Source organism: Emydura macquarii, unplaced genomic scaffold, assembly GCF_026122565.2.
Source record: "Emydura macquarii macquarii isolate MOO-44397 ecotype Brisbane River unplaced genomic scaffold, CSIRO-AGI_Emac_v2 contig_431, whole genome shotgun sequence".
Lineage (NCBI taxonomy): Eukaryota > Metazoa > Chordata > Testudines > Chelidae > Emydura > Emydura macquarii.
In genome coordinates this window covers 5,536,480-5,608,568 of record NW_027130568.1, presented here as the reverse complement: position 1 = coordinate 5,608,568, position 72,089 = coordinate 5,536,480, and positions in this window count along the sequence as shown.

Genomic DNA, 72,089 nt, shown 5'->3' with positions numbered 1-72,089 from the left:
ATCATACAGAGGCCACCTTCCTTTCTAACTAACCATGTCTCTTATTTTCATAACCCACTTATTTTTGCTATGTATTTATTGAGAAGGTGACCAAAATAGAATACAGAGTTTAATGTAAAAATACTGGGCCTAATTCTCATTTACATTAAGGCCATTTTAAATCACTCTAGCAGTGTAGAGGGATTTAAAGGAGTGTAAATATAATTTGCTCTCAGATATAATTACTCACAAAGCCAGTGTTAGACATGAATCAAGAGATAAAATATGGGAAGTCAAATTTTTTTCTATTTCAGGAATTTTTCTTGTATCTAAAATTTTCTAGCCTGAATCTGAATTCCAGATAAATCTTTAACATACTAATCCAAACTAATGCAGCTAGATTAGCTATACACTAGATGCCAAATCCACTTGTCCACACAGACAAGTCGTAAATGTTTTAAGTTGTTTATGATTTCAGAGCACAAACAAAAAGGCATCTAAAAATGGTCCGTTATAACATTAGACTCCATAAATATTTTTAGGTGGCTGAGATTAACTTCATCTCCAAAGCGTAGTTTGTTTTTTAAATAAAAAAGAAAGTTAGAAGAGCTTGAAAAGATAAGCTCAAAATGAAGGTTCCTTCTCAAACATAACCACTGTGTCATTAGAATATCAATATAATAAAATAAGAAACAAATAGGACTGATGGCTGGTGAGGCTGCTTTATTTCTCCAAGTTGCAGTGACTTCATTACTGAAGAATGTCAAGCTACAAATGAAAACAGCAGTTACTCTAACAAGTGTATAACAATAAAAATAAAATGTACACTACTATTCCGAGGTATTCATTGTATTTGTTTGCTATGTATGAAGTGTAATTTTAAGAATAGTCTGAGATTGTTTTTTTTCCTTCTCCTAACATTAAGCAGCACACAAAAGGAAGATTTGTGAAGAATGTTGTGTCATGCATGCTAAGAACAATGACATAAGTGTATTTCCTCAATGGTACATTTAGGATATATGCACTTTATGTTCTTGCTACTTCAGTATACTGACTTACAATGAAAAGTTCCAGTAAGTAAAATACATTGAGATATTGTGCATTCTCTATGGCTTGTTCCGCAAATCTTTAGATATATTCCAGGAAGAAAAGTGGGTTAAAACCTCTCTTTATTCAATTTAACAAAATTCGGAAGATTTTTTAACTTTGTCTAGAAGTTGCAGCAGGGAGGCAGTTCTGCTACTGACTCTCTGTGGCTCCTAGCTAACTTTAACACCTCTGTGTAACAGTTTACTCATCTGCAGAACACCATCCCGGCATGTTAGGCTTAGGTCTGTGAAATGCTGATTGCCCTAACAATCAGCATGTTGCAGGTTTTGGTCTTGAAATATGTTTTTCCTCCTGTATGTTTTCTCCTTTCAACTTTTTCTGCAGGCAATGCACTGTAGATGAAGTTATCAATGGCAGATGTTCTGATAACAGCTGATTTCTACTGCTATCACTAGGCACACAGCGGGTGGGAGCATCCAACAGTGAAGTTCAATAGCCTACAAATCTTACTCTAATGGTTCCTAATGGTCTACTGTATACATTTGTGTTATCAGCTAGGACAGGGAACCCTCCCGTGCTCCTGGTAGCTATGGCTTCTCCCATCCCTTTAGTGAAAAGGGATTACTACTATGGAACGAGCCTGTTGCTTGTAAAATCTGGGAATTAAATATTTTGCCAGGATCTCTGGCACCTCTCTCAATGCAACAGAGCTCTCTTATTATATACAATTACTAGTATATTATTTTTCATATTACAGTAGTAACTAGAAGTTCCAAATGAAATCAGGGCTCCATTGTGCTAGGCACTGTGCAAACATACAGTAAGAGACAGTCTGTGCCCCAAAGATCTTTCAGGCTAAAAGAGAGAGAGAGATATGGGGTGAGGAAAAACAGTAGCTCCTAGAACTGAACCCAGGAGTCTGAGTCCAGTGGACCACAATGCCTTTCTTTTATACATGAATATACTAAACATACATTGACTGTGTGACATATGTTGACTTATTTTAAAGAACATTAGGGCTGCAAAGTCAAGCACTCAAACACTAGGAAATCCTAGAATTAAGAACGCTTCTGCAACTTTAATTTGGCCCACTTGTTTATGATACAGTCTAGTTATGTATTATGTTTTTCCACAGACCCCTGTCCTATTCGGGGCACAGAATGGATGGCGGTCATTGACAATGCAGATATCAAATATTTATTTTTATGCCCAACTTGCAACGATTAGGGCCTGATTTTTCAGATTATGCAGTTTTTTCAAATTGCCAGAGCAGAGCTCCTATTGATTTCATTTGCAGCTCTGAGGACTCAACATGTCTGCAGATCAGATCCCAGTAGTCTCATCTGGGTATCCAGTGGCCAGCTGTGAAAACATTGGATTACTTAACTTGACAAATATCATGTTGGAATTTCCTTAAGGAACTGAAATTGAACCCATTAATCCAGATGCTCAGCAGTCCTTTTCTATCTAGTAAATAGCTGTGAAAGCCACTGGCAAAGTGTGTCTCCACCTTGCTCCAGTGGCAGGTCCATATAGAAGATAATAGCCTTCTACTAGGACCAGTTACTCGATTACCTCAAATACTAGAGGACTGCATGGTGGATCTAAAGATTCCAGTCTTGCTGATGCCCATTGTCGGGATTTAATACAGTTTCACAGGATTAAATTTGTGTTTTGGTTTGAACTTCAGTTGCATTTTAACCTCCCCCCCCCACACACACAATATTAACAGAATGTGCAGGTTGGAAAGTTAAGCACTCAAAAGTCCCCAGGACTGACAATAGCCATTGTTTGGTGGTGTAAGGGAGGTACCACAATAAGCAAACATGAGGAACAATTACGAGAGTGCACCATTATTCATTTTGTACTGTGTCCCACAGATTTGAATTCTAGCATTTATTTGAAGGCATTCCAAAGATCATTGGTTGTGTTAGGTGTATCTGTATTGAATGGTAGCAGCATTAGTTGGAGCATTTTGGTAGAACTGTCATTGGGATATGAGGAGATCTTGATATGTGTATATCTTGAAGGATAAAATATCCTTTATTTCAGCACTGGGTTCTATCTGTTCTGTAAATTGAGATGCACAAAGGGTGTCTAGAAATGGGGATTTGCTAACAGTCTGGGGATATTAATGATGGATGGTCTCAAGGCCTTAAAGAGCAGTACATGAAGGCAATGTCTAAAAAGGAATTTTCACAGCAAGAGTGGCATGGTTTGTAAGGAGTAGGCTTAGTGTTCGAGTGTCAGCTGATCTAAATAGCTCCTGTTCAGTATGCCTGACCTAAACCTGGTTTTGCCTGTAGCATCTTTAACGGTAGAATGCTATTATATATGTTAGTGGTGCATTGGGGCATTTCTCAGAGGACAGAGTTAACGTTGTGTGTACCTTATATTTCCAGGGTTTCAGAGAATGAAAGTTAGTCTCTCTCTAGATTCTGAAAAGGCACGAGGCAATGCTGAGAAACCCTAACTCTGTGTTTAAGTTCTAGGATATTCAGCGTGCTACAAATCAGGGCCATAACCAGGGCAAGGTGAGTGGGGTGACCACCCAAGGTGCAAAGCTGTGGGGGTGGAAAAACAGGGTGGAAAAAACAGTAGGGGACATAAATATGCTTGCTTGCCATAGATGCATAATGCCTAGTTATGGCTCTGCTACAAATACATTGTTTGCAGTACTAACTGAGATACATAATGAATCAGAAGTTCTGCTCTGTGTTTTGTTTCAATTTACAACATATATGAAAAAATATCTACCTTAGGAAGAAGATGCACTGGCAAAGATTGAGGAGCTGAAGTATTTGTATATGATGCCAGCAGTTACTTTGTGATGGTGTTGGTGTTCCCTTCCCAATGACAAAAGTGTGTGTCAAGGCTGATTAGCATTCTTCTGGATCAGTAGGTGTAAATGTCAACTAATGTGAATTGGTGAAAAGAATTTATGACATTAAATACAGTAGCATCTCAGATCAGAAATAAGAGGGTTGTATTTTAGTTTGTGATCAGGGTTTAACTGTGATACCATGCAAGCAACTTCCACAATTACTTTTTTTTTTTTAAATCTACAGTCATGCTGAAGGCATCTTCCCAGATAAACTACAGAGAGCTGATGTACCCTGAATCCAACAATGCCTTTGATGTGTAAGTTATACACACCTAAGTATTTCCATGATGAAGATTCCTGGGTTCAGAATGTGGCCATGGGTCCAGCAATAAACAATGCACAGAATAGTGTGTTCCGATCAGGCATTTTCCTACATCCTCAGAACAGAGGATTAGTATCCAGATAGTAGAACTCAACCACCACCAAACAGGATGCAATTCAATGAGATTGGAAAACTGGAGCCCTTCCACTACCAGTAACAGTTAGCAAACTACTGGGATCACGTCTATTACTGATTTCTGCTTTTAACTTCCTTACATGCATTCCAGCATCATCAGTTTCTGTTGAGTGAGGACTGGATGCCAGGAAAGTTATGCACATACAATGTGACTATAGTTCTCCCCCGCCCCCAGACTTGCTCCTAAAAAAAGGTATTTTTGACACCATGTCATCACATTTGTGTATTTCAAAGATTGGATCCAAGTATCCCTTCTGAATAATGATTTTGCTTCTCACATACATAAAATTGCACAAGCAAAACAGAATGCAAAAATGTATGTATCACACTGCAATGTAAATCAAAGTTCTAATTTACAGACTGAAAAAAGTTTTAAAAAAATTAATTCTTGGTTATATACCATGTCTACAGAAGGTGGGAAGCCCACTCTGACTGGCTATATGTAAAAATTCACAAGGAGATAGTGTTATCTTTAGTTTTCTATCGTTATCCTAATACACCAATGCTATAAAAACCACACAGCCAGCCTTCTGTCCTAGCACAGCTACTGAAAGGATCCTTCCTTACTCAACAGCAAGTTGGAATACACTGATGGGCTAGAATATGGGGTGCAAAAATGCAGTGCATCAAAGGTGCATCAAAAACTATTAAATTCTGTATACACTATGAAACTTACTCAGATTCAAATGCTAGCAAACATAACCCCAATCACTCACTGGTTCCTTACTTCTGACTTGGACAGTAACACAGATGTTTCTGACGAGGGCAAAATCAGTCTGTCTGTCTGTCCTGACAAGTGCCTTTCCCCTCTCTGCCTTATATCAGTGGCAAGGTCTGCCAAGCTGAGAGCTCTGGGTGAACGCTACAGTCCCTTCAAATTGCAGAACTTCCTCTTACCAATCCTTACTCCACACTTTCTGGGGAATAAAAGATCTTGGCTTTTGATTCATTCAAGAACTCTGATGACCATTGCCAGCCTCTAGGGTCTACTTTCTGAAGAGATGGGCTCTCATTAAGAACATAAGAGTGGCCATACTGGGTCAACCAATGGTCCATCTAGCCCAGTATCCTGTCTTCCGACAGTGGCCAATGCCAGGTTCTTCAGAGGGAATGAATACAACAAGTAATCATTAAGGGATTCATCCGTCGGCCATTCCCAGCCTCTGGCAAACAGCAATCCCTGACTATCCTAGCTAATAGCCATTGATGGATCTATCCATCATTTTCCATCCATTGCTATGGCAACCGGAGCCAAAACTCAAAGCACCAGAGAAAAGGCTTTGGAGGCAATCAGAGAGTCTCAGTTGCAAGTGGAACTATATTTAGGCTTAGGAGGATTAGATTGTTGTTGGTAAATGTCAGTAAATGTCAATTTCTCACACACACACACACACACACACACACACACAAAATAGTTCCCTTGATATAACTGAAATTTACAGATAGGCAAAGTAAGAAAATTCTGTTTGAGAACTTTAGTTTGATTTAATGGTAGTTGCTTTGAATATTTTAGCACATGATGTTGACAATTTGCATTTTAACTGATGGAAAGCTTTAACCTTTTGATTCTCAATGTCTACTGTCATTAAATAATTACTATCTGACCCCTCACCATTGTCTGACCCTCCCATAATTTCCCTGACAATTTATGTTGATACAACTGAACATTTATATTGATAAAAACTAGAAATGATTATTTAAAGAAGAAACATTGATATCAAAATTATAAAAAATAAAAATCAAATTCTGCCAAATCTAACCATATTACATGGACCTCTACACCTAGAATTATAACAAAAAAAAATAACTGGGAGTTCTGATAAATAAGTCACACCTGGAAACCCAGAAAGTTCTCTCATCTGTGATGGGTTGTTCTGGGAAAAGCAGGAAATGACTGCCATTTGTTAGAACTCATTGAAAGATCACATACCCAGGAAACATTAAAAAATAAATTACAGAAAAGTTACTGAACTTCAGTCTGTTGCAGAAGTCATTATTAGCTTTAATTTTTAGCATTCGATTTAGAAAATGTGAGCAACTTTGCACTGGCAGTTAATTATGCCTGTAAATTAGGTAGCTACACATTTACATACTAGAATCCTCAAATTACTTGTGGACACAAAATTATGCCCACAAAACTGAAAACTGAGTTGATACCATTTTAAAAATGTGACCCTAAGAATTGTAACCATATTGCACTTTCAACCAGTAGAAATGGATGCCCTTCTTTTTGTGGAAGATCTCAGGAAAATGGAGATCATCTTTTAATATTGTTTTTATCTTTCACTGTTTGCTTCAGAAACTAGCACTTCATTCAGCTTCAAGTTGTGTGGGATGACTCTTCTTTGAATTAAAAAAAGTTCAATTTTCTATGAGAGCTTGTGGGTTTCCTGGTTAATAAAGCATTGGAAGAGATGGATGGTGTAAGAATCATGTTTTTTCTGATCCATGGAAAATTAGCTGCTCTTGAGCCTCATCAATACTCAACATGATCATGTCAGACAGGGAACACAGGATTATCAGGGGAATAGAGCACATACTTGAGACATCTCTTCGAAACAATAAACTAAAGAACTTATAAGTAAATAGAAAGCAGAAGAAGAATAAAGGAATTTGTGATATTTCACATACTACTTCACACAGTGAATTCTCAGAACAATTCCATTTCTGTCCACACAAGGCTCTGCAGTCTCATCTCAAGCCATATGTAAGATAGTGATCTTTAGTTCTCAGAGAGTAAAACTCGCAACTTTCTTGTAACACAGTTTGTAACAATTTCAAGACCTGGCTTTTCACATAATGGAGTCACACAAACTTGTCTGCTTAACCAAAAGAAATAGTATCTATACACTAGTAGGAGCATTGCCAGGAGATCGAGTGAAGTGATTATTCCCCTCTATTCAGCATTGATGAGGCTGCATTTGGAGTCCTGTATCCAGTTTTGGACACCCCCCCCCCCCGCAACTACAAAAAGGATGTGGACAAGTTGGAGAGAGTCCAGCGGAGGGCAACAAAAATGGTTAGGGGGCTGGAGCACAAGACTTATGAGGAGAGGCTGAGAGAACTAGGTTTATTTAGTCTGCAAAAGAGAAGAATGAGGGGGGATTTGATAGCAGCTTTTAACTACCTGAAAGGGGGTTCCAGGGAGAATGGAGCTAGGCTGTTCTCAATGGTAGTAGATGACAGAAGAAGGAACAATGGGCTCAACTTGCAGTGGGGGAGGTCTTGGTTGTGTTCCGACAGGTTAATGATTCCCGAGAGTCAATAATGAGTCGATTATAAAACAACAGGAATAATATAGATTTTTAACTATTTCTAGACTAATAGAATATGAAACAGACAATTTGAACTGACAGTTAGCTGCAAGACACAGAATGCTTTTAAACAGACAGTTAACTGCCAGGTACAAACTATATGACGGGTACAAACTATATGACGGGGGAGTCGAAGGCACAGCCGATCGCATAGGCATACCCTAATAAGATCAGGTCGTGGGTTGACTGTTAGCACCGAATGGGTGGGGGCAGGGATGAGGGGTGGTCATGGCAGAATGGGTGCAGCAACAGGTTGGATATTAGGAAAAAAGTTTTCCACTTGGAGGGTGGTGAAGCACTGGAACGGGTTACCTAGGGAGGTGGTGGAATCTCCATCATTAGAGGTTTTTAAGCTGCAGCTTGACAAAGCCCTGGCTGGGATGATTTAACTGAGGTTAGTCCTGCTTTGAGCAGGAGTTTGGATTAGATTACCTTCTGAGGTCCCTTCCAACTCTAATCTTCTGTGATTCTATGATACTTAGATACTATGCTAAGAACCTCACAATTGGCAATTCAATTAAACTCACAACACCCTTGGGTAGTAGGGAATTGCTTTTATCCCCAGTTTATAGATGGGAAACTGAGGACAAAGACAACACAAATTGCCCAAGATCACATACAAAGTCTGTGTCAAATCACAGAGTTAAACCCAGGACTGCTAAGGCCCACTTTAGCAACCTTACCACTGGACCATCCTTCCTCCCCAATAATGTCCTCCTGAAAACCAGTCCATATACTCATGAAATGCTGCAGCCACTTGGAGGCACCAGCAACTTCAGGTAAAACTCCAGTCTTACCTACACGTGGTGACAGGAGGTGCAAAAAACACACATGCACAAGACACCTGCACCATGGAGCCCAACTCAATCAGTGCCTGTGCCTGACTTTGTGGCCACAGAGGGTCCCTATGCAGCAGAGCTGGTGTGGTTTCTCTATATAATAGAGGAATTACAGAAGGGAAAAAAAGGCTCTATACATTGAGTGATTCATGAAAAAATATGAATTGAACAATAACATTCACACAATATTGTAAAATTCATATTATCCAATAAATTACTGATCCAGCTGTAAAATAAATACAAAGTACAATAAATATTATTTTGGATTTATTTTTAAATACCAAAAAAGAATAATAAAGATGATTGTTGCTTCAGTTGCTCTCCTGTAATATAATTGTTGCATCATGAGTACTTTTGCCAGAGGCAGGAAGAAAGATTTACTTAAGTAATATTCTTCTGCCTGTCATATCTTATTATAGGTACCAATGTACTGTACATACTTACAGAAAATATGCCTATATCTATAGTATGCACACTTTGTATCTTTCTAATAGTCTCTATATCCAAGTCCTTAAACCACTGAATTGCAAATTAAATCCCAGGCAAAATCTGATACCTCCATTTTCATTTAACAAGATTCCTTTAGTACTCATGAGATTCATAAGAAATTAGATGCTATCTGAAGAGCTAGGATTTGTAATAATGGCCCAGGTATTATGAGGATTAGAGGAATATGAATGAACAATCCCTCAGCTCATAAAAGAAAATGAAAAAGGATAAAAGGTAGCATTAACTGTTCAGGGGTGGTGGCTATATACTGTATGTACAGCTCCACCAAATTAAAAGTCACTTACTTGACCACTTAAGTGAATATGGAAGATATTTCTGCACAAAATAAAAGATTCTGGAGGTCCCAAAAGTATGTTAGTGAAAATAAAGTTGTTAATTGCAATTTTTTTAATTGTGTGCTTATATTATTTCCAATAAAACCACTACTGAACAGGTTATATTGCCCTTTATTTTTCAAACTATTTTAAGATATTTTTTTAATTAAAAAATTCTCATGTAAAACTAGGGATTGCAAAACGAGGGGAGAACACACAAAGATAATCTAACACAGTGGCAGGTATTCCCCATTCTTTGGTTACAGAACAGACTCAGTACAGAGAATATTCTATAATGTTTTTGAAAGTTAATTTAGAGCTGGTGTTGAATTCAGCACATATTGATATAGGACCAACTAGGATGAAATAGTAAACAGTTACACAGGTGGCACCTCATTGGAAACATGGGGAAATATCACCATAGCTGATGAGAGTTGTAACATATTGGAATACATACTGTAACTCAGCCTACACTGTCTGTACTCTGGAAGGACAAGAAAGTCAGGGATTTATAAGAAAGGTAAGGCCCTGTGCAGAATGAAGCTCCATTAGAAAAAAACCAAACATATTAAATTATCTTTAATTGTGCACATAATACCGATAAGGGTTGCAAGGCCCAGGCCTTGCACAGTTTTGCTTAGAACATTGAGTTGTATGTGCTAAGTTCCTGTACAGGGGGCTTAAATCAATGGGAAGACTCCCATTCCCAACCCATTGCTTTATTTATCTTCACATCCTAGGGATAAGTCAGGCCCTGTTTCTGCAAAGGGATCCATGTGGATGGACTCCCTGAGCCTAAATGAAGTCTCGTTTATTCTGAGTCACAGTTCCTTCCCAGGGCTCTCCTAAGGCCACATAGCTGGAACAAATGGCTCTTTTCAAATACTTTTCCCTCCTGAAATAATAATTAAAAAAAAAAAAAAGTGTTCCACCCCCCTCCTCATCTCCCAAAAGCATTTTATTCTTAGCTCAAGGTAGTCTGTTATGTATAAGACATAGGAAAACACCCCCCAAAGCCAACCTACTAGAAATGGTTGTCCTGTATATGTCATATGTTATTATAATAATAATATTCATTTCATCACCTATTTTCTTCAGTCCATCCCAAGTAACAGATGCACTAAGTTGAACTTTTGGACCCTGAGTGTTTGAATAGGTTTAGAGGTAGGCAAAAATGAGTTTCCTTCTCCTTAATTTTTATGTTTTGCTAACAGTGTCACTGAACCTGATCTCCCAGCCCAGCAGAAATGAGCTTGGTTCTAGAGCTGGTATGTGGGAAACAAATAGGACTTTAGTTGGCATTGACAACCCCGCTCCCTGGTCTTCAGCCACCTCTGAACTGGGTTCTTCTCCCAAAAAGTGATTACAATATTTTAAAGGTTTCTCAAGTGTGCTGACTGCCAGGAGCCTCCCAGGGACCCACTCCAGTAGCAGGAATAATTGATTTGTAAGGAGCTACTTGCTAGGTCCTAATTTCCCCAGATATGCCCTCTCTCCTAAGGATGATATGGGGTGGCATATAGCAGCTCTATGCGAAGTAGAATTTACCCTATATAAAGGGAATACCACTCTGACCAGGTCCACTGCCTTTCTGTAAGGAAACAAGTGCAAGATACCCCAATATTCTGGAGAATGTGGCCCATTATTTCTATGGCTAACGGACAATGAAATCTCTCAGATTTATGTAACTCTTTCCTTCAATTAGAACACACATGGATAAATGGAGGGTTTGTTGTTTTGGGTTTTTTGTTTTAAAGCTGCCTTTTATGCAGCTGGCTCTTTGTCATTGTAGGATTTTGGTAGCACCAATTGCTGTTTAGGGAGAGCACGACTCCCTTATGTTATTACTTGACACAATGTGGATTGTTGATGTCCTCGGATATGGATACTTCTGAAAGAACACGAGACTAGACTTCTAGACTTTCCTCTACAGAATATCACTTTTCTCGACTTAATTTATAATGTCTCTCTCTCTCACACACAAAAACTGTATTGCGGGTTGTGCAATGCAAATAAAAAGAACCAGTCCCACAATCATGTCCAGTGCTTCTCCACATATACTACGTAAATGTTTTAAGTCACAACACCATACTAGATCTTTCAGCAATTAGTTTAGTGATAAAGGAGGGATGTGCCTCACATAACTGTTTTCTCAAGTTGGGAGTCAGGACTAATGTTATGCTATTCTTTTGGGCCTGTTCATTTGCAGAACATTCCCTCAGTGTCACTAAACAGAAAAGCATCAAAGATTACAGGGTAGCATGCTCCACTCGGAGTTTGTTAATGAACTAAAAGAACCTATGACAGTTTGCAGGAGTGAGACCCAAATGATTAGTCATTACCAGCTCTCTCTTTTGTCATTGCCTTTTTGTTTGTTATGTTGAAAACTAAGATACAATTTTATTCCAGGCCACTAAGCCAGGGAGATATGGCTCTGTTCAGAAACAGACTACTCAAACAGAAAGATCTATAAACCTTTGAAACTTTGAAGGTTTTAAGTGACAACTTGTGATGACAATATGTTGTAGTGAAATTAAACCTGTGCCCAGTGCACCTAAACAATATATAACATATCACGTAGACATGTTTGCTGAATCAACAACAAACTCAGCCAGAGAAGTATCACATATCTGTTGTTTCCTGGTTCTGTCCAGCCCTGAGCGCACAGCCTGCATTCATCCAATAATTACTAATATTTATGTATTTTAGTTGTCAAGTTTTCCCCAAAACGAAGAGACAAAAGTTTTGGTGTTAAAGATGGACCTTGTGCCTTACACAGTTTCTGGGTTCTCGTGTGAGAGATAAGTTATATACCTAATATTATTGGACAACCTTTGGGATACTTGGGCATGACAGATTACAGAGATCAAGAACAGGAAGTCACTTCTAAAACAAAAGGGAGCCTTTACTTATACAAAAAGTCTCTGTCCTGTGTAATACCTAATCAAACTGCTAATCAGAAAAACTCTTCCAAGCCAGTACTGCCATGTTAGTGATACACAGGTACCAAGACTACCCCTTGTGGGCACTATTCACACTGCCTCCATTTCCCCCTCAGAAAACTCTCTTGGCACCACCCAGCAAGGTGCTGATAACAAACAGACAATAGCCACAAGGGCAACAAACAAAATGGTCTTACTTAAGAAGGAAGGGCCACATTGGGTCAAACCAATGGTCCACCTAGCTCAGTATCCTTCTGTTTTCTGACAGTGGCCAATGCCAAGTGCTTCAGAAGGAATGAACAGCATAGAATAAAATTTTGAGTGCTCCATCCCCAATCATCCAGTCCCAACGTCTGGTATTTAGAGGTTTAGGTATACCCAAAGAATGGGGTTACATCCCTGAAAATCTTGGCTAATAGACATCGATGGACCTATCACCCCTAGGTTTATCTATCTAATTCTTTTTTGAACAGTTATACTTTTTGCCGTCACAACATCGCCCGGCAACAAGTTCCATGGGTTGACAATGCATTAGGTGAAGAAGTACTTCCTTTTGTTTATTTTAAACCTGCTGCCTATTAATTTCATTGTGTTCAGTTCTTCTGTTATGTGAAGGAGAAACTAACACTTCTCTAATCACTTTCTCCATAATAGACTTCTATCATATCCCCCCCGAGTCATCTCTTTTTCTAAAATGAGCAGTCCCAGTCTTTTTAATTTCTCCTCATATGGAAACTGTTCCATAACTAATAATTTTTGTTGCACTTCTCTTTACTTTTTCCAATTCTAACATATCTTTTTCGAGGTGGGGTGACCAGAACTGCATGCAATAATCAATGTGTGGGTGTACCATGAATTTATATAGTGGCATTATGACAGTGTGTTTTATTATCTATCCTTTTCCTAATTAATCCTAATATTCGGTTAGCTTTTCTGACTGCTGCTGGACATTGAGGAGACATCTTCAGAGAACTATCCACAATGACTCCAAGATCTTTCTTGAGTGGTAACATCTAATTTAGACCATCATTCTGTATGTATAGTTGGGATTATTTTTCCCACTGTGAAGTACTTTACATGTATCAACAGTGAATTTCATCTGCCATTTTGTTTCCCAGTGACCCACTTCAGTGAGATCCCTTTGTAACTCTTTGCAGTCAGCTTTGGACTTAACTATCTTGAGCAATTTTGTGTTGTGTGCAAGTTTTGCCATCTCTCTGTCCTCCTTTTCCAGATAATTTATGAAAATGCTGAACACCAGAGGTCCCAGTACAAGTCGATGGGGGGACCCCATTATCTACCTTTCTACATTGTGAAAAAGGACCATTTATTCTTACCCTTTGTTTCCTTTCTTTTAAGCCAGTTACCAGTCTACCACCCTGTTCTATTAGTTTTTATGAAATATATGGACCCAAAAAGTCAAAGGTGTTAACATGATCCTGAAATTGTCCAACATTAGACAGTCTAAACAAGGTTCAGTGTTTGGTATACAGCAGCCTCAGCCTGCTTAGTACATGGCACACAAGGCATCAACAGTCTTTTTAACCCTCTAATAAAGGTATAGAAGAAAAAGAAAAACAGTTAAATTTGAAACAAAATATTAAGTAAGTCTAACATTCCCCTTGTCTTTTACCTGGAGAGTTTTAGAAGGGAGAAAAACCCTTGCCTGACAGTCTATTATAGGGGTGGCCAAACTGTGGTTCGGGAGTCACATGTGGCTCTTTTACAGTTAAAGTGCGACTTGTGACACCCTCTACACCCCCACCCCCTGTTCTCTGCCTACCAGGCTGAGGTAGGGAGTTCGAGGCTTCAGCCCCATAGCGGGGTTGCGGGGCTAGGAACTTCTGTGCCTCAAGAGGCACCTGCCAGGGCTCCTGCCCCATGGGACATGCCTGCCAGGACTTCAACACTTCAGGGAGAGGGGTCTCGTGGCTTCTGCCTCATAGGAGGCACCTGTCAGGGCATGGGGCTTCAACAGATGCACCCCAAGAGGCAGTAGCCCCGAGCCCTGCAGGCATACCCTGTGGGACAGAAGCCCCGAGCCCCACCACAGGACTAAAGCCCTAAGGCCTGCCAGGTGCTCCCGACTCTCAAACTTCTGAAGATTGGTGTATGTGGCTCAGAGTCAGTAAGTTTGGCCATCCCTGGTCTATTAGATAGTATTAAAGATATTAATAAGGATCCTTTTTGGATAAATGATAAGCTAGTTGAGATGAGCTGGACTTATTAAAGTCCAACCCCATTTCCTTTTTTTTTTTTTTTTAAAAAGCCAAACAAACAAAAACTCACACAAACTCCGACCTCCTCCCCCCCAAACACAAAAAAGGGGAAAGAGAAGAACAGCAAAAATAGAAACTGCATTTTTTTCATCTCTGGTGTGGACTCTCCTTTGCAACATCTCTGCTGAAAAAAACCCAAAAACTATACAGGCGCAGCAAAGGATCTGATCAGTCTCTCCAAGACCTGACAAACTTGTACAAGCATTGGGCTGTTTGGGGCATTGCTTTTAAGCTGCTTCTTTAAGTCTCAGGCTTACTGCAATGTTGTAAAACATACAGTCTTGGCTGGCTAAGCCACACTCTTACCAGACAGAAGGCAAAAGAAGAAGAGGGATAGGAAAGAAGAAATAAAGTGGGAAAAGAAAGGGAGAAATGGGAGAAGAGAACAAAGTCTCACATACCACTTGGTATTTGGGATTTAGCCAGAGTCAGGTCCAATCTGGTCAGGATATTTCTCAGGATCAAGATGACAAAGGCCCAGGATCCAGGAGATGATGGGGAAGAAGCTGTAATAGTATAGCTTGTTCTAGTAGTAAGTATTTGCCACAAAGTCTCTTTCAAGGACCCCAAAAAAGGAACAATAGGCAGAATATTTCATCCCCTCATTCCTTTGTCCACCACCAATTAGGCCTAATATCTGACACACCACTTTCAGTTAATTGATTTCTGCTCCCACACTTCTCTTGTTTCCCTAGCATGATCTTAACCCAGTCCTTAAATATCAGTAGGCCTTTTCATTTGCACTAATTTAGTCTGTCTCTCCTTGCAGTTTTCCCATCAACATTGATTGTAACTTATGATTATTGCAACACTTTATGAACTTTAACTCATTTCACAATTGAGCTCACAATTAGGGTAAATTTGTAGGTCCAGTTATCACAACATCTCTTGGTTCTTTCCCCCTCATTTCCAGTGTGCTAACTCTCAGAACTTTTCCCTGTGAAAATTTTCCTTCTGACAAGACTCAGAAGCCAGCCTTCCTTCTACAGGTTTCTTCTCCCAACTGAGCTCTTACAGCCCTCTGTTGGGGTCACATTACCCTTTTCCAGCTGGGCCTAATAATTAATCAGGGCCATCTGATCCAAGCTGATTGGGTTTACTTGAGAGGGTAGCTGATCTATCACAGGTGAGGCTGAGACTATGCTACACTAAAAAAGAGCATAGGATGTAAAATAGCATTCTAAGAAGCTCAGTGAAGAGAGGAACTAGATAAGAGGAAAGCAAATAGCAATAGCAATTTTTTCAGAGCAAAATCAATTTACTTCCTGTGGTTTGGTTCTAGTTTAGTCAACACTGAACATATATGCAACTTGTGAGTTTGGTGTGAATTAATGTTTTGCAAATAATTAGTGATGCTTGGATTCTCTACATCTGAATTACAGGATAACTGAGATTAACAACATTCTATGGGATTTTTTGAAAATGTGCCTTCAGCACTGTACTGCAAGCTATTATTGGAACACTAATAATGCCAATAATCCTAATAAAATATCATATATTAAAATATAATTTGTAATATTTGAAAATAATACAGTTCTAATATACAAAGGAGAAATCACGTTGATCATTTTAGATTACAATTTTATTTTCCAAATTATTCTTGTGACAAAACAGGAGCCAGTCATACATGAAACTGTCAGAAATGTTAAATATGCCTGATACAAAGCCCTTTGAAATCAGTAGTTTCACAGGGCTTCAGGATTGGGCCCTAACAGCATAAACTCAGTGAAAGAAAAAAAAAGCTATTAAAGTGCAAACCGACTCAGAAGGAAATCTCAACAGCAGTTACACAATGTTATAAAGAAGGAGAGAAACCCTTTGGTAAAATGTGCAATTATTAGCATACATTGTTACAGAAATATATGTTGCCACCATTTTAATAGTAGTACAATACACAATGCATACACATTAAGCAGCTAAAAGTTGTGAATCATGAAGGAGATTATAGTTTTGTTTCACAGGAAAGGGATGATTTTCAATGAAGTGAGTGCTTTTAAAATGAACATTGCCATAACAGGACTACACTATTGTATCATGAGTAGAATGTGTAGTAAAAGCCAAGTCATTGCTAATAGTTTATCAGAATGTGAAGAGTGGAAGAACAAGGGCTACATATATCATCTCCTGATCTATATGCACAGCACTAGGTGCTTTTAGACTCTTGGGTAAGCAGGGAGCCAACTAAAGTAAACAGAAGTGCTTTGATTCAAATGGTATTGTGATAAGAGGAAGATTTCCAAATTTAATCCCTTCTGGCCACCCCATTCCCTATAATTTGCCATCTCACTCACACTCCTGCTTCTTTCACCCACTCCTTTTGTATTATGTCCATATATTTAGGCCTGCAGACTCATGTGTAACTTTGGCCTTGATTCAGGAAAGCACGTGGGTTCCTACACTCATCCTAGTCAGGAAAGGAACTTGAGCATGTGTTTAACTTTACACTTTAAATGGACTTCAGTGGGACTGAAGCAAGTGTTTCAAGTTAAGCACATGCTTAGCTGCTTTCCCTGATTAGGAATGCTTTCTTGAACTGGGACCTCATGCCTTGATTCTACAAAGATTTAAATGCAATCACTCACCATGAGTTAAGTTAAGATGTAATTATTTGAAGGATGAAGGCCTTTGAGACAACATTGTGTCTTATTCTATATCTATAAAGTGGCTCACATATTTTTTAGTATTTTACATATATATATAAAAATTTACAGAACATTTGAGCTTTATGCAGAGAGATACATTGCAATAATGGAAAGGTCTGGACAGCAAGAAAGCCTATTTTCTGTGATTTATGCTGTGTTGAAACAAGAGTATGCTGTTCAATTAATTTAAGGTTTTCTGGGGTTTTTTGTGTGTGCTTGGTTTATGTGGAGCACTGGCGAATCAAGAAGCAAACACAGGATATTTTACAATATAGCACAATTACTACTCAAAATATAAACTATATGAAAACTAATTTTATATTTCAGCTAGATGGGCTTTTACAACTAAACAAAAGTCTAGAACAAGCATTCTGGCATAAATTTCTGTCTCACATGCATCATCCAACTCCTCTGACTACTTTTACAATAAATCAAACACTCAAAATTTTAGATAGAGCTGATGGTACCACCTATTACTAAAGTTGCCATTATAAAAGCCTCTTTTCAGTTGCCTATAATTTTGCCAAACTTTAACTGTTTGGGCTGAAATTTTATGTGCCAGGTGTCTGAGTCAGAATGAAAGCTCTGGAAATTTTCAGCCTTTCTGAGAATAAGGCTGGGGAAAATACGTTGTTTTGTTCATACAAAGAAAAGCCACTAGAATTTTTAAAAACAGCTCTAGCATCCCCATATTTTGAAGCAGGGACTCAATTTTTGGCAAGAGGATAGCCTTTGTGTCAAGGATGTGCCTTTTACCATCTCTGTGAAAATCTGCCCAAATCTGGCCAAGTTTAATGCCTTTGAAAAAATATCACAGTTCAAACACATGCTCATTAGAGACTTCTTACACTTCAGCAGCTAAAGTCTCTGAAGATTCCACCAGTTGTGTGGGCATGCTTGAGCATCTCACAGACTGCACACGTGCCATCCCCACAAAGCAGCTGAGCATTCTTCATCCCCTCAGAGCACTATGTGTGACTAGACTGCGCATGCATCATTTCCACAGAGTGACTGAGCATACTCCCTCCAGACCAGGGCTACAGGAGCAAAACCTGATTTTCCCTGTCATGGCCGCTCCCAATTTCTTTGGGATAGGGTGCAGCCGGGCACCAAAAATGAGATCAAAGAGCCTGACTTTCCTATACTCCCAATGATACCTTCCACTGGCATCCAGGCATCATTGGAGATGGAAGGTGTCTGATTCAAATGCAGAGGGGAGAAAAGCTGGACTGGGGGAGAGGGAGAGATAAAAACTGGATTGGGATGAGGGGCCTGGTAAATCTGAGAATGGGGGAGCAAAACTGGGACTGGGAGTCGGAGATGGAACAGGAAGAGAAACTGGGGCTATGATTGGCTGGGCAAGGAAACTGGGAGGGGAGGCTGGGACTGGGAGCCAATGAGGAAAATGGTTCCCTGTGCAACCGTAGTTCGCACCCCCTTGTGCACATGCATTAAGATACAGTCTTTAATGATATGATCACATATCTTTTCCACAAATTCTATTCCCATTTCTCCCTTAAATGGCCTTTATAAAACTTTACATTTATCTAGTACTTTGCAAATATTACTGAAATACAAAGTAATATAATTAAAATATAATTATTTCCAGTTTGCAGATGAGGAACCAGAGGAACAGAGAGGTTATGCAACATGCCCAGTTATTATGAAATATCCTATTTCCACTCATAACAATATGTGAAATTCAAAATAGCATCAAAGGAGGGGAAAAAAGAGCTTCCTCCCACAAAGCAGTGTTGCTGATCATGATTCACGGCAATACACATGCTGCTTCTGCATCTGTTATTAATGCTTCTTTTGAAGATGAAGCAGCTCCATCTAATTCTTGCTATTTCTGCTGATGATTTCTTCCTCAACTAAATATGATAAATCAGCTTCCACAGTCAGGTTAAGAAGTGGAAAACTAATTTCATAGTACCAAAAGTTAAGCAAGGAGATACATTTTTCTCTACTGCTGAAGATCTTGCGGGGGGAGTATAGTAAATTAAACAGGACCAGAGAAGAGGTTCTCCTGTTCATCTGTTTCAGTAAGATACCTTTTGTTAAATATGTAGTGCAGTAGCACAGTCAGAATGGAAGGAACCTCTAACTTGGAGTTAGGTCAAGTGGCCAAACATTAAAGCAGCCTTTGAATCGCTATCTATATCACCTGCAATATCCAGCCCATGGTATCTAAGAAACTAATGCAAGTCTCAAAACAAGTCAAGATGTCAATATCTCTAGGTCTCCTTCTTTGGTGAAGAAACTTTTCCTCCTTAAAAAAAACTGAACAAAGTAATTTATCTTGCCAATAATGAACAGACTGTGAAGAAATTATTTGTGGGGATGCGAATAGACAGGCAGCTAAATGTTTAAGATACTCCTCACCAAGAACCACAAAAAAGAAATCAGCTAATGACTGAGGCGGGGAGAGGGGTAGAAGGTTTCTGGGGCAGGGAGCTGAGAAGCAGTTACAGAAAATCAGCATTGATGTAATTGCAATACTAATAGTATAGCTATATATTTTTAAATATCATGTCTGTATGTGTATATAATAATTGTATCTGTTTTATTGTCCCCAACTCTTTGATTCTTTCCCATATTCGTAGAGTGTAAGCTCTCTGTATAAGGGATTGTGTCTGCCTCAGTGTTAGCATAACAACAAAACAGACATGAGTCAGTGAGTTCATTGTCTGAAATCCAGATAAACATAGAAATCTTCCACTTCAAAGGTTTATTCATTCAAATGGAATTCTTTCTAGCACATGACTGAATAAATAATGTATCAGAAAATAGGACACACTGAATATATGGCAGTGAATTTTGGAAGGTAAGTGAACTCATTTGCATGTGTGCATTCCTATGTTCCAAGCTTGTGTATAGAAATTCCTGATGTGAAAATACAAATCAAGGATTTGCACACAGCCATGACCAGTCAGATACACATTAAATGATCAGAAATGCATGCAGACAGCTGACATTGACATTTGGCACCCAGTAAACAAATGATATTAGAATGAATATTGTTCTTCATTTTGTCAAAAGGATGATACTAGAAAATCTCGTTCATATCTTGAAATCCTTTATTCATGATTGATATATATCAATGATGCAAAACAAACCTAGGTTATAATGTTCATCTCTCCAATATAAGGGTAAAGAACAAAACAATTGAAGTCTCAAACTTCATTCAGGTCTTGACTTTATACACTGGACGTGAACGAGAAGTGATTTGTACATCCTCTTTTACCTGACAGTTATGATGGTTCCTCTGAAAGTATTTCTGGTTTGTGGCTCCCTGAAATTTACTTAGGACCCAACATTTGTTTAATACTGATAAACTTGAGAAAAATTATCCACACTCTATGTTTTTTACCGTAACCAAAAATTCTGAGATGCCCCTACCACTAGTATCTATTTTGATTAGTTTGTATTCAAGGGCACTATATTATATTCTAGAATAACAAAGGCCTACACCTTTCAGAAAAAAATATAAAACAACTAGACATAGGAACCTGTTTCCTCCTAAAATAAGTCCACAGATGCCATTTGTGACAAGGTAACATTCATAATATATAGGATAACAGTGATAAAATCAAATTTTAAAAAAACACCCCATTTTTGCACCTCAAACAGGTAAATACAGAGAAAGAGGAATTAATCCTGATGGCACAGCAAAAAGAATAAATATTTTAAATTTGGCATGACCTTTTATGTATCTCTGCTCTATTAGTCGCCTGCAATCTGCAGAAAAAGATGCTGTTTAACTCCCAGGGTAGATCTATGAGGTAGTCTGGGATATGCTTCACTGGGGAACATCTTCACAAAGCCAAAAATAACATATTCATAATGTCACTTTCTCAAATGCTTTTACAATCTTAGAGGATGATTTTTATCTTCTTATTGCACCTCAGAAAATGAAAGATTTACAAATGGTATAGAAAATGGCCTTGAAAAATCTCAAGTAGTAGTGGTAGTTTTCAGTGTGTAGTTTCACTGTATTGTATTAAGAACTGTATTGTATTACTCTAATACAATACTAATAAAATGCAATGATAATACAACATGATGAATGAGTACTACTTCTTCCATATTGTATTAGCACTATATTAGGCTAATATGACGCAGTCCTAACACACTATGATGGATGAGATGCATGTTATTGTCTGCAATTATGTATATGAAAAATAAATCTTGCTCCAGTATTTTCCCATATTTGATCCCAAAGACACAACAACAACTTAACTTTCATAATGCTTTTCATTTCAAAGTGGTTTACATAAGAAGGTAAATATCATTATTCCCACTTTACAGTTAGGGAAGACAGACTTTGTTATTATCTGTTAGTAAATATTAACCCGTTTAGTCCTTTCTTTCTGTATATTTGATCCATTTATATATCAACTATTCTTTAGAATCTTTATGATATTAAGAAAGTATATCTGGATTCTGAGACCCAGAATACTGGTCCTTGATTGATAAGTAACCCTATCCAGGAATTTTATGCATTTGGCTGTATTTAATAAGTTGTGGCATCTTCATGTCTACAGAACTCCAGATATTCTTGGAAACCATCTCCTTAACACACACACACACACACACACACACACACACACACTTTACAAACAAATTTGGGAAACTAATGAGGGATGATTGTTACAGCAGATGTTTTCTGTTGTGGAATCAAAAGGGAAGAATGATTATGGGGTAAGAAGGACCCACTGAGAGATACTATCTTAAATAATTGTTTGTCCTCTTAGCTGTAAATAATTATGCCTTCACACATAAATCAGGTAAACTGAGAATGTGTAGAAAGACATCAGAACATACGTTTCTTTGGCAAAGAGGGTTTTTTTGGTTAGGAAACCGCATATGACAACACTGGTATGGAAATTTAGTGGGGGAATGAAACTGCACGTCCCTCCTAATACAGTGAAGGAGAGACACAGAGCCAGTTTTGATCAGATAACGAAGAGTGGTAATGTACCTATTTTTTCTGTACTGTGTATAGTGCTGTACTAATCTCTGATTGATAATCTTTGATTAAATAATTCCAACTGAGCCTGTTATTCGACAATCGTGAGTTGTCATTAACTCAGACACGCAACAATACAGAGAGGTGAAGTGACTTGCTCATGCTCACAAAGCAGGTCAATGCCAGTGATGGGAAAAGAAACAGTATTTCTTGACTTCCTTGACAGTACCCTCGTCTATGGAACCATGATACTTCTAAATATATCTTTGTAGGTCAACACACAACCTATTGAAGTTACTGAAGTACCAAATTTGAGAGATGATTAGGTTATTCCTTTTTCTTTTGTAAGTTTTTCACTCTGCTGTTGTTAGTTAATTCTGTTTATGCACCACTTTTCCCTAACCACATCTTATCCTTGGCGAGATCACTCCATTTCATACATGCTTTCCAACTGAAGTAAATGGAACTAACCACATCCTTAAACTTGGGCATGTGCTTAAGTATCTTTCTGATTCAGGGTCTAAAGCAACATATATATGCAATAGGTTAATACAGCACATGAACTCATGGTTCTCTAGACTTAATGTTCATGTACCTGTTCAATACATATAATATATTATATGGACTACACTGGGTTCTGACTTGCGAGGAATGATGTATCAAACCAGAGGAGAAAAATAGCAAAAATACCCCTGAAAATGTTTTTCGTACAACTTTGCAAAGTGTGAATATAATTAGTATTTTAATGCTCACAACTGTCACACAGGAGGTGAGTCATAGTTTTGAAAAGCCTAATTCTTCTGCAAGCAAGGTACCTATTTCAGCAAAGTGCTTAAGCTCATACCTAATTTAAAGCATATGACATCAGTGGCACCACTCATGTGCTTCAAGTTAATTAAGTTTAAATATCTTGCTGAATCAGGGCCATAGTGAATAAAGGCAGGTAAACTATAAAAAAAATCCACAACTATCTGCTTTACTATTATGTGACTTATCTGACTAATCAGCTTCTCAGCTAATTTACCTGACTCACCAAGACTAACCAACAGAAAATGAGAAAGAAGTAATAAACAATAATAATCAATTATATTTATTATGTATGTAGTTTTTTTCACAAACAGAGGTTTTATTCAGTAAAGGACCTAAGCAAGTGCCCAACTATAAGTAAGCTTAAGTCCTTTTAAAAATTGATCAACTCTGTTGGTGAGAGAGCAAGCTTTCCAGCTTCCTAAGGTCTAGATATTATCTCACCCACCTTGTCTCAGTTATTTCAAGGGACCATTCGACACTATTCACACCTCTTAAGGCGCATTAATACCTCTTTAGTCATGGATATGAGTGGGGAGGGCAGAAAGCTGGGGGTGGGGGTGTTAAGTGGGTTACAAATTATTATAACAGGCCATTTCACCTTGAATAGTCCCTCAAAACATGTTAACTTCTTATACTAAACAATCTGTTCTATCTTGTATTTAGCTGTGAGACTTTGAGTACATTTCCCAGACCTGAAGAAAAGCTCTGTGTAAGCTTGAAAGCTTCTGTCTCTCACAAACCGAAGTTGGTCCAATAAAAGATATTACCTGACCCACCTTTTCTCTTTAATATCCTGGGACAAACACAGCTACAACAACACTGCATATAGCACATATTATATCAGCATTCTTAAAAAATATTTCTTGCATGAATGTTACTTCTCCCTGTTGTAATTATTCAGCTAATTGTGCTTGTTATAAATTTTCAGTGGATTCATTGGGAATTGACACCTTTATTATCTGCACTTGATGTGAGAATATTCCTTTTACTTTTCAACTTCTCAGGTTAGGAGAAATGATGATATAGTGGGATATTAACAACTATCCTACCACATCATTTACTGCTATTTTTAAATCCAAGCATGTCAATGTTATAAATAGCTTTTCCATATTAAATCCGAAAATTATGTATGCCCTATATTTTACACTCATCAGAACATTTGTTGATGAATCATTATGACCCAATATAAAAATGAGCCTAAATACTTAAAACTAATTTGGACAACTGGCAAATGTAAGCCCATGGGCTGAAGATTGTTTACTATTCATAAAAGTTAAAGATATTTCTTATTCTAGTCATGGAAAGCTTTTCTTACCATATGACACAAGTCACGAATCTGTAAGTAAGCAAAAGTTTAACTACATCATATTCCTTAGAGGCTGTACAAACATAATTGTCTCTCTGCTTCCCACGAAAAAGGAAATACATATGCATCTGTCCACTTTCCGCATTCTTCTTACACTGCAGTGCCAGTGTAGATATTTTGCAGAGAGGACAAAACCATTTTACCCAGTGTGTGTGTTTCTTATATTAAGATATTGAGAAATAGATTGTGTATGTTCTATGACATTTTTGAGTGCTCAGCTGAAGACACCTTAAAGGGTCCTGATTTTCAAAAGGCATGCACTCTCTGAAAATCAGGTCCTTTAAGGTGGTTCAAGCTGGGCACCCAAAAATCATCAGTCACTTTTGAAAACTGTCTCTTTCTATGACAAAACTCTCATTGATGTCAATAAGAGTCACATGCACTCATTAAGAGCATTATATAGCTCCTACAGTTGTAGTTTATAAAACTTAGAATTCTTTATTGGTGCATTTAGACGGGCAAAGGGACAGATCTTGGGCTGTTTTATGCACAAGTTCACTTGAGAAGAGAGAGATTCATGTACTGTCAAATCGATGCAGGCAATTGGCTAGGATCAAATGAGAAGTACAGAAATCCTACTTGATCTGGTAAAGGTGCAAGTGTTGAGTAGTGCACATGCTGCTCATAGGTAAGCATAGCTAGCAGAAATCTGGCCTACCAAGTGTAAATGGAGTGTACTGTGTTCATAAAAAGATAAGTGCACAAACTCTATCTATATAGAGGCAAAGAAATAAGGTTATAATGATGATTCTCAATTGATTGTGTTGGGACTAGTAATAATTAATTAATTAATTAATTAATTGTCAAAGTCACAAACAGCACAACTGGCAGACCAGAATATCTGTGTTGCTATATTCCTCATCTGTTTCCAATCATCTTTTCAGCTGACCATTTCAGAGATGCAACAGAGGTTTCTACATCACATAAATAAAGAGTTCTGTGCTGCTGTTGTGCGTTTTGATACTGTGATGATTCATTCACACAATCTGCTGTGTGTCCCTCCAGTGTGATGATGATGCATAGGAACAACTCACAGACAAAGCTTTATTTGTTAATTCCTCCCATTGCTCTCATTAGTGTAAGGATTCATGTTATGCAACAGCCCAGCTTGACACTGGTGTCATGCTAACATTTACCAGGTGCCGCTTTCATTCCCATACAAATTTCACTGGTGACTTTCAGAAGTGTGGCTGGAAGTTGCACAGAGGACTTGTTCATAGATGTATAGACTCTAAGGGCAGAAGGGACCAATATGATCATCTAGTCTGACATCCTGCACAATGCAGGCCACAGAACCTCACCCATCCCCTCCTGTAACAGATCCCTGACCTATGACTGAGTTATTAAAGTCCTCAAATCATGATTTAAAGACTTTAAGGTACAGAGAATCCACCAGCAAGTGAGCTGTGCCCCATACTACAGAAGAAGGCGAAAATCCCTGGGTCTCTCCCAATCTGACCTGTGGAAAAATTCTTTCCCAACCCCAAATGTGTTGATCAATTAGACCCTTAGCATTTGAGCAAGACCCACAAGCTAGCCACTGGAAAATAATTTTTTGTAGTAACTCAGAATCCTCCTCATCTAATGTCCCATTTCCAGTCATTGGAGACATTAGTTGCTAGCAGCCACAGATCAGTTACATGCCATGGTAGGCAATCTTATCACACCATCCCCCCATAAATTTATCAAGCTCAGTTTTGAAGCCAGCTAGGTTTTTTGCCCCCACTGCACCCCTTGAAAGGCTATTCCAGAACTTCACTCCTATGATGGTTAAAAACCTGCATCTAATTTCAAGCCTAAACTTCCTGATGGCCAGTTTATATCCATTAGTTCTTGTGTACACATTGCCGCTGAACTTAAATAATTCCTCTCCTTCCTGGGTATTTATCCCTCTGATGTATTTACAGAGAGCAATCATATCTCCCCTCAGCCTTCTTTTGGTTAGGCTAAACAAGCCAAGCTCTTTGAGTCTCCTCTCATAAGGCAGGTTTTCCATTCCTCGGATCATCCTAGTAGCCCTTCTCTGAACCTGTTCCAGTTTGAATTCATCTCTCTTAAATATGGGGGAACAGAACGGTACATAGTATTCCAAATGAAGTCTCACCAGCGCCTTGTATAATGGTACTAACACCTCCCTATCTCTGCTGGAAGTATCTCGTCTGATGCATTCAAGGACAGCATTAGCTTTTTTCACAGCCACACCACATTGATGACTCATAGTCATCCTGTGATCAACCAATGCGCCCAGGGCCTTCTCCTTCTCTGTCACTTCCAAGTGAAGCGTCCCCAGCTTATAACAGAAATTCTTGTTATTAGTCACTAAATGCATGACCTTGCACTTTCCACTATTATTTTCATCCTATTTCTATTACTCCAGTTTGCAAGGTCATCCAGATCTTCCTGTATGATATCCCATTCGTTCTCAGTATTGGCAGTACCTCCCAACTTTGTGTCATCCGCAAACTTTATTAGCACATTCCCACTTTTTGTCCCAAGGTCAGTAATAAAAAGGTTAAATAAGATCGGTCCCAAGACTGATCCCTGAGGAACTCCACTAGTAACCTCCTTCCAGCCTAACAGTTCACCTTTCAGTATGACCCATTGTAGTCTCCCCTTTAACCACTTCCTTATACACTTTTCAATTTTCATATTAATCCCCATCTTTTCCAATTTAACTAATAATTCCCCCCTGTGGAACCATATCAAATGCCTTACTGAAATCTAGGTAAATTAGATCCACTGCATTCCCTTTGTCTAAAAAGTCTGTTATCTTCTCAAAAAAGGAGATCAGGTTGGTCTGGCATGATCTACCTTTTGTAAAGCCATGTTGTATTTTATCCCAATTACCGTTAACCTCGATGTCCTTAACTACTATCTCTTACAAATTTTTTTCCAAGACCTTGCTTACTGCTGAGGTCAAACTAACAGGCCTGTTGTTACCCGATCACTTTTTTTAACTTTCTTAAAAATAGAAACTATGTTAGCAATTCTCCATTCATATGGAACAGCCCCTGAGTTTACAGATTCATTAAAAATCCTTGCTAATGGGCTTGCAATTTCACGTGCTAATTCCTTAATATTCTTGGATAGAGATTATCCATCCCCTCCCCCCCCAATTTAATCCCACTAAGATACTCAAGTTTGGCTTCTACCTCGGATGTGGTAATTTCTACCTCCATATCCTCATTCCCATTAGCCACCCTACCACTATCCCCAAGCTCATCATTAGCCTCATTAAAAACAGAGACAAAATATTTGTTTAGAGATTCGGCCATGCCTACATTATCCTTAACCTCCACCCCATCCTCAGTGCTTAGTGGTCCCACTTCTTCTTTCTTGGTTTTCTACCTATTTATATGGCTATAGAACCTTTTACTATCAGTTTTAATTCCCTTTGCAAGGTCCAACTCTACTTGGCTTTTGGTCTTTCTCACTTTATCTCTACATGTTCTGACCTCCAAGAGGTAGCTTTCCTTTCTGATCCTCCCCATCTTCCATTCCTTGTAGGCTTTCTGCTTTCTCTTAATCACCTGTCTGAGATGCTTACTCATCCAGCTTGGTCTACAACTCTTGCCTGTGAATTTTTTCCTCTTCCTTGGGATGCAGGCTTCAGATAGTTCCTGCAACGTTGACTTGAAGTAATTCCAAGACTGCTCCACCTTTAGATCAACGAGTTCTTCAGTCCAGTCCATTTCCCTAATTCCCTTAATTTTTTTAAGTTAGCCCTTTTGAAGTCAAAGACCCTAGTCACAGATCTATTTTTGTTTGTCCTTCCATTTAGTTTGAACTTAATTAAGTCATGGTCACTCGAACCAAGGTTGTATCCTACAACCAGTTCTTCTGTGAGATCCTCACTACTCACCAATACCAAATCTAAAATGGCAACCCCTCTTGTTAGTTCAGTAACTATTTGGTGAAAGAATCCATCAGCTATCACATCCAGGAAAATCGGGGCCCTCTTATTACTACTAGCACTTGTCTTCCAGTCTATACCTGGGAAGTTAAAGTCTCCCATAATCACACAGTTTCCACTATTATTTACTTCATTAAAAGCCTTAAAGAGGTCTCCATCCATGTCCAAATCAGATCCTGGTGCTCTGTAGCTCACCCCAATCACTATCCCAAGGGAAGCTCTAGTAGCTTTCTTTCCCAATGTGACTTTTACCCAGACAGACTCTGTCTTATCAATTCCATCACTTCTAATTTCTTTACAGTCTACCTCATCATTGATATACAGTGCTATTCCACTACCTTTGCCTTTATATCAGTCTTTCTTAAACAGCATATACCCTTCAATACTTGTACACCAGTCATGACTACTATTCCACCATGTTTCTGTTATCCCTATAATATCTGGATTCACTTCCTGCACCAGTAGCTTTAGTTCCTCCATTTTGTTACCCAGGCTCCTCCCATTGGTGTACAAACATCTTAATTTTTGCTGTTTGGCTTTGCTCACATTCCTTACCTGATTTGGCACAGTCATTCTACTGCCAATATGGCCTATTGGATTGGTATGTACATTACCCTTCCTCTTAATGTCCATTCTGCTCCCCACTTCTCTGTCCTTTCTTACTTCATTTTCCTCCCTCTCAATGCTAAAATCAGGTGTGGAGATTAACTGGGCATCTCCCAACATCTGCCCCCCCAGCTTCCCAGTTTAAAGCTCTCATAATCAGTTTTGCCAACCTCCATCCTAGAAGCGCATTTCCCTCCCTACTCAGGTGAAGTCCATCCCAAGAGAGCAGTCCTCTGTCCATAAATGCCTCCCAGTGACTATACATCCCAAAGCCCTCCTTATAGCACCACTGCCTGAGCCATCTGTTGATCATCAGAATCTTGTCACGCCTTTGTTGTCCTCCTGTAAGGACAGGCAGAATCCCACTGAAGATCACCTGAGCCTCGATTTCTTTAAAAGTCTTCCCCAGCCTGGCATAGTCTCCTTTGATATGTTCCAGTGAGAATCTACCTATATCATTTGTACCCACATGAAGGACAATCAGTGGATTCTTTCCCGCTCCCTTTAGGATCCTCTTCAGTTTCAGGTCCACATCCTGTATTTTAGCACCCAGCAGACAGCACACCCTTCTGTTCTCTGGATCAGCTCTGGTTACAGGCCTGTCTGTTCTTCTCAGCAGGGAGTCCCCAATCACATAGACCTGCCTTTTCCTAGTAATGGTGCAATTCTCTTTCCTATTCCCTGTTCTTTCTGGCTACTATTCTCCTTTGCAATCCTCTGCAACCGTTCCTGTATCCTCCTGGGGCTCCTATTTGGTGGTATCTCCATTGGCTGCTCCAATCTTTGTATAGGAGTAGCTGCTCTTCTCTTCTTTCTTGCCCTCCCACCTTCAGCCACCTTCTGTGCCCCTTCCTCATTTTCCAACTCCGCAAACCTATTTCTGAGCTCTATTTCTCCTTCACTAACGCATCTTTTCCTCTGCCAGGTTCTTGCAGTCACATGTTTCCACTGGTCACTTTCCTCACCCAGAATTCTCCCCTCAGAGTTCAGTGGTTCTGCTTCCATCTGAAGGTCTGGGTTTTCCCCTTCAGCCTCCTCATTCATTTGCTCCATCATTTGCTTGAACCCCCTTCTAAAGTCAACCAGAGTTTTGACCTGCATCTCTAACCCTCAAATCTTCTCTTCCATCAGCTCTACGAGGTGGAACTTCATACAAATGAAGCTCTTTTGAGGTACTCCTCCAGGATCATGTACATCCCACAGCTTCCACATCCAGTCATCTTCATGATCTCTTCCTCTGCTTGGATGACTACCATTACTGCCTCTGTATCTGTCATACCCTTTCCCCCTAGTTCCTAGCAGTGAGAGACACAAAAACAAAAAAACAACCAAAACAACCCCCAACGAACACCTCAACACTACCAGAACACCACACATCCTCTCCCCAAACTCCTCTTGCAAACTCACACGCAAACTTCCCTGTTTTAGCTTTATTTACTAGCTCCTGTGCCACTGCAGCTGTGCCGCTGCCTGATTGAGTGGCTGCCTTTGTAGGGCTCCTAATTAGGGAAGCCCTGCCCCCTAATTAGGGTCAGCTGATCTCAGTACACCACCCAGTACCAGCTCCTACAAACTGAAGGGAAAAAACAAACAAACAAAAAACAAAACAAAACAAAAACATACACACACAATTCCACAAAACCCACCCACTGCCCCTAAGGCCCACTCAAACTCCCCTATTTTCAGCTGTGTTTGCTGGCTACTGTGCCGCTGCAGTTTATACACATGCCTTAGAGATGTTTGCTTTTTTTGTCAGCATGGAATTTTCTGTGTATTCTTTGCAGCAATACTTCTGATCACATTCAGGTTTTGAAAGCTTTGCAATCCATTACTCAGGAATTTGGGAGCCTATGCTCCTTTACCAAGACTCTTTGTCTTAGCCTTTTATTTTACCACTTGAAGTCTAAATGATTTTTGTGTGAACCCTCCCGATGGTTTAATCGGGATCACCACCTCAGAGATTCTCTTTAGTTCTTTATAAACCTCAGTTAATTTTCCCTAAATGTACTTCCATTGATAAGTTTTTAAATTTTCCTTTATTTGAATTAAACAGCAATAAATGAAGGAGAAGATTTGCTTTAGTATTCTATGCACATCACAAGCACAGGGAAATATTAAAAGCATGTCCCTCAACTGCAGAGGTTTCATAAGAATGGTGTTAGAAATTATATTATAGTATGAATTGGTTATGCCACTGATAAACATTTGTCCAAAATTCATTTGTTCTCTGTGAAAAATATACTGACTGTGTCTCTTATTGGCATACTGGGCAAACCAGCTGAAGCTAGCACAGAGAGTGCTACGTTACACCCTCTGCACCTGCTTAACTCTTTGCATCTTGAATGTCATTCGCCGTGAAGGAGGGAAAATGCTTTTGCTCTTGCCTTCCCTCTCTCAGGATTTCTGCTGTGGGGAAGCAGCTCTAAAATCTATTAAGAGCTCTAGAGGAACACTCCAAGTAGGACTGTTGAGGGGCTGCACTAGATCAGGAAACTACCTTTGTCAAGCCCCTTACCTAGACAGCACCACCCACTTTAATGCCAGGGCTAGCCCCGTGTAGGCATTACCCTGAAAAGCAGATTGTGGCCTCCTTCTGCCATTAAAATTTCATTCCCTGCAGGGAGGAGGCCCTGGGCTAAATTTAGCTAATTCTGTTGCTGGTATGTCAGTCAGACAATATAATCATATATTGCAATAATACCGAATATTAAAATTATGCTTAATTCTTGGTCCCTGGACTCCTACAGGACTACTAATCATATGAGCCAGGCAAGCAGGATTTGGTGCTAGAAATATAGCACTATATTCTTTGGTAATATACTGAAAAGAAATCCAGAATTTAACAAAGTTTAATATAGATTTGTAATCATTTTGAGATATATACATCTATTTGGCTCATTTTCTGTAATTGTTCTTTGGAAACTGTTTTCAATCTGAAACTTATTCTACCAGAGCTTTTTCCAGTGAATGATGTATACAGAGTTAATTGTCAGTAACAGGTATTTTAAAGTTCCACTAAAGTCTCATAACAACTTTGAAAACTGTTCCATTATGAATCACTTTGAAGCCTGTACGTTATATTTTCTATAATCTTCTTCCCTTGCTTATTACAAGGAACATTTGCATGTAAACAAAATCTTTGTTCATCTGCTTCTGTTGCTTCTTCCTCACCTAACGACATAATCCTCTGTTTGGAGCATCACAATTTGTTGCTATGGGCATGTTTATGATGTCACAAACAGAAGTTTATATCTTCAAATTGGGAATAAGGAAAAAGAGCAGATGAACAACAAAGATCCTGTTGTTATGCAAATGTGCCTAGTAATAAAAAGGATGGATGGGGGTGAGAGGGGGGGAGAGAGACACATGAGCAGAAATGTTCTTAAACAGAATGTTTTTCAAAGTTTTCCATGAGATGTCCGCAAGTCTTCAAGAGTTAGTAGAGTAGAACAATATATTGTATTCTTTAGCTTGCCTGTCACAGAGGCCTGGTCTACACTGACCGGGAAATTTGGCAGCAGTCGACAGGAGATACTCAAGCTATGCAGAGTAGCTTGCATATCTCCTGTTGACTTCCTAATTTCTGTTTACCGTGGCGTCTTCACTTTGCTGCACTGGCGGGAAATGCACTCCCATCAGCGCAGCATTACTCTTTTTCTGGGGGTGGATTTATTAAATCAACTTCTGGATCGACTGATTGGGTCTTCACTTCCGCTTAATCCCAAAGAATCAATCTGACGGCAGTGAATTTGCCGCCATCAGTGAAGACATACCTTAATATTACATTTATATAGTGGCTTTCATCCCAAAGGATCTCTAAGTGATTTTCAAACTACATGTAGAATAAACACTGCCCATCATTGAAATGTGGTAATTTCTGCAGGGATGTAACATGGCAGCTTTTTAAACACCACATACCAAGAACACACAGGAACATTTTAGGGCTAAAAGTGAAGTAGAATGAAATAAATTAAATTAAAATGTGGCCATGTCACCTTGACTGGTACATTTCAATAAAGATGAACTGGACCATGATACATGGGATGCTGAAACAACCTGGCCACTTTGGTATGGGATGTTTATTGGTTTTTTACATCTATCATGCTAAAGTTTAATATTGCACAGACTATTCCCTCTAGAAAATAATGCTATATGCCACTGAAATATGGGAGAGCAGCTTTTATTTCCCCACCTAACCTTAAAAAATATTCATCACATCATTCTGATTACCATCTTAAATTCCACTTAATATGCCAATCTGATTTTAGTAGCCACTACCACAAGACAGGAACCAATGCTGCAAGCCATCTGAAATCTTGGAACCTCAGGTTTACTACAATTATTATATTTGTGTTACAGTAGAGCCTGGAAGCCCACCATGATGGATCAGAGCACCATTTTTCTAGGCATGATACATACACATAAAACAAAGATGGCTCCTTCCCCAAAGAGCCTGTTTAAAATAAGTCTCTAATTCTGGAGTTCAAAAGAATATTGCCTACTGAAATCATTCTGGCCTGAGACCATGGTGCCCTCTTAGCAATTAAAATACAGGGAATGAGAACAACATTAATTATAATACCCCTCACTTAAAAAAAAAAGAAAGAAACCCTAGAAGGAAGAGTCATTGGAAAGTAGAGTGAAGAGGAGGTGAGGAGCAGTAGCAGACTATTAATAGGTGTAGGGGAAAGAGAGGGATTAAGGAAACTAGGATTCTCTAACTCAATAACTCTCAACCTTTCCACACCACTGTACCCCTTTCAGGAGTCTGATTTGTCTTGTATAACCCCAAGTTTCATCTCACTTAAACTACTTGCATAAAAATCAGACATAAAAATATAAAAGTATCATAGCACACTATTACTGAAAAATTGCTTACTTTCTCATTTTTACCATACAATTATAAAATAAATCAATTACAAATATTGTACTTACATTTCAGTGTATAGTACATAGAGAAGTATAAACAAGTTATTATCTGTATAAATTTAATTTTACTGACTTCACTAATGGTTTTTATGTAGCCTGTTGTAAAAGTAGGCAAATATCTAGATGAGTTGATGGACCCTTGGTTAAAAACTATTGTATGCATACTCCTGGTTGAGAATGACTGTTCTAACTCATGTATTGTGTTAATGTGAAATTCACATCTGTGCAGAGTTTGCACAAGACATATGCACTGCTAAATTTCACTTAGGCCTTATTTTGAGGGCTTAAATTGGATTTAAGTGGGTGTCAGCTGATAGCCTTCTGCACAGGGGTGAATTTTTACCAAGTTTTGGGCCAGATTGTGAATTCTTGACACTACTGAACCCATTTGATTTCATGGGATTAATTGTGCAAATTACTGGTCATTAATGGGAGTGAAGGGTTCATATCTTTTATATCTATTGTATATCTTTTATATATATTTTAATATATATTTAAAATATATCTATTTTAAAATCTTTTATATACATGCTTATGTACTTTTGGGAATCTCGGATTGTGACTGACCAAAAATATTACCAGGAAGGTGTGTAGTGCGATTTGTGCTTTCCTCTGGACAGGTAATATTTTAACTCCTGTAAGAAAGAAAGGTGTGATTGATATATCTATTTATATCTATATCACACCTTTCTTTTTATTATATGGAACAATTTATATATACAAATTATTCCATATAATATATATTTAAGAAATCTATGCAACATTTAATTAGCCTCCCTCACCCTTGGAGTGAAAAGATCTAAAGGAAAACAAATCACATTCAAGAAAAGATTTTGTATTTGTTTTCATTAAAATATAATGATACCCTTATTATTTTTTTATTCTTTTCATATTTCAAACGTTAGCATACCATGAGGATAAAAGCAGATTGTGAAATGCTAAGCAAATTTTGTTCAGGAACACTACATTCTAAATCAAGAGAAACTTCAAGTGTTATGATATTTTATGTTCAGCAAAAGGAAGGCACCATGTTTTGGTGAGTGCTGAAAATAAAAAACATTTTGGTAGCCTTGTGAAGGTCACCAGAAACCATAATGTAACTATGGACGTAAGTGATAGACCAATAGTAACATGATCTTTAATTATTCTTCCCAAAAGGGGAAAAAATTCTGGAAGGTACTTTAAATTAATGGGTCTTACCTCATGCTTCAAGCTTAGCATGTGGTTACAAACCTTGTTGAAATGGGGCCTAGATTATAAACTAATTGTAAACGGAACTTAGAATGTAAAAGGAACAATATTTTTGTACAGTACCTAGTACAATGGTGTTCTGGTCCATCACTGGGATTCCCAGGCAATTCAGATAAATTATAAATACTAATAGTAGTAATAATGAAAGCGTGAATGTGATGAGTACTTATTCTCTATGACATTTGCTTTCTGTCACTATCATTTTTATAAAATTATTTAATGAACGTTCTCTAGAAATATCATAGGGCTGATACCTGAACTCTTCTGTTTATCTGCAGAATAGGCACACCACAGACTGTGGCAGTGAAAGCTTCTTTTTACTGTTGCACAATTGTGTTTTAACCCTGGCTAGAAGGGGCCACTTTTTGGGGTGAGAGAATAATTCAGTTCCCAGGTTTATTCAGTTTCTGTGCAAAGACTGCCAACAGGACGGCTAATTAGCACCAAGTGAACACAATTCCTAATTACTGTATTAAAAAGAAAATGAGAAAATATGCAGATTCATTAGAAATCAATACTTTAACTTTTAGTATTGCAGCTAAATATATGCTATGGTGATTGAGTGTTTTATAATAACCTACATGGTTAGATTTGAGAGAAAATATTTGAGATTTGCCCTGTTTAAAAAACCTGACACCAAGCCCTGTTCAGAAGGAAAAGCAACATAGTGTATGTATCATCTTACTTAATTCTAAAAGTTCAACACTCGATGGCACCGCATGCAAAAAGTAATAAAAAAGAATGAAAAATGTAAAAAGTCTGGAGCTGGAGGGAAAAGTTACAATGACTGAAACTGATAAGTATTCGTCACATTGTAACAAGGATAATGCATTGATTTCTCATTGCCATTTTGGAAACAGATTGCATTGTGTGGAGCTGAATACATTTATATTAATATGCAGCACTTTCACTCTTATACTAAACCATCAGTACTGTCCAGTTATTTAATCTAAAAAGCCTTTGATTTTTAATATGATATAAAAGTTGCATATTATCCATGCATTATGTTTTTATATTCATTCTTCTCATATGGGAAACAGCAATGGAATCTGGAAGTGAAGGTAGACTTGAGAGTCAAAACGCTTGCAACCTATTTGGCACACAAACCTCATACTCTTCCTGGTCTTGCTGTTTTTCTCATACCCTTACTGACTGCAGTCACGGCTCTTAAAGAGTATTTTGTGAAGAAGGCTTTCAGTTGTCTCATTTCGAATGCCTAGGCAATAATACTTCTCCTGTTTCCTATTATTTTTTATGGTATGAAACAGCTTCTTTATCACTGAGGACATCCAATAGTGAATATCCCATTACCATGTGGTTGCAATTTTTACTTTTCCAAAATTATAATTAAAAGCAAAGGCAGTAGGTGCTGGAGTGAGGGATGGGGGACCTCTTAACGATACCACTAAAATAAAAATCAGGTAAAAATAAACATGCCTCAGACTAATATTGTGAAAATTACTACTAAGATGAGCTGCAGCCATGTGTTACAAAGTATTACATGATTATCCCAACATTTAACATAATATTAAATAGTTATTTTCCCCACACATGGTTGTATGACCTCTTCCAGCAACACGGCTAAGGCTCACCTATAATTAGTATGTATGTGTGGCCTTTAGTCCCTTTCCATGATCTCCAACCTGAGCATCATAGGCTGCCTGAACCTGTTTAAGATGTTTTTCTCCCACACACACAGTGGAGGGGAATATAGAATGGCAACGGCCACAGACATTCTGGTGGTATGGGTTACACTACTGTGCTGTAAAGCTGAAAGAAACCTACACTAAGTGTGATAAACAGGCCATACTGACACACACCAAAGAAACCAGAAGGACTGGAGATTTAGCACTCAAGATCCCAAGGATGCCCTAAAAAAAAAAGGAAAATCAACAGATGGTGGTATCTGCAGCATTATCAGAGTTCCCACCACCTAGTAAGAGGAATTTCACAAACTCTAAAGATCCCCATTTTAGAAACTAAAGCTGCTCTCTCCAGTGGAGGCAAACTGGGGTCAGAATGCTATAAAATGGATCAGGGAGTCTGAGAAAGAAACCACGGAAGGCAAGCCTAAACTGCCTCTATTGGGGAGAAACAAAAAGGTCTATCCAAATAATATTGGCCAGATCAGTGGATGCCTCTAAATGAGAAACAAATAGAAATAGGAGGATATAGTAATGAGGAATGGATTAAGAGGCTGATGGGATTATGGTTAAAGTTAGGGATAAGGCTTTATTTCTTAACCTTGTTAGAAAAAAATAGAAGAATTAAAAATGTATCTTTTTTAACCATAATGGCAGCTGAACACACACCTTTCACTGATCTGATTGTCTGGGCAGGTGTGAGAATGATTATTTGTCTGTGGGTGCTGTGTGTATATGCCAAAAATACTCAATATTAGAGGCAAGTGACATTTTATCAGCAAATACAGTAAATGCTTGTTTGCAGCAACACCTTGTAAGAGCAACCGCTGCTTACAAGCAACATTTCCCTTGGGAACACTTTCTTTACTGTGAATTGTCCACTTGGTAACAGCAACAGAGCCACCACATAAAAACAACATTTGTGATGTTGTGATGTCACATCTAGGGGTGGAGATGGGGGGGGGGTGGCATGTAGAGGCGTTTCCCCCCCTCCCCCCCAAACTGCATCTTTCCACTCCACTCCCAACCCTGGCCTTTCAGCACAGCTCCAGGGCACGCAGCCCTGTCCCCTTGCCCTGCCTGACAGAGCCTGTGAGGACAGCAAATATAAGGGGGAGTTTGGAGGGGAGGGTCTGGAAGAGAGGGATTTATCAGGGGGAGAATCTGGGGTCAGGAGAGCAGCAGAGACACAGCTGGAAGGCTTCCTCCTCCCCATAACATCAACAGCTGCTTAGGAGCAACATAGCAAAAGGGCACCAATATGTTGCTACTCACGAGCATCTACTGTAGTTTATAATCCTTATAACCATTGCTTTCATGGATGTTCATTGAGCCAGTGAGAAAGAGTGAGAATGACTCTATAGGCTGGTGGCCAGGTCCTCACCTAAGATGTGGGAGACCCAAATTGAAGTTCCTGTTCCAAGAACTACTTACTTATTTATACAAAGTGGAACAGCTTCAACAGGAGAGACAACACCCCACACCTGAATATCTCATAGCCCAGTGGCTAGGGCATTCTCCTGCAATGTGGGAGACCCAAACTCAAATCCACATCAGGCAGAGGGAGGAATTGAACGTGATTCTCCCATATCCCAAGAGAACACCTAATCACTGGGCTAATGGTTATAAGGGACATGGCCCTCTCCAGCATTTTGTGAAAATACCCACAAATCAAAATGAAAAATGACACATTAAAACTAAACATTTTGTTTTGTCCTGACTTAAGCCTTGTCTATATTAGAAAGTGTTGTCGACGCAAGTTACAGCGATAATCAGAAAATGCTGTAATTATAACGCTTGTGCCTGTCCACACAGCACTCGTGTCGCCGAAGCTATCCAACTGTGTAACGTGCCACTTTATGCTGCTAGGAGTTGTGGGAAGGCAGAGATGATCGCAGTGCCATGGGTGCAAGCTCTACATTCCATGATGCAGTGATTTCTGTCCTCTCATTCCATGGATTTCCAACTGCATTTTGTGGCATTTTTCAATGGCCTAGTTTCCTGTGTGCCCACTAGCTCTATCTGAAAGGATGGATCCCGCACTGCCCTCCACTATTGCTGTCAGTGTTCTGAACACATTGCGGCTGGTCGTGAAGTATATCATGAGCTCCCAATCGGAACTGGAATCTGAGGTGTCTGACCTGCTGTGTGCCATGCAAACAAAAAACTCTGGATTACTGTTTGCATGCATGGAGCATCTGAACACACCATTTTTGGTTGCGTGAAACAAGCACCCAGTGGTGGGATCACATTGTTATGCAGATCAGGGATGATGAGCAGTGGCTGCAAAACTTTTAAATATGCAAAGTCACCTTCATGAAAGTCTGTGTGAAGCTCACCGTTGCCCTGCAACGCAAAGATACCAGAATGAGAGCTGCCCTCGTAGAGAAGCACATGGCGATTGCCATGTGGAAGCTGGCAACTCCAGATTGCTACTGATTAGTCACTAATCAGTTTGGAGTCGGGAAGTCCACTGTTGGAGCTGTGTTATCGCATGTGTGCAGGGCCAATAATCGCATTCTGCTACAAAGGACTGTGACTCTGGGAAATGTGCATGAAATAGTGATGGCTATGCAGCAATTAGATTCCCTAACTGTGGTGGGGCGATAGATGGCACGCATATCCGAATATTAGCCCCAGACCATCTTGTGACAGAGTACATCAATAAAAAGGGGTATTTCTCTGTGGTACTGCAGGCACTTGTGGATCACTGTGGGCATTTCACTGAAATCAATGCAGGTTGGTCAGGGAAGGTGCATGATGCACGCATCTTCAGGAACATTAGTCTATACAGAAAGCTGCAAGCAGGGACTCTCTTTCCAGATGAAAAGATGTTGAAATGCCCATAGTGATCTTGGGAGACCCAGCCTACCCCTTACTGCCATGGCTTATGAAGCCTTATACGGGCAACCTGGATAGCAGCAAGGAGTGCTTCAATAACAGGCTGAGCAGGTGCCGAATGACAGCAGAATGTGCGTTTGGCAGATTAAAAACTCGCTGACGATGCCTTTATGACCGGTTAGACCTAAATGAGGAAAATATTCCCATGGTTATAGCCACCTGCTGTGTGCTCCATAATATTTGTGAAACTAAGGGTGAAAAGCTTCCCCCTGGGTGGAGCGCTGAATCGGATAACTTTGCAGCTGACTATGAACAACCAGATGTCATGGGTTTTAGAGGGGCACAATGGGAGACCATTTGAATCAGGGAGGCCTTCAGGAGCCATTTTGACAATGAGCAACAATATGGTGTCTTTGTATACAGCATTGTGCCATGCTATGACTATTATTCAGCTTGCACTGTGTATCACAATGTGAGCTGCAACCACTATGTGCAAGAGACAAATAAAGATGGTTTATTCTTCACTGAGCATGTCTTTATTGAATAACAATTTTTCACAACACACAAAAAGCTGGGCTGGAGGGGAGGAAGCAGTGAGAAGCAGTGTGAACTAGGACAGCTGGGTGTAAGTCCAGTTATTGTTCTAGAAGCTGTCTGAAGGGGTGGAGTGAACGGGGTACTGAGAGGGGCTGGGAGTTCGGTAGGAATATGCGGGTGGAGTTTGGGGAAGGCATGGAAAGCAGTTCTGTTTTGGCTGCAAGGGGGAAAGAGCATGCATAAATTCAGTCTGCAGTTTTATGAGTGACTTTAGCAGCTCCATTTGCTCCTCCATGGCTTTTATCATGCACTCATGATTTGCTATCACTCACTCTTGATTTCCCCCCCTCTCCTGGCTATCAATTTTCTGATTTTTGGACATAGTGTGTCTCCATGCCTTTTATTTTATTTTTTCCCCCTGCCTCAGAGGATTGGAATTATTCTCGGAACATCTCCTCTTTGCGACTCCATGTTCGTTTTCTTATCAGCTTCAGGCACTTGGCAAGTGTGGAGGGGTTTTCCCTGAAGGGTACACCCATAGAAGCACAATAAACAATGAACAAAGAAGCATGATTGTGAGTGCAATAACAGTATTGATGCATTACCGTGAAACATACCTCTTTCTCACTGTCCTCTGGCAAGCACACAGCTCAGTGAGGGAGCCACTTTCCCATTGGAGAGAAGGGCCACTCCCAGGGAGAAGAGCTACTGTTGGACTGCCGTCCCTTTCGGCTGGGTCGCTGCGGCCCTTCCTTGGGTCCTGACTCCGGGGGAGGCCACAGCGCCTTCCTAAATGGGGAACAATTAGCACTCATGCAAGGGTCTGAGCCCTGGCCCTCTGGCAGGGTGGACAGTTCTGTGGCCTCTAGCCTCCCAACCCCAGGTGGGGGCGAGGCACGACAGCAGTCTATTGCCTCAGACCCTCAGACCGGGGGAGGCAAGCAAGCAGTCCGGTGTCCTGGCCCCTAGACAGGGCGGGCAAGGAGTAGTCTGTGGCCCCCGTCCTTTAGGCAGGACGGGCCAGCAAGTAGTTTATAGCCCTGGCCCTTAGGCAGGGCAGGGCTGGCAGTGGATCCGCTATCTTTTGCGTTAGGGAAGAGTATGCTTTCCCGGGGTGGCTAGGGAAGGGGGGATGGGGATGCAAGCCCACCCGTCTCCACTGCATCGCGTCCCAGCCCAGGGCCCTAGCAGTGGCAAAGGCTTTTGCCACCGAGTCAGCAGGGTTCCCGCCGCAACATGCTGACGGTGGGGTTTCACCCCTGACTCAGCCACTGGCTATGGCTGTCCCTGGGCCACTTCCTCCCCGTATCCCCAGGTACCTGTATCCTCAGGGTCGCGGGGGTACTCGGTCCGTGGTAGGCCCACCAGTCCCTCCTCATCCACCAGTGGCAAGGAGGGGAGCTCCTCTTTGGGGGGCAGCTCCTCCAGGTCACAGGGCTCCTGGGATGCTTCAGTGTCGGGTAGCTCTTCCAGGTCCCATCCGGCCTCAGTGGTATCTCCCATCCGGGTTGCTCGGGGGCCCCAGTCCAGTCCCGGGGGTCAGGTAACCCAGTCCAGTCGCTGGGGCCTGGTGGCCAGATCCAACCACTGGGGCCCGGAGGCCCTACCCAGTCTCTGGGCCCAGGTCGGTCAGGGAAGTGTTGGGGTTGCAGCTCTGGGAGGTGAGCGGCCCTGCCGTTGGCCTGGAATCAATCTGGCCTAGACCTCAGCTGGGGGGGCAGCACGTCTGCCTCCGATGGCAATCTTCTCCCTACTGAGCTACAGGGCCTGTCCTTCATACTGCCCCTTCCTGTAGAGGCGCCACCCCGCTGTCACTGATTGGGCTGACTGGGCGGCCCTGTCATGGCCCGGCCTTTCAGTTGCCAGGCAGACTGGCCTGCCGGGTCTGTGTCTGTCCAGCAGGGTTGCTGCGACCCTTCCTCGGGTTCAGGCTCCGGGGGAGGCCACAGTGCCTTCTACAGGCACTCAAGCTGGGGAAAAGGTTCTGGGTGATTTTTTGGGGTATTGATTCAGATAGATAGGGTCAAAATTTCAAATTGTGCCACCATTTTCCACAGAGAGAGGCCATAGAAGCTGATATCTCACTTCTGAGTGAGCAGAGATACTCAGGTGCATCTCCTCCATGCGAGCAGCTTCAAATTGGGCCCCTATGCTGCTTGGCTGTGTAGCACTTTGGTCCCTGCACAAGTGATTGCCAACTGGCACAGGAAAGTTTCCTACAATCGGGGAAGAAACAAAGCAGCTCTGCCTAGGAATCTTCGGCAAAGGATTGGTGAATACCACTACGGAAGTTTCCTAGAGATCTTTCTGGAGATTTTCTGTGAAACCTAAGGGTGCATTAACACACTTTTCTGCCACACTGCCTAGCTGACCATGGGAATAGGAAGCACATGCAAATACAGCTAATCTTGTGCATTTCTATCCCTTCAACCAGCTGTATAATGCAACAAAGCAAAGGAAAGTTGTACCTCATGTAACCAAGCAACATCAGCTCAAAAAAAATCACTTATCTGAGCTCCCCTCTCCTGCATCCTGCATGCCAGAGCAGGAGGACTGGACTGGCTTGAAGCCTCTGGGGTCGAGAAGAAGTCCTGGCTCCCCACATTGGCAAACAACCAGGTTCCCTGCTCCGCATCGTCCTCCAACTTGACCTCCTAGTCCACGACTTCTTCGTCATGGTTGAGTCCAGTGTCCTCTGCCTCTGGGCCCACGAGGTATCCATGGGTCTCTTGGCAGTGGAAGTGGGATCACTGCTAAGTATGGCTTCCAGCTCTTTATAGAAGTGGCAGTTCTGCGACTCTGCACCAGTGCGATGGCTTGACTCCTTAGTTTTTTTGTATCCCTGCTGCAGCTCCTTGATTTTTGCATAGCACTGCAGTGTCTCCAGTTCATAGCCCTTCTACACCATTAAATGAGAAATTTGACCATACGTGTCAAAGTTCCTTCAGCTGGAGTGGAGCTGGGATAGCACAGCCTCCTCTCCTCAAGAAGCTCCGGGGTGCTCTAAATGGGAAAGCATTTGATGTGTGGAGGTGTTATGGTCAGCTGGGAAGATGCAATGTGAGCTCTCCATGCCGACCAAGCAGGAAGTGGAATTTAAAAAATTCCTGGGACTTTAAAGGGGGAGGGGTGGACAGCTGCAGGGCAGCAGTTCAAACTGATGGCCAAAGCAGTCAGGATGGACATTGTGGAACACTTCTTGGAGGCTATTTATCACGACTGTTGGGACGGTGCTGAATCACTATATAGTATCACAAAGGAGAAGTTTGGTAAGCCTGCGTGCTAGAGGATTCTGGGAGCAGGGCTTCATAGCACTAGGCTGTGGAACATCACTGAAAAGGCCAAACTTGCACTTGGCTTCAATATATGTCACAAATGTTTGTCCAGATCTTGTGTAAGCAGCTATACTGATGTGGAAGACCAATGGTTCCGGTCAGCCAATGGCCAGTTTGCCTGGTGTGTATATGTGGAAGTGTGTAATGGTGAATATGGGGTGAGCTAATGTGGGTCAACTGACCCTATAGAATGACATGAGATCAGGAACCTAGAGAGGAGTAGTCCATGATAAGTGAATATCAGCCAATCTCTGCATCCCCCTCCCAAATTATGAATTAATTGGGATGTGCCACATAATTTTCTGGCAAAGCATATTTTGGGGACATGTGACTTCTTTGGGAAGAGGGTATAAGTATTGGGAAGATCACATGGTATCTAGCTTTTCTATCTATATCTCATATATCCAAGAGGGCCAGTGATACTGTCAGACAGAAGAAGGATTAAGACCAGAGGACCTCGGGGTAACCTACACCCTGCTCTGAGGGATCATAGATCAGAGGGCCTCAGGGTAGCCAAAACCCCACTACGAGGGACTTAGAAAATAGACCAAGGACCTGAGGGAACCTGAAGGGGGAAGAGACAGTCATCACCTAGGAGTGGTAGCTATCATGCTTTGCTTACCTATCAGGATACTGTGTGGGGCCAGCATAGTTACTGAGGGTTTATGCTTGGGAAACTGAGGCTTACTAAGGAGAGGCATTGTATAGTCCTTTCTATTTGTCTGTGTTATCTAGGTTTTAAATAAACAATAGCTCTGTATTGAAGATATTTATGCTTGGTCTTCACTGGCATGGCCACGGGGTGCTCAGCTGTGGGCACATGTATTGATCTGAACTGATCCCCGATTTAACAGCAACATAACCAAGAGTGGTGTTTACAATGACACTTTGTTGCTAAAAGTTTGGCACAGAAAGCTCTACCCCTCTTGTTGATGTGGTTTTATTTTTGTCGTAAAATCAAGGGATTTGGGTTGGGATGTGTGTGTGGATTTCAGTGTGTACACCACCATTGTGTTGGCACAAAAAGCTGACTTTGGTCGACAAAAGTTTGTAGTGTAGACCGGGCCTTATAGTTTAGAAAAACTGAAAAGTTTTTCAATTCACTTTTTTTTTTTTAATTCGCTTATGGTTCAACCTGGAGAAAAAAAATTTCCCCCCCCAATTTTTTGTAACTTTCAATGAACCTAAAAAAATCCATTATTCACTCTGCTTTACTCACCACAGCCTATGCCCCTATGATTATTTATATATGTTTTCTGAATGACCAGTCCAGATCAGTTTATTTTATAGGCCATAATATACCATATTACGACTAAGATTAGCATTATTCAGTCATCAGTTGACATATCATTCCAAGTTACAGTTTATGGTGTTTGTTGTCATTTACAAAGTCCTAAATTGTTTGGGTCCTGTAAACATGAGAGGTCATTTCTCTCTTTGTGACTGGGATACCACAGCAGTTGAAATCAGCTGAGATGCTTTAGGTGGCTGTTCACTGGTTTAAGTCAGAGAGCTACAGCCAAGCAATGAAGGGACTTGAACTAGGTTACTTGCTTCTGTGTAATATGACAGACCCCAAGGCCACTAACTTTCCAGATATGCCACCATCATTCTCGTGTCTCCAAAGAATAAATGTTTGCTATATTATAGTTTGATATTTATACTGTGGGAATGTCACTTAAGTCAGGAGATATGGTTTCTGCTTCCTGACTGACTCTGAAGCCCACAAAGAGATCTCAAAGTGTCTGTGTGAACTGTGGACACTTGTGCAAATGCAGCATTCATGGATGAATCAATACATGTTAGCTGAAGTATTGTGACACTTTCCCTTTTGGGAACTTTCTCGCAAGGAAATAAAAGGGGTCACAAATTGAAGTAAAATATTTCTGTATTAAAAGAAATGTTTTTAAGCACTTTCTGGTGCTGTTGTCTGGTTACCTGTGAGACAAACCAAAGCATGTGATAAACCTCTCAGAGGGCAACTGTATATCTTAAAATTCTGCAGATCCCTCATATTTTTAAAAGCAATTTCCATTCTATTGTTTTACCTCTGACACAATATTACAAAACAGTTAAATAATATTAAGAATGTTTACAATATATATTAAGTAACCTGCAGTGAACTACATTTTTAACTTGTTAATGAAGAATGTTATCAATAGTTATGTCAGACAGTGGACCTTCCTGAAAACCCTTAATCTGAACACCTTGTACTTTGGATAGAAATGTCGATTTGTATTTTTGCACCTTTATTCCATCTTTAATAAAGAAGAACATAAGCATTATTTTGTGGATTTACACTCCACTAAAAGAGATGGTTAATAATACACATACTGTCCTTCAAGTACCAGAGTCTTCATGCAGTTCTTAGATTTAGAAGAAAGCTGTGTAAAATCACAAGTAGGTGGACAGTTTTGTATAGATTACATGTTTGAGAAGATCCCTGTGCATTATTTATTTACCAAGCATTTGAAATATCTTTTGCTATTGAAATATAGCACAACTACACCAGTTTTCAATGGGAAATCACATAACATGCATTGGCCTAAAATCCCCATTTTGGACTATTTGAGCACAATTATGTAATGTTGGACACATGTAATAATCCTAATGGGTTTTTGGGAGTAGAAAAGAGCCCTAATCAGTCCCTCAGTTGTACACTGGACATTATTGCATTTTTGGAAGCCACTCATTGGAAGATTTCACCTCAGAACCAAGCAAAAAGACTGTCAGAAGAACAAAGTACTAAATCATCCTTTTCTTAATTTAACTGAAAAAAAGGGCAATTTCAATCAAGCTTTCAACTTCGGATCAAACTAAACTACTCATAGATAAACTACTCATAGCATCTATAAGTTTGAGAGGCCTGTTTATAACTGTATTGAGCTGGTAGGGTAAAATGTAGAGACATTAAAAACCCTTCCAACAATAAGAACCTCAATCACATGTTTTATGACCTGAAGAAGGGAATTCCCATGGGAGTTGCATAATTCACTGAGAACTATATAGTTGACACCTACTCAAAACAAATATATAACACAGATAAATTAACACTATTAACAGCTGGGTTGGCAGAAGCTTAACCAACTGCTGTACTACGTTGTCCTTTTATATATTCTAAACGTGGGTATAAACAATTTGAAGGAGCTGTAATTTAACTTTAAGTGCTTAACAGTAAGCTACATACTTTTCAGTCAGATTGGAGGCCATCAGCACTTTCTAGGATGCTCTTTGAACCATGTAGGATAAAACCCTATATTATTGACAAAGGTAATTTGTTCTTACTTCTTTTAGGCTTGGTCTACACTAGCAATCTATGTCCATATAACAAGGTTGCCCAGGGGTATGGAAAATCCACACCTCTGAGCGATGCAGTTATACCAACCTAACTCCTGGTATAGACAGTGTTATGTGGACAGGAGGGCTTCTTGGGGAGGTGGAGTAGCTATGCATATGGGAGAAGTTCCCCCACTAGCATAGGTAGCATCTTCACTGAAGTGCTACAGTGATGCAATTGCACCACTGCAGCCTTTTAAGTATAGACAAGCCCTCAGCCAGGATACCATAGCACATGTAAATATCAACCCTCACCCTGACTGTGTCCTGAGTCATATTTTGGGTGGACCAAGAAAGGCTGGTTGTTCGGTTAGGGTTGTAGACTAGGACTTGGCAGACCTGCATTCCATTCAGTCTCTCCCACAGACATCCTGTGAAACCTTGGGCAAACCGATTAATGCTATGTCTATGCTTTGTTTCTGGTCAGTAAAAATAATGGCAAACTTCCTTACCTCACACGGTTACGTAAGTGCCATAGATAGATCACAAACTTTGACAGATGGAAGCGTGTTTCTGTATGACTGATGTGATTGCTAATATTTGTGTGAAAGCATACATATTACAGGGATATTTACTCAAAGTATTTTTAGGTAGACTTAAAGCAATTAATTTGACAATAGCATTTCTAATAGTCTTCATCTTTTAACAATGAGATTAAAAAGAGACAGATTCCTTAGTGTTTTTCTCTTCCACTTTAATTGTGTTCATATTTATCTATTTATTTATGACATTTTGGCAATGAGTGTAAAGTAATTGATAGTTTCCTAGTTACATATCCCTAGCCTGTTGGCATTCACATTTGTGTATTTATTTATGTAATTAATACAAATATTTTATTTGGTACCAGTGAATTGAAATGTCTCATTTACAATGGGTATCTGGGGGCACATCACAAAGAGAGCACTAGCATATATTAAGGTATATTATACAATTAATACTAAATAACACTAAGCTACCAAGAAAAAAAATAAATTAAAATTCCAAAACCTGAGCTCTGTGTGCAACGTGAGTCTGACTAGTTAATTGTCAGCAGGATATTTCTAGAAATTTCACAGTACTAAGAAAAAAAAAGAATACATTTGCACCAAATTGTTATCCAAAAGGATGAATGTCTCTCCACAGAATCTGTTTTATGAAGTTCTCTAGGTACCAGTGAACCCTGTAAATGTCAGCTTATTGTTACCACAACGTTTAAGTCTAGCTCAGTTACCTATTAATTTCACTTTTATAGCCTCCCTCAGGCAGTCATCTTGGAGCATTTTGAAACGATCGCTCAATTAATCAACTGCAAGACAAAACAAATATGCTTAGTTTAGACTAGTTTTCAGGATTTACCTATAGTAGGGGCAGAGAGGGAAGGTATTTCTATTGTAGCCTTCAAGGGTGAAATACTTCTGGCTACATGGACAGAACTGGCTGTTGTGTGACTAACTGAATACATTGGTTTCTGTGTACACAAACGTTAAATGAGTGCAAAAATTAATGAACAGGTAGGGCTTCATAGAGGGCCACTGAAGTCAACAGAATGACTCCTATTAACTTCACTGGACTTCATCAGGCACCTAGTGAGAGCTCAAATTATCAAGACCATAACTGCACTGGACTGAGAATTGCATGCATCTATTTACAAAAACAAAGTTATTTTGAAATAACTAAGCACATAAGGTAGTTGTCTTTATTTATTCAATGTATTTACATATGTAAGCAATTTTAATTTCTTTAAATGCAGACACCAAAAATCTGCCCTTATTTACATTCAGGGTTTGCCTAGGGAATATGATCCCAAAACAACAATCACTAAAGCATTTGTGCCTTTATATATATATGGAGTCCACTGAAGTTATGCATATGCTTAAATAGTTGGCTGGATCAGGATTGATGAAAGCAAAATTTGCCTCACTGTATCCACAATATTTTCCCCTAAATTTCCTAGAAATTCACATTATTGAGTTATACTTTGATTTTTAATTTGTTTTGTTACCAGTATATCAATCTAAGCACCCCATTGCTTAAAAAAAGTAATTTTTTTTTTTTTTTTTTTTTTTTTAAAGCCATGAGCTCTTTCATGTCCTTAAAATGTGAGGACCTAAATTTTCATCCATGAAATGGCACTGCCTTTATCTTGTAGCACTATGCTACTATTTATTCATTACTAGAGCTGGTAAAACTAGCCACTGCAAACAATTTACCTTAACTCATTTTCTAGTCATGAATTATGCTTGAACAAAGCATTTGAAACATATATATATATATTGAGACATAGTTCAAATCTGTTCATATAAAAACTATGGATTTTTTTCCACACACTGTATTGAGCATCAATTCAATTAATAGATATTCAAACTCACCGTTTGAAATTGTAACTGGTATTGTTTGTATTCCCTGAATGGATAACTTAATCTTTATAAACTATATCTGCCCCAAAGATATCTCAATTAATCATGAAATTACTTTCATTTCCTGATGAAACAAGCTTCTGCTTGAAATTCACTGCCTGAACATTGTTACAAAATAACTTCAGTCATTCAAATATTAGTGAACAGCAAATATTACATGGAATCAGCATGACAAATCAAAATTCAGTTTCTAGATTAGCAGATCATTTGCAAGCAGGTTGTTAACAATATTCAAACTGTTCTCCTCAATACTGACTCAAACATTATTGATATCTCCTGAATGATCAGCCCCATCACTTGCACTTTGAGATGTTCTGAGGTCACCTGAACCTGCTTAATTTATAAGATCTGACAAAATCATAGTCAGAAGTAACATGACTACAAAAGAGTGCAAAAAAGAGGGCAAGGGTCTTGAACCTAGACCTGAAGAGCATCATTAACATGGGCCAGGTCTACACTACAGACCTATATCAGTATAATTTGTTGGAAAATTCTACATCTCTGAGTGATGTAGTTATACCAACCTACCCCATATCCCACCCTCCCGTATCCTACCCTACTCCCACTATCCCACATAGTGCTATGTTGATAGAAGAGCTTCTTCTGTTGACATAGCTACAGATTCTCGAGAAGGTTGATTAATTACACAGATGGCAGAAATTCTCCCATTGGCATAAGGGCATCTTCACTTAAGCACTACAGCAGCTCAGATGCATTGGTGCAGCTGAGCCAATGCATCATTTTAAGTGAAGACCTGTCCATAGAAAAAGATTTAAAATGAGAAGACAGGAAACTTGTGAAATTTGAAAGACAACATGACCCAAAAGTAACTGGTTGGCTGAGAAATCCATAAAGATAAAACTGATGATAGTGAAATAAAGTAAAAGTAGACCTATTTAACATTGAGCTATTAATTATGAGTAGAGGATATCTAATAAGAAGTAGTTTCCATCAAAATACTGTATGTTTCAACTGAAAGGCTGAATCAAAGAGAATACATTACATACACACCAGGTCATGAAATAGAATAAGTTTACATGTGAATGTATTTAAGACTAACAATTTACATTTTAATTTGTCATACCAAGGATAACACAACATAGGCCACAAATCAAAAGGACAAGAGAACCATCAAGATGGGGGCGAAGGGGAGAACATCAAAACAGACTAAATAATTTTGATTTGGACTAAAATGCTTTTGTTATTATACCAGAGCTGCAGCCTCTGCTATAGTTAGGTTTAAGATCACTTTTTGAAATGTAATATTCTTATTTGAAATCAAACATGAAAAAAGAGAAAATAGGCCTTAAAATCCATACATTTATGACTTGGGGCCACTTTTTTTTCAAATGAGAAATGCTTCTTTAAAAATGGGAAATGCTTTACTAAAGTGAATAACACTGTATGGTAAATAGTAGTGTTTACTTACCTCCATCTATATTTTTGTACATCCTGGAGATGTGGTGTTTAAGGGAACCAGGTGGAAGGAACTGTCATTACCAGCCCAATGCATGCCTTGAAATGTCACATCTTTTACCCTGGCTGAAGAACATCAGTTATGTAACTGATGTATAACTTATGAGAAAAGTGTTCTTTCTTTCGAAGTGGCACACACTTCAATTGTCTTCAGAATAAATTATTAAAATGCACATCCAAAAAGGATGTCAAGGAACACACAACAATGGAAACAATTGGATAGCCTAAACAAATATTAACTTCTTATAAAATCTGATTGCTAATTATGCACATTAGCCTCTTCTAAAAAGTGACCTAGCATTAAAGAGAAAAACTAACCTGCATACTTAAAAATAACAAAAATACATATTTAGTATCCAAAGGATCTTATCATTAGAATGTAATGGGTTTTGATGTATGTCAAATAAGGGGCTCAAACTTCTTTTACAGTATGCCATTAAGTGTCAAACCATAGTGTTAATATTGTTTATTTTTTAGCTGTAACTAGCCTTACTGCCCAATGTTCCTCTCTTCACTAATATATCACACTCATCTTTATATAAGAGTATTATACTTCCATTCATCTGCCTTGTATTTGAACACTTTCCACATAAAATCAATGGCAATAGCAAAGTCTCTAGTGGATTTCATGGATTCTGATACTACTCCCTTTATAGGGTCAGAATTCTGCTTGGGTTAGGGTGTTGTTTATTTGTTTTTAATAATGCATAGTATTTTCAGGTATTCTCTATGGTATGTAAATCCCTGAGACAAGAATTGGCTTCAATGTCATATTATAAGATTTCTAACATTATATAGATTTGCATTTATTTCGGTAATACATGCTATGTGTCGCTCAGAATTCCCAAAGGCATCCATGTATCTACATAACATAAGAACGGCCATACTGGGTCAGGCCAATGGTCCATCTAGCTCAGGATCCTGTCTACCGACAATGGCCAAGCCTAGGTGCTTCAGAGGAAATGAACAGAACAGGTTATCGTCAAGTGATCCATCCCATTGCCCATTCCCAAGCTTCTGGCAACAGAGGCTAGGGACACTTCAGAGCATGGTTTTGCATCCCTGCCCATCCTTGCTAACAGCCATTGATGGATCTATCCTCCATGAACACATCTATTTTTGAACCCTGTTATAGTCTTGGCCTTTGCAACATCCTCTGGCAAAGACTTCCACAGGCTGATTGTGAATTGTGTGAAGAAGTACTTCCTTTTGTTTGTTTTAAACCTGCTGCCTATTAATTTCATTTGGGGACCCATAGTTCTTGTGTTATACGAAGGAGTAAATAACACTTTCTTATTTACTTTCTCCACACAGATCATGATTTTATAGACCTCTATCATACCCCCCTTCCCCCCAGTTCTCTCTTTTCCAAAATGAAAAGTCCCAGTTTTATAATCTCTCCTCATATGGACTATCTGAATTAAAGTGCTTTAATATTAGACCAAAGTCCTGCACCAGTTAAATGATCAAGAAAAAGGAAGAAATTAAAGGTGCCATAAATGTGAATGTGATGAATCAGTTTCACATGAAAGATGTTTTACCATCTTTTCTTTTAAAAGCAATAATCTACTAAGTAGGTTCAGTATGCTGTATTGCTCTCTATGCCTGGGTACTTCAAAAGGGATGGAAACATGTTTCATGCATGAGTCTTTATATGCAACCATGAATTGCTTTCTATATCTATATAATTGTCCTGATTTTCATTACTTTCCGTTGTGTTTGTTATTTCTTCTGTTTTATTCTCCTTTCGTCTACTAAGGTGGGAACTTCTCAGTATTTCTTGCATCAGCCATTATTCCATATTGTTGCTAAATAGATCTCTCTCACATTTCCAGACAATGCTCAATAAATACAAGAACTCAGCAAATGCTTAGCTTGAACTTTCAGCAAAACAGAAAAATGGATTGTTCCCCCAGTGGCTTCTGCTAAAAGTAAAGAAGGAAAATGAGGAAACTAGACAAACTTTACACCACCAAACCATATTTTGTTCAATGTGAGCAGACACTATTTAGCTAGCTCCCCACAGTGGAGAAATTTCTCATGTTGATTTATTTATGGTCCAGTTTACTTTTAATTTGCAAAAATAGGATTTTTTTTCACAAGAATTACTTTAGAATAATTGGATTTAAAAGTCTGTTCAAGCAGCCTGTAGTCATATCACTTAAGTCAATGATACTGTCTGAATTAAAATACTAAACTAGGACATGATTGATCATTACTTGAACAAGAGACTCAAGAAAAACATAACCTCCTACAGAAAATGATGCTAGCAGTTTAATGGATGTCATTCTTCCTTCCTTAGACCCTGATCCTGCAAATCCTTGTGATCAACTGTCTGCATGGGAATAAACACACTGAGTTCAGAGAGAACTGAAATCAAACTCCTAATAAGATGGTAAATATGCCTGTTCTATGGGGTTCTTGCTTTGGTCACACAACTGAGGATAGATTAATAAGAATACAGATGGAGAGAAATATTTTTTTCATTTAATATATTTCGGGCTACATTGGACAGACAATGTTGAATTTACAAAGACTGTGATAAACTGATTAATTTTAGGCGTTAAAGTTATAAGGCCAGCAAACTTTTGAATTCACAATCTGTGCCAAGTTAAGCATGCACATAATTGTTTGTGGGAAAGGGGCCTTATTAGGAACCAATGCCACAGCCTGCTGTCTTTTGAATGAGATATTTAAACAGGGCAATTAAAGATTTCATTGAATTTTTTCATAAGATTAGCTCTGGCACCCTTGCCAAATTCCTTTCTGGATTATTACATTTTACCTTCCTAAATTTCTAATGCGATTTGAATTTGATACGATATTCTTCTTTACCGTCTAGCCTAGACTGTTATGTAGCATTGCTCTGTGCCGCTAGGCAGCTGCCACATCCCATCCCAGTGGAGAGTGAAGCAATTCCTATAATTTGTAAAGAGCTTTGGGGTAAAAATAATTACTGCATATAAATTTTATTATTATGTACAACACAGTAGTGAGAATATTTGCCTTCCAACTTGTTTTATGATATATCAATTAATATTTCTGAGAAATAACATGTAGTGATTCTATTGAGTGAAACGGCTTTATCATGTAGCTTATATGATACATAAACAAAAGTCAGAAGTTTATTTGTGTCACAACTTTAGTCTTTAATGCCTAAATTGCGTAGTTTAAAATAGGGCTTGGACATTGTCTGTCCCATGCAGACTATAATATAAGATGAAAAACTGCTAGGTGGTCATCTGTACTATTATTAATCTATCCTCACTTATGCCAACCAAAGCAAGAACCCAAATAATGTGTTTTCCCTCTTAACAGATTGTTTTTATTTCATTTCTCTCTGAAGCCAATTTTTCATGAACTTCACTCATATTAGGTGATTGGGGGTTTACTCCTCCCACTGAGAGGACTTAATACTGCAGTGCACAATGTAAACACAAGAAGGGCTATCAGAAGCAGCATTTTTAAGGACAATATTGTTTTGCCTGTGGTAAATTCTCGTGTACAGTTTAAAGGGTTTTTTGTTTTAAAATATGAAAGAGGAATGAATTGCTAAAACCAACAGGATGCTACACACTTTTTTCTACAGTAACGTTCTAATGAGGACAACACAAATGATGGAACTCAGCAAAATACACCAAAATACATTACTAAAACCCAATGAATGGTTTAAAAAAATGCTAATATTTCATGAATACATGGCAAGTTTCCTCCATTGTTATTCCAGAGATAATATTTGTTGTTTGTGGATTTTCTGGTGACCACTGGTTTAGTTGTGAAAGAGATAAGGGCAATCAGAAAGTTGAAGGGAGACATAGAAAGGGATTGAAGTACAGAGAAAATAGTAAAGGAGAAAATGGAATAATATGGAGTAGAGGAGGAAAAGACAAGCTGAGGCCTACAACTTTGGGATTACACACTGAATAAAGTATGCTAAAGTTAAATTTCTAAGGTGGTGCTAAAAAAATATTTCCTATGAAATATTTTGAACAAAATGAAAAATATATAATGTTTGAGAAGTCACTGTTTTTGGTTTCAATAGGTCAATTAAATGAATCAAAACAAAAATGTTCATTTCATATAGTTTGAAATTAAAAATGTTTGCTTCCGTTTGATTTCTCTTTCTCCTCTTTTCTCCCTTCTTCTCCAGTGTGGGAAGAGGGAGAAAGAAGGGGAAAAAACAAAACAAACAAAAAAGAATTGAAAAGAAAAACATTCTATTCAAATTGTTTCGTTGAAAAGAAATAAACAGCACATTTTCCTAAAATAGCTATTTCCCTTGAAAAACTAAGGCTTTTTGTTCGTTTGTTAACTAGCTCTATTTCTTAGATTTTATTTTATGAACCTTGCAGAAAAAGGTAATTGACATGAAAAGGAAGAGACTACCGGTGGGTATGTGGGTGGGAAATATTCAAATTGATTGTAACCGAAAAGAAGAGGGATCAAACTAGCATTCCTGTTTTTTTCAGTTCAGTCAATGCATATAGATGACTGGAATATCACAGAGGAATAAACTGACTTTATGTAGAGAATAAAAAGAGTCAACAGCTGAAAAACTCTTCAAGAACCAACATACCTTTTCCCCAAAGTAATAAAAAATATCTTTCCGAAAAGTAATAAAAATCAGGGATGGGATGAAAAATCCAGAAAATAAAAGGAGGAAGTATTTTCTTGTGGTTTAGAACAGAAGACTGAGCATCAAGAACTCCAGGATCTATTTCTGGCTTTGCCACTGTCTTCTTGAGTGACCTTGGGAGAGTACCTACCCCCTCTGTGCTTTTATTTCCCCATCTGCAAAGAGGGAGCATTAATATTTACCACTTACTTCTCAGGACTGTTTTGAGGCTTGCTTAATGTCTGTAAAGTGCTTTGATATTCTTAGACAAAGACTTTATGGCCTTGATCCTCAGCTGCAGCTGAGAAAGCAGGTTTTAAGTCCCTTTTTCATTTCTCCCAGTCATGGGGCATTCCAGGTCCTGGGCCAGTCTGTCATAAATTAGCACAGGTGGAGATCAGCAAGGCATAAGGCAACACTGGCCAGACTCCTTTTTCCCAGCCACACCGCCCCAGAACTCCTGTGTGCAGCAGAAATCCTGCAATGACCTTGGGTTTAGGGCAACTTTATGCTGCTGGAGTTCATATAGCTGCCTTAATGCATCAGAGAAACTGGTCTCCTACTTACAAAATAATACATTATTGCTATTATTAGAGACAGAGAGACTATTTCCACTTAACACAGAACATTATGTGAATGTATGGTACATTTTGCAATGAATCGTGTTTTTTAGATACAGCAGCTAATAGTTCTGAAACATGTATTATTACCTTTTGCTTGAAGTTCTTGCTGAACAGGGCAGGTATTAAGGCTGGAATTTTCAAAGGAGCTTAACAGAGTTCAGCTGCCAAATACTCTTAAACTCCAGTGGTAGTTGGAGGTCTAGCCCCTTCATGCTTGTTTGAAAATCCCAGCCGTAAATTTTATGTTTCCTTGTTACTTGCATGTACTTGGAAATTTTTAAAAAACAAAGAGCTGTACCTGCAACACATCCAACCATCGATGTTTACAGACACTAGTTCCTCACGAAAACATATATTCAGTATTAGATTTTTCCTGCATTGTTTCAATTTCCCTTTTCTTTCTCACTTCTCTCTCTAAATATTTTAATATATTATTATATGTTCAGAACATAAAAAAATCTCATGACAGTCTGATTTGCATCACATGTATTTTTAAACAATTTATAAATATGTATTAAATGAATACAGTAAATTAGCTGCATCTGCTAAGTTTATTTGTTTTCCTCTATTTCAGTTTCTCCTCCCTATCTATAACCATAAATAACAGAGAGAGAAAAAAATACAGGGAAATATATATTTCTCTATGTATCTGCAAATGGAACTAATCAATATATTTAATACATATTCATGCTATGTACTTGAGAAGAATCGCGAAGAGCTCATGTAAATAGACAGTAATCAAAACAGAAATTACAGTACATGTTCTCACCCACCATTCCCACACAACTTCCACCTCATTTAGAGCCAAATGCTATATCCTTACTCATGTCTGTGTGGTACTTTTCTTTGTGATTATTTAAATTAAAATCAATGGAAGCACTTCAGAACAATGAGACTACTCACCTAGTTAAAGTCAAGTATTTTGCTGAATTGTGGTCAGAGTGAGTTACTACTCAGCTGGTGAAATTTTAGCTTCATTAAAGTCAATGGTTTACCCTCCGCTGACTTCCATGGCACCAGAATCTTATCCAACATGAGTAATGGTATCAGAATCTAGCCATTGGTAGTAGTTGCAGGATCAGACCAAAAACTGATACCAGAGGACAAATTGTGTTTTAAAAAATTCCCACCAAATACCTCTTCCTACAATGCCATGGAAACCACAAAGTGATTTTTCATGTAATGCAAAATGCTAAAAAGGTATAGGTGGATTCCCCACCTCCAACAGAACACCAAAAGCTGTAATATGGACCGACTGATAGCGAATCTTTCTAATTAAAAATAAAAGAGGCAGAAATGACTTCCAATTTTAAATCAGCTTTACTAGTCTCCTTAGTTAATTAAAAAGAAAAAGAAAAAACACTGACAAATATTCTTCCCCAGTCTGAGAACTTACAGATTGTATTTCAATCAAGCATGTATTTTTATGGCTGAATTTTAAACTTCTTGTAATACAAGTCTTCAGTGGTGGGACTTTAGTACAAATACATGGTTATATGAGAAAGAATATCACCAAGACAACAACTGCTATTCTCATTAGCAGCTTGAGCCCAAGTATATTGATTGCATGAGATCAACCTGACAAATTAGGATGTATTAGTTGAAGAAACTAGAAAAAGGGTGTGCTTAAAAATGCGGATCTTATTGAATTACTATTGGAGCTGTAACCCTCACTAACACTTACTTACAATAATGAATCAAGAATAAGGAAAACTGTTTGAACAAGGGTGTAACTGCCAGCTAAAACATAGAGTCAAAACTACTTTGCACTAAACAGCGAGGACTAACTGTATAATTGGATAGTCTAATTTGACAGCCTGCGTACTGCAGTTTGCTTGAAAGATCTATCAAGTGTTAATTCTATCTTGGAAAGTAATCCTTATGAATAGCCCTTCAAGCTTGGGTATTTTTTTAGAAGGAAAATTGATCATGGCATTTACATTCCCAGCTATTGGCATTGTGTCATAAAAAAGCAAGCCAACTTGAAAGATGAATCATATGCAATTTTTCTGTCATGACTATTGATTATCTTTCAACCTATAAAGAGCATGTAAGGTTAAAAAGCACTTAAAGATTTATTACCTATATTGATCCATCTTTTCTGTAGTGATGAAAGCAAACATAAATCCTTGTTCTACTGAATGATACAGTAAATATGATTGTTTAAAGAAATTAAAAGCAAGTTAAACTTAAGAAATTAATACACTAAAATCTTAAGCGTAAGAGAATTGAGTGAGTTTCATTAATTTTCTATGTATATGTGAAAGAGTTTAATAAATATTTTTATATAGAAAATGTCAGACTTTATGCAAATACAATTTTAAAATCCATTTCATGTAGAAGCCTGAAAAAATGAGTCATCTGCATTCAAACCATCAGAAAAAAAGACCCATACACCATTCTTGCTGAATTTTGTTGGTGTGTTTCTGTATCTGCTAACACATTTTTAGTAGCCTTACAAAGTATAAAGTATAAAGGAACTGGCAGCAATTTAAGGTTAGCTACTTGAAGAGATTTCATATTTTGGAAACTATCCTTCAAGAAAATAGCCAGAATCCATTTTAAGGAGCAGAAAATACAAAAATTGAGTTTTGGTTATTCTTAGTCCTTGTCTACACACAAAAATTGTATCTATGATGTCAGTATGGTTAAAGTGCTACAACCTTGCTGATGTGGACAAAGTTATACTAGTATAAAGATACTTTATACCAGTATAGCTACTCCCATATGGAAAGGGGAATAAGCTGCATCGGTATAAGGTACCATAAGAACAGAATTACTGCATCTACACTATGGGTCATACCAGTGTAACTATTTCATACAAACAAACCAACCCTTAATCAAAGTAGTTATACTGGAGAAAATCTGCGTGTAGACCAGGCTTTCATGATGGAATGTGAGCTGTGAAGATTCAGATAAGCCAACCCACTGTAATGTGCTGTAATTGCTATGTTATGACAAACATGTAAGGTTTGTTTGAAGAAGCCTGAGAGCAGGAAGTGGGAAATGCCATCAGTACGTGCAGACAGGAGAAGAGCCCACTGGTGTAAGTCTAGAAAAAGTTACAATTTGATTTAATAAATAAACCTTCTAAAAAAAACCCAAACTAAACTTTCCTCTTAAAGATGTAAGTTACTAGGAGATTTGATGCATCAGAGCCCTTGGCCTGGAGGTTAACAGAATGAATCCAGTTCTCCCATCTAATGAATATTTGGTGACCTCTATATGAGATGAGTTTGGTGGGTCTCAGTTCCAGCTGCCACATTACAAAGTTACCACCATACTTTGCACAAACTTCCCTGGAAAGCCAAGAGCTGTTCATGGATACTGAACAGCCCCTGTTACCCTTAAGGGAAGTTCCTCATAGATCAGGACAAAACATGCTAACATGGCAATGTGTACAGAAAGTTTGACCTGCAGTTGACCTCTAGATAAGCAGAGGACTTCATTTACCAAGGCTGCACAATTACTAAAGGAATATAATATTTTTAAAGCCAGAGTTTATGCATACATGCAAATTAGGTGTGAATATGCAAAGTAACTAACACATTTGCATAACATTCACAGGGAACTGCACAAAACTTGGCAGCTGTGTGTAAGTGCCTGAATAAATACAAGATCTATAGCAACATTTACTTCTCCAAAAAGCAGTGCATTTTAAGCAAACACACCTACTCAGTATAACAATTTACAACTACATTTCTTGCTAAAAATCAAGAAAAGCAGCAGTCTCCATTCCTGATACATGAATGTTGTATTTTAAGCACTAAAATTTACATCTGCTATGAACACCCATGTAAGTATATCTAAATATCCCCAAGCTTCACTGGACAAAATACCCCAAAAAGACACCAATTAAATGCTTATAGGCAATAATCATTGAAACTTCCCCTGATCAAAAATGTAAAACTTACTTTCCTGCTTGAACATAACTGTAAAACAGTCTGGTTTTAATTGGACTAAATAGCCTTATTGTGGAATTCATATGTAATTTTAGTTATAGAATCATTTAAGTAAAGCATGTGTTAATAAAAATCCCTGGCAATTATGTTTTCCGTCTTTTTAGAGAAATACAATGTATTACATAAAAAATGCTTTTGCAATGGCTTATTAAGCAGAAGTCAGTGATGAAGGAAAATTCCTTTTTATATGTAATTTTAGGTTTTTGCTCTAGCCATAGCAAGTAGCTGTCCTTTTTTACACAGTACATTATAAACTGCCCCACAATAGAGAAAAATATCAAATTATCTTAAATGCAGGAAATTGAACTTGGTACTTCAACATTTTAAAAGGAGAGAACTTCAGAGCACTGTACTTATATAATTTATTATTAATTATTATTATTATTTCGACTCCCAGAGTACCCACACTTCAGTGCCTTCCCATGCTTAATCAATGTAATCCCTTTCCCTTTACACCATCTTCTAATTTACAACATTTTAACTCTCTGTCATAGAGTTACAATTATGGAGTGCACCCTTCTGGCCTGCAGATAGCCCAGTCTCAGTTTCACTTGCTCAGGGCTCCTAAAGAATTCTTCTTCAACGGAGACTGGAATATGTGGCAGGTTAATTAACATGGGCACCTCAAATCACAAAATACAGTTCAATACCACAACTCAAAAGGTTTGGACTGCACCACCTTCTGTGACTCCAGGTTCTTAATCAGTCTCAATCATCCCCTTCAGACTGGAATCGCCTACTACAGTTCAAAAGCTCAAGCGAAACAATACGTAAAGAATATTCACCCAGCCTGGGCCTAATAAAAATCTCATATCCCCTCTGGGTCTTTCCAGCTTCCTGCCCTTTGGAGAAGACAGTAGCCACAGGGGCACTTCCCTGGACTTTTTTCTTCCTCAGGTTTCCTTCTCCCACTAACCTTCTGGCTTCTGGAGCATCTCCCTCTTTCCAGAGAATAGACAGTGAGCCCCACATCTGCTTTCCCTGTCTCTTTCTTAAGTAACTCTTAGACTTGATCAGCCAGGCTCCCCTACTCTAGGGCCCAGATGAGTCCCTTGATCCAACCCTATGCTTATTATTCTAAACTTATCTTTAAGTCTCTCCTACTCTTACCTATCTCTACTGGTACCAAACCAGTCATGAACACAGATTCCTCCCTGGCACTCACTAGAGGTGTGTCTAGATGTCTCATTAGCTTTGCCACCTTCATACCAAGGAGGCAAGCAACGGAATGGCTCTTAGCCACCACACACCCAGCTATAAACATTTCTCTTGATTAAATCCACTACTATCACCACATATTTATATCTCACAAATTTAACCCCAGCTCTTACAGTGATCCCATCAGTAGCTGAGGAATTAGTACCCTTTTCTATTTTTACCAGAAGATGGATCCCATCTAAGTAGTCTCCCCATTCCATCTTCATCTCTTTTTATTACAACGTTGGCTTTCTCAACAGGAGTATTGGACATCCAGTTCTGAAGTACAGAATGCTCTACAATGTTCTTGTGTATAACTCAGCAACTCTGGTCTCAATTTAATGTACTTAGACTCTTAGAGCATGACCTGCTTGCACCAGGTGCACACACAGGCCACTGGGAGCAAATGTAATTAGTTGTACATTATGTGCTCTGTACAATAAACTCAACAATACCCACCTGGATTGACCTGCTGGTTTTCTCCCTCCACAGTTAAACATGAGTTATTATTTTATGACTGGGTTCTTGATTGCCCTGGGTTTTATGTTTAAGATAAAAGCTAGACTTTATTTGCCTGTTTTATAACCTTTACTTTAATCTGCTAACACCTGATCAACCTAATCTTAGTGCCAAACTCCCACAAAATCCGAGCTCTGTCATTAACTTTTAAACTACATTATTTGACATTGAAAAGCATGTTAGCTTACAGTTCTCATTATGGATGCTATATAAAAATAACACAATTATGTATACCATTGTCCTGCTCAAACGAAGCAATATGTAAAAAATATCCACCCAACCTGGGCCTAATAAAAATCTCACATCCCTCCTGGGTCTTTCCCAGCTTCCTGCACAAAGGGGTATTGCTACTATACACAAAAAGAGGGAATTTAATTTTAGACAACTGGGAATGGAATATAGATCCTTACCCTGTCCCATTGGTCAAAGGTATGAATTGAACTTAGTCATTAAGCATCAACTGTTGATAGGGATGGCTGTTTGGTGGCTATGACAATCTGTACCCTTATGTTCACCTTTTTATGACAGTCTGTGCCCTTATTGTTCACCTTTATCTTTTATGATACATTTTGTAAATGGTCGGCCTTGTGAAAACTCAATTTTCTGGTCATTATTGTCCTGGTAAAATATGTGTCAACATTGTATGCAAATACATAAGATTCTATTGTATGACTTTACAGAGATGTGCTCCAGGTTTAGAAAAGTAGGCACAAATCAGCTCCTCAGTGACAAAAGGCAAAGTGACACCTCAGCCAGGAATCAACAAAATCAAATGGCCCATCACCTAGGTAAGTGGCCATTCTTTGTCAGGAAGAAGGCTGTGAGCGAGAAATGTACATGTCGGCAAAGAAACAGCTGGAAATTTCCATCTCCCAGACTTGCCGTCTCCTGAACCCCACCTGGAGATGATTCTCAAAGAAAGAGGTAACAATGAAGGACAACGGCTGAAGGATAAGGAAAGAAGCATTGGACTAGGGGAGGGATCTTGGCTGAAAGGCATGCAGCCAGTAAGACTGTTAAAGCATGTCGTGAGAGAGACATTTTGCTTCAAATTTACTTTAGCTTGTTAAGTTAGCTAGTAGCATTTCACCTTTTATTTCTTTGTAACCAGTTTAGACTTTTATGACTCATTACTTGTAATCTTATTTAATAACTTGTTTAATAACTAATAAAAACTTAATAAACTTGTTTTATCTTTTTATCTAAGCCCGTATGTTTGGACTGAAGTGTTTGGGAACTTCCACTTGAGATAACAGATGTGTACACATCATTTTCTATCAACAAAATGACGGACTTTATATGAACTTATGCTGTCCAGGAGAGGGCTGGGTAGTACAAGATGTACACTTCTGGGGGAAAGTCTGGGACTGGGAATTTGATTGTGTTGCTCTGCAGTGTAATTTAAAGCTGGCTGGCTGAAGCATTCGTGCAGTATAGCCGGGAGTAATTTACATGCTAGAGGCTGTGTGTGAGCAGGCTAGGAGTGGTTGATCTCACAGTGAAGCAGTGTAAAAAGCATCCTGGGATGGACAACTGAGGGGACACTACTGTCCAACAGTCCGGATTATCCCCTGGGGAACATCACAGTGGCCCACACCAAAAATGAGCTTGCGGTCTCAGTACATTTGCTACCAGGCACATATCTGTAGTAATATAACCATCACTGGCACTGTTAGTACCCTTGTTGACAGTCTTAGAGAACCCAAGGATGTAATTTTCATTAAGACTGTGCTATTCTTTCAACTGTAGGAAAGGTTCCTAGAGGTCAGGGTTAGGGCACACTGGAAGTATAGTTTAGGAAGTTTGTCTGCTGCTTTTTCATGCTGTGCCCTGTTCTATAGATGCATACATATTAATATAAAGTATTGTGCTCTAGCAACTTCTGTATCCATGGACTGCCAATCTGACACCTTTTACAAGGTATAAATTCACTTTATAACACTAAAACTAAGTTTATATACAGCACTATCAAATTGCTACCCATGCCCCAGCAAGATTCAAACCTGCAACCCCTTGTTTAGACCCCCTTCTCTAATCTACAGAGCCAGACTCCAACTCCTCTCAGTGCAGGGAGGAGTTTGGTTAAGGAAGAGAAGCAACAAGTGATCGAGGCAAGTGTGATGAGCATCTGAGGCAGAACCTGCTACCCAGGCCACAGCAAGATTTGAACCTGCAACTCCTACTTTCTAAGACCACTGTGCTAATCCCTGAGCTATGCCAAACAAACAAAATTTGTTTGTTTAATCTTTAGCCCTCAATTATTTTTCTTTGTAAGAGTGACCCTGGGAGCCCTCAATGCCAACTGGCAGATGGCCCTCCATTCTGTAACTCATATCAGGCATGACACTCTCTCTGCCCCCAGCACACTCTTGTCATAATATGTATCTCAAAGGTGCCATGTAAGGTATCATATGTAAACTGGTGACGTGCAGGTCCCAAAAATCATTGTGTGATGTATGTATGGTTTGTGTACAAAGAGTTATAGATGTATGCTGGAAATATGCTCTTAAAATATGTTTGTGAGGCAGTGCATAAACCCAGCCTGCCCTAAAAAAAGGAATGTGTATTATCTGTCTGACCAGCTTGGTTACATACAGAGAATAATGAAAGTATATTTACATATAAGTAAACAAAGCCATCAACTAAGCCAGCTGGGGAGAAGACTGTTAAACAGGACATGAAACAGAATCAGTACCCCAGGAATACTTCCTGTCTCTTGAAGCAGAGACGATCGCCTTTGGGAAATATAAGGGAAACAAAAGGGGCCTTTTAGGGATCCATAACTGAAGGGACATAGGGTACAACACCCTTTGAGCCTGTGACAGTTGGATCCCCTAGTCTGGATGTGTGGAGATGCTGGTAACTTGAAGAAAGAAAGAAAACTGATTAGGGAAAGATTGTAAATTGCTAAGATTAAGCTTTAGTCACTGAAAAGTATATTTTATTTTGTTCTGTCTGTAACCAGACCTGTCTCTTTCTTAGTATCTCTTACATCTCTGTTCTTTGTTAATAAACTTATTTTTGTTTTATTACAAAACCACATACACTTCACTTTAATACACTGCAGGTGAGTCTTCAATTAACCTAACAGGCTATTGTGTGCTCTGTCTCTTTGGAGGTGGCAAACATAATAATTTCTGTACGTGTCCAGTGAGTGGGACTGTACACTGCAAGGAGACATCTTTGGGGAACTTGGGAACTGGGATTCATCGACTGTTATCTTCAAGGCAAGGTTTAGAATGGCAGAGTCCAGAGGAGTTTGGTAAAACAGACGGGCTGGTGCATCTGGGTGCTGATATATCTTAGCAGCAGCAAAGCTCTCACTCTTGCTAAGTTCTGGGTGTCCTGAGCACAACATCACAGTAAGCAACAAACTATGCAAAAAGGTAAAGTATAAAAAAAAAAAAAAAAAAAAAAAAAAAAAAAGGTAAGAAGGATTCAAATCCAGTAGGGTTATATATTTTATACCAAAGCCTATCAAATACTTTTATCTGGCTGAATGATCACTTATTGAATTTCTCAAACTCATTGAATTTGTATGGAATAACTGCCTGCAGAGAAATTCGGTTTTGCTTAGAAAAAAAATCAGTTTATATATATATATATATATATACACACACACACACACACACAAAATGTTCATCTATCTACTTCATCAGCTACCTATCAACATACAAAGGCCTGACCTTCTTCTAACCAATAGAAAAAACCTGAAGATGCTTGTTTTCTCAAGACTTATGCATCAAAGTGACGTTCAACACTATTTTGTTTTGCCAAGTAAGAAAAAGAAATAGGTATTGTAATTATCCGCTATGCTACCAGACTCCTTAAACATTGTGTATGCATTTAGTTGCACTGCCCTGGAGAGAGCATTAATTCTGTGAAGCTAAGAATGAGTCTTAAAATGATGTCTAACCGTTTAACCTACAGTAGTTGCAGAAAATCTGACCCAGCCAGATAAACCTTTGACTTGACTCTCTATATTCAGATTACCTTGGCTATAAAATCAAAGCATGCACTGGGCCATGACAATCCGTATATTTACTAAATGACTGCCAGGAATTATATTAATACATTCTCCCTACCTTGGATCTTCCCTATCCATCTTACATACACATTATAGAAAGCTGTTAGAGCTAGGCACTCATGCTAAACTTGAGATATCACTGAACTGACTTACTGAAGGTGGACAAAAAGAGTAAAATCTCATCTTCTTAAATAGATTTAACATAAGGCACACTAGTGTGTTTTACTATTCTCATGTTAAAGAGTTGCTTTAATACAGGCTGTCACTCTTTGAATATCAGAGCTGATAAAGCAGTCAATTGAGTTTCTGTCGCACTATGTTTCTAGCTAATCTTTTCTGTGAATGAACAGAATAGTCTCTAGGGGTTATGAATAAAGAACATCCATTAGTTACTGTGCTGGACTGGACTCGTTTTACTGTAAATGGAGTATGATCACTTTTAGTAAAGAGACCAATAATCTTTATCTTTACACTTTCTAAATACACCTAACAAAAAACCCTCCTATTTCCTTAATTCAAGTAGTTTAAGAGGTGCCATGCCACATCTACGGCAACTGTTGTTCAGTGCTTATATTCTTAAATTAATTTCATAAAAGTTATCTGTATGGATTATTTAGTAAGTATTTTTCAAAGTTTTCCACTCACTTGTGATAACTGTTTATAGATAACTGGCCAGATTTTCTACTGCACCTTAATCCACTTGGCTCAGGGGAGAAGGAGGGCCATCAGGCAGCCAATTATTACTCCCTGATTTACTGGGCTGGTCTTTTCTGGCACAGCATGAATTGGCACAGCCTAATGGCTGCTGTAACTCGCTAACTGCATGTGGGATTTTCAAAACACTCAGAATAGGCACAACTCTGCTGCCATTGCAGCTACCAGTAGAACTCTCATTGAGTTAAGTGAGAGCAGAGGTAGGCCAGCAACAAGTACATTGGAAAATCTAATCCAAGGGCATAAAAAACCTTATATCAGTAAAGAATTGGTAGGGTGAATCTGTGCTCTGCTCTGCCCCCTTCCTGCTCTTCCTCATAGAATCACAGCAATAGAAGGCTGGAAGACACCTCGAGAAGTCATTTAGTCCAGCCCCCTGCACTGAGGCAGGACCAAATATATACCTAGGCCATCCCTGATTGTTTGTCTAACCTGTTCTTAAATTTGAAAACCTCCAATGATAAGAATGTCACAACTTCCCTTGGAAGCCTATTGCAGTGCTTAACTAACTTTATAGTTGGAAAGTTTTTCTTAATATCCAGCCTAAATCTCCCTTGCTGAAGATTAAGCTGATTCTTTCTAGTCCTATCTTCAGTGTGCACGGAGAATATCTTCTTTATAATAGCCCTTAACATATTTGAAGACTTATCAGATCCTCCCTCAGTCTTCTTTTTTCCCCTCAAGACCAAACATGCCCAATTTTTTTAAAGTTTCTTCACAGATCAGGTTTTCAAACCTTTTATCATTTTTGTTGCTCTCCTTTGGGCTCTCTCCAGTGTATCCACATCTTTCTTAGTATGGTGCCCAGAACTAAACAGCACTCCAGCTGAGGCCTCACCAGTACTGAGTAGAAAGAGACAATTACCACCTGCATCGTACATAAGAAACTCGTGTTAATACACCTCAGAATTATATTAGCCTTTTTTGCAACTGCATCACATTGTTGACTCATTCAATTTGTGATTCACTATTTTGTGATTCACCCTCAGATACTTTTCAGCAATAATATTGCTGAGCCAGTTAGTCCCCATTTTGTAGTTGTGCATTTGATTTTTTATCCGTTAGTGTAGTACTTCTCACTTTTCTTTATTATCTTGTTCTCCAATTTGTGAAGATCATTTTGAATTCTAATCCTGTCCTCCAAAGTACTAGCATCCCTTCCGAGCTTGGTGTCATCTGCAAATTGTATAAGCATATTCCCCACCTCCATTATCCAAGTCATTAATGAAAATACTGAATAGTATCAGACTATTCTGGAGCAGGGGTGCTGGAACAATTTATATAGCGGGGGTTCTGACAGCCATTGAACCAAACTGTAAACACTGTATATGATAGAAACCACTTCCAACCAGAGGGTGAGGTAGCACCCTTAGCTCCCCTAGTTTCAGCACCTATGTCCAGGAGAGACCCATGGTACCCCACTAGATACATCCTTCCCCTAGTTTGACAGTGAACCATAACTATTCTGGGTACAGTCTTTTAGTTTTACACCCACCTTATAGTAATTTCATCTAGACAATATTTCTCTAGTTTCCTTATGAGAATGTTATGTGGGATAGTGTCAAAAGTCAAAAATCAAAATATATCATTTCTACAGCTTTCCCCCTACCCAATAAGCCAATAACCCTGTCAAAAGAATGAAATTAGGTTTGTTTGGCATGATCTGTTCCTGTCAAATCCACATTAGTTGTTACTTATAACCTTATTATCCTATAGGTGCTTACAAACTGATTACTCAATAATCAGTATCTCAGCACTCAATTACTCAGTCTCTTTCCAGGTCTGGAAGATAGGCTCACTATAATTTCCTGGATGCTCTTTGTTCCTCTTTTTAAAGATAGGTGCTATGTTTGCTCTTCTTCAGTTCTCTGAGACTTTACCCATCCTCCATGAGTTCTCAAAGATAATTCCTAATAGTTCTGAAACTGCTTCAGCTAGTTCCTTATGAAATTCCTATGGTTAATTTCATCAGGTCCTGCCAACTTGAATACATCTAACTTATCTAAATATTTTTTAAGCTGTTCTTTCCTATTTTTGCTTGTGTTCCTTCTTTCTTGTTGTTAATATTAGTTGCGTTAATTATCTGGTCACAATTTACCTTTTTATTGAAAACTGAAGTAAACGAGGCATTTAATTTTCAGACTTCTTGATACTGGTCATTATTAGCTCTCTTTCCTCACTGAGTAGACTAAAGTCCCTAATTTTTACACCCACATCTCTGATCTCATCTCCTCTTTCTGTCCCTTCAGCTCCCTGAACTTCTCCCAGTCTCCTCACTTTTCACCTGTATTTTTGTCTCCCAACATTTTGTCATGCTTTGACAACCTCTCTCTTTTTCTTTTCCAAGTGTCCACTCTGTTTTCCTTCATATGACTCCTCAAAACACACTTCATCCATGAATACTCCCTTCCACCTTTTATTTTCTCAAAATCTCCCCACATACTCCCATTCCTGAAATATTAGTTGATGGCTTCTCTAGCCCTTTCTTGCCTCATCATTGTTTACAGTGTATGGTCTTTGGGGTGACTGTATCTTACTATCTATTTGTAAAGCACTATACGGCTACTTGCTTGGTATTTAATAAAGAAAATATATAATACCATTAAAGAATAATGGACCAAGTCTTTGTCCAGGTGGTCAGTTGGCAACATGCCTAGGCAAAACTCCAGCTGGGCTCTTAATTCTTGGACTGCTGCTCATATCTTGGCAGGGGAGGCCAGATTTCATATCTCTACCCCTTTGTCATCTATACCCATGGGAAATGATATTGGTAGAGAGATAAGCCTGTTTTCTCAGTGACAGATGGTGAAACAATGAGGGTCAAGTTATCTCCCCCATCCCCTTTCCCTCAAACCAGAGAGATATTTATGTCATCTATTTGTTTTCTGTTGGTAAATAAAAATTTAAAAAATAGAAGTAGAAAAATAGAATTCCCAAGAGAGAGAATTTTGAACAATATGAGAATAGCAGTCTGACCTTTCACTAAGGTATTTCCTTAAAGAGAAAGCTTGTTTTTATAACTTTTAGATTTTTACTGTTCAATAGTTCATTCAAAACAGAAAACAAACAAAGAATTTTGTCTATTACAGGAGTTTTGATTTACAAGTTCTTTGCCTTAGCCTCTTGATACTGCTTCCCCTGCCTATACTTTATAATCTTTTAGTCAGGTGCATCAACAAAATACATTTGGAATTTGTGTACTGGCTGTATTCCTGTATGAAGCACATCTCTGAGTGAGTAAAAACTCTTTCTTACTTGCAGAAATTCAGCAGTAATGAGTTAACAGGTTTTTCCTCTACACAGGATGATTTAGTCAGTCCATTATAAATCTATCTATACAACTCAGTGAAACCCATTATGACTGTGCCAAGATGTGATAAGGTAGAATAGGCAGAATTGCTAAAAGAAACATGGAGTAAATTTCTGAATAGAATTGCATATATAATGTAAAACCTGAATAATACAGTGGAAGTTCAAAGTTCAAATAAATTTCCTTTCAACTTTAGTGTACTTTTCCAAAATACACTTGTGCCGTGCATGTATGATGATAAATTGAACCATATCTGCACACTATATGGTAATTAAATTTCACTTAAGTGTCTATTTGCATATGAAAGCAGTGAGTTACAGCCCAAACAGTTCTCTGTTTTATGTTTCACATAAAAACTAAAAGCTATTATTCATATTGTGACAAAGCTCTTCCTCTGCCTCGGTGGGTCCAGCGCTTCCTTCTACTGGTAGATTAGGGAACTGCTTCACCCCTTAGCGTTTCTTCCACTCTCTAGTGCTGGGGGAGGGTAATACAGCATCTCTAAGATGGCCGCTCCCTGCTGGCTCCCAGTCCTGTCTCTGGTTCTCACAGGCCCTTGCCTCTTCACTGGGGTTTTTGCCTCTCCAGTGAATGGCCGGTAGGGGGTAGGAGGGCCCTGGTCCCACCCTTGACTTCGGGCCCCAACCCAAGGACCCTACAAGTAGCAGCCTCACATTATAGCTTCAGGAAAGCTGATAGATTCCCTGAGTTACTTCCCTGTGCCCCTTGACTTAATGTCTGTACCCTGCTCAGACAGGGGTCCTTCCTGGCCTCCTTGGCAGGGAAGGCTCTTGACCTCTGACAGCCCCACTGGGTGTGGTAGTGCCCAAAACAAATGTCCAGTTCAATCTTTCCCTTCTGGAAGGGTCTCTTCCCTTAGGCCTCCAGGCCTGGGAGAGGTCCTTTGCCCTCTTCGGGCAGAGTTTTTCTCTCCCCCAGTCTTTGTACCTGCAGGGTTCTATTCTGCCAGCGTTCTGCTCCTTCTCCTAAATGCTCCTGGCTTTTGACAGCATCTTGCCTGATCAAACCCTCTGGTAGCTCGCCTCACTCTCACCACTCCAGCCACACCTTTTCTCTGGAGGGGAAGCTTTTAACAAGTTCTAGGTGGGGCTTTGATTGGCTCCCGGTGTGTTAATTAACCTGGAGTAACCCCTGCTCAGCTATCAGGGGCAAAGGGAACTTACTGGGGCTGATATATTGGCCTTCTAGCACTCTCTGGTAGCCATCCAGTCTCACCCTGTCACAATATGTAGACTTTAATAATGGCAGGACCATCCACTGGTAAACAAATATCTTGATACACTTATTTTTAAAATACTTGAAGATTATTTTTGAAATATCATGGATCACTGAGAAGGTAGTGAAGAAACTGAAAAAAAAAAATTAAAAAAGCAAATGTAATATTGAGTTTTCAAAAGAAAACAGAGAAATCCTAACAATTAATGACCAAAAATCTAACTTCTAGGACTGGTAAAGAAATGGAAAATGAGGCATAGTACCTCCATTTATTGTAAATATTGCTAAGGTTGTATGACAAGTACAAAGTGCCAAAGTCAATGCAAATGTAAGGTTTATAATGCCACCTTAAATTCATGCTGATGTATAATTTTTGTAATCACAGGCCCAATCCTACTTCCATTGAATTAAATGGTCTTGGTTCTCCTCATAGGCTATGTGTAAACTGATGATGGTGGCACATTTGCCATCATCAGATTGATTTATCCAGATCAATTGAGCAGAAGTGAAGTCCCACTCAATCGACTTGGAAATTGATGCTATTAATCCATCTCTGCCAGGTGGAGTAACGCTGCGTCGACAGGAGCACATTTCCTGCCGGCGCAGCAAACTAAAGACACCGCAGTAAGTAGAGGTTAGGAAGTCGACTGGAGATATGCAAGCTACTCTACATAGTGAAAAGTTCCAGAGGGGTAGCCGTGTTAGTCTGTATATACTAAAAACAACGAGAGTCCTGTAGCACTTTGAAGACTAACAAATTTAATTTCTGCAGGCATAAACTTTCGTGGGCTGTAACCCACTTTGTCAGTTTGTGTATCTCCCATCGACTGCCGCTGAATTTGGTGGCAAATGTAGATAGTCTCAGAAATAACTCCACTGATGTCAATGGAGCCACGTAGGTCTAAAATTGGTTTAAGGGGGGAGAATCAGGCCTGAAGTATGGGTTCATTTCATTTCAATGAGAGCAAGACAGAGCTGTTACTGAGTTAAGGATGACATGCTTTGTGATTATGTGACAGAAGGGGAGGTAACAGGTATGCTGTGTCAGATTAAAACAAGATTTTACTTGATATCACACCCACATTTGATGGAATATATCAAGTCAAAGTTAAAAACACAATCTAAATAGGAAACTAGATCTAAATTGTGTCAACATTCTATAGCCCATACTTGGAGGACTTGGTAGGCCTTACAAATCTGGGCCTTAAAAGCCAATTATAAAACAAGACAATACTTCTATTGAAAGTCTTGCATCACTGCACTGG